The sequence below is a fragment of the Heterocephalus glaber genome, unplaced genomic scaffold, assembly GCF_053883595.1.
Source record: "Heterocephalus glaber isolate CG9 unplaced genomic scaffold, H.glaber_assembly_v1.0 deba00001553, whole genome shotgun sequence".
In the NCBI taxonomy this organism is placed as follows: Eukaryota; Metazoa; Chordata; class Mammalia; order Rodentia; family Bathyergidae; genus Heterocephalus; species Heterocephalus glaber.
The window spans coordinates 1,348,374-1,420,462 of record NW_028258344.1 but is presented as its reverse complement, the minus strand read 5'-3'; the positions used below and the strand labels follow the sequence as shown (position 1 = coordinate 1,420,462).

Below are 72,089 nucleotides of genomic sequence, written 5' to 3'. Positions count from 1 at the left end.
GAGTCACTGCACTATGGACTGAAATCTCTTCAAACTATGAGTCAAAATAAACCTCTCTGCCATTAAGCTATAGTTGGATGTTGTGTCTCAGTGATGAGGGAAGTGAATGCAAATACCTTCTTTAGACTTAGACAAATGTATAATGACAAGTATCCATCATTATAGTATAAAACAGAGTAATTTCACTGCCCTAAAAATCCTTAGTGTTCAATCTGTGTATTTCCTTCTACCCTCTAATTCCTGGCAATCGCTGAAAATACGTACTATGTTTATAGTTTTGCCTTTTATTATTTTTTTGTCATATAGTTGTAATCATATAGCTTTCTCAAATTGGCTTCTTTCACTTAGTAATATACATTTCAGGTTATTCCATATATTTTTATGGTTTGAAAGCTCCTATCTTTAAGCACTCAATAACATTTCATTGTCTGGATGCGCCACAGTTTATGTATCTATCCATATCCCTACTGAAGGGCATCTCGATAGCTTCTCAGTTCTGACAATTAAGAATAAAGCTGCCATAAACATGTGTGTGCCAGTCTTAGTAAGTTTTCAATTCCTTTGGGTAAATACTATGGCATATAATTGCTGGATTTTCTGTGAGAACATGTTTAATTCTATAAAAAGTACCAAATTGTCTCCAAAAATGCTGTATTGATTTTCCATTTCCATCTGTGAATGAGAGTTTCTGCTGCTCCACATCCTCATAAGCATCGGTATTGTCAGTGTTTTAGATTTTTTTCCATTCTAATAGACATGTAGTGGTATCTCATTGTTTTCATTCACATTTCCCTGATGACATGTGATGTGAAGACTAGGTTTATTGGCCAACTGGACATTTTCTTTGGTGAGGAGTCTATTAATGTCTTGGAATTATTTTCATGTCACGTTGTTTATTTTCTTATAGTTGTATTTCAAAATGTTTTTGTATATCTTTGGATAACAGTCCTATGTCAAATATCTCTTTTGCCAATATTTTCTTGCAGTGTGTAGTGGATTAACTAATGCTCAACTTGGAACACCCAGCTGAACTGAATCAGCCTGGTCTGGGTGTGAAAGACCCACCTGAGGACTGTTGCCAATAGCATAAAAAGACAACTGGAGGGGAAGATGAGGGCTGTTGATTTTCTAGGAGAACCCTGTTGCAGTTGGTTTTCCAGATGTGAACTTGGCTGATCTCATTAGAGGAGGAGCTCAGGGCCTGGCTGCCACAGTGAATGACTGCTCTTCTCATCAGGGGAGCTCTGATCTTTACTTTGAGCATCACTTCCTGGCTCTAGTATAGATCCTTCAGTCTGGTGGCACAAATCCTTCACCCCACCAGTGCAGGTTTTCTGGCTTCCACCACTGGCCTTTGGGCCTTCCAGATGCAGATCCTCACTAGGGACAAGTATGAAACATTGCCGTGGGCTCTAGGCCACTGGCTGGACTCATGGAGGACATTGCCTTGGACTCTAGGCCTTCAGCTGGACTTGTGTGGGACAGTGCTGTGGGATCCAGACCCTTGGCTGGATTCTTAGGGTTTCTAGTGTGCAGCTAGATCTCTTCCACTCCTCTGCATTTGACTTTTTGAGTGACTATTATAAAATAATTCCATAAATAATGTATCTGTATTAAATCTATTCCCTTGTAAACCCTGACTACAACAGAGTGAACTATCTTTTTTCCCTTTTGATGCTATCTTCTAAGGAGTAGAAATATTTAATTTTAATTACATTCAGCTTATCAATTCTTTCTTTTATGGGTTGTGCCTTTGGTGTTGTACCTAAAAAGTAATCTCCAAATCCAAGATCTCCTGTGCTGTCTTCCAGAGTTTTATAGTTTTGTATTTCACATGTAGTCTGAATTAACTTTTATAAAATCTATGTCTGGATTTGCTTTTTATTTATTTGTTTGTTTGTGGAGGTCAAGTTATTCCAGTACCACTTGTTGAAAAGACTGTCTTTGTTCCATTGTATTGCCTTTGCTCTTTCCACTGACTTTATTTCTATGAATCTATTTTTGTGCTTTCTATTCTGCTCCACTGATCTGTTTACGAATTCTTTCACCAATGCTCACTTTCATGATTACTTTAGCTTTATAGTAGGTATTGAACTCAGGCAGTGTCCATTCCTTAATTTGGTTTTTCTCCTTAATTATTGTGTTGGTTATTCTGGATCTTTTGCTTCTCCATATAAGCTTTAGTTTGTTTATCTCTAAAAAGTCACTTCCTAGAAGTCTAAAATTGTATTCAACCTATAGATAAAATTGGAAAAAACTGATAAGTTGAAAACATTGTGTCTTCCTCTCCATGAATATGGAATATTTCTCTAACATTCCTAGTTTAAAATTGAGAAATATGTTCTAAATTTATGCCTGCCAAATATCTAAGTAGTTTGTGGACAAACTACAAAATATGTCTCAAATGTAGAACTTTTCAAATTTAGTTTTATTTCTCTAATCTTCACCATTCATGCTGTTCCCACATCTAGATGCCTACAAGGGAGAAAAAGGAGGTGTGAGCGGCTCTTCATTGTCCTACCATTCTCTCAAACTAGAAGGAAAGGGAAAGGGTAGTATGCAAAAGGTTTTGTGTGCTGTTGGGCTCAGATTCTGCTCTCTTTTAGGTGGCAGAGGCCCAAATTTTCCCCTTCTCTCTTGAGGATTTTTTCTGAAGTATTCTTTTAATTTTAATTTTTATTTGTACATGTTTATAGTACATAACAATTGCACTTACTGTGGGAAGTTGGTATATGTATATATCTTGATTCTTTTTTACATTCTCTTTCCCCTCTCCACCCCTTATTCCATCTCATGGTCCTTTTTCCATTTGCAATGTGAAATGCTCCCTGCTTCCTATTACAATATCTATCTTTTGGTTTGTTTTTTGATTTATTTCTATTCTGGGTTTCTTGTGTAAGGCAAACCATGCAATATTTAAGCTTGTACATCTGACTTATTTTACTTAACATTATGGTCTCAAGGTACATCCATTTTCCTTCAAATGATGCAAATTTACCCTTCTTTATAGCAGAGCAGTACTCCACTGTGTATAAATACCACATTTTTAAATCCATTCTTCTATTTATGGACATATAGGCTACTCCAAGATTTAGCTATTATGAATTTTGTTGCTGTAAATATAGGAATGCATGTATCCCTATAAAATGATGTCTTTAACTCTTCCAGGAATATACCTAGAAGGAAAATACCTGGGTAAAATGAAATTTATTTTTTTAGTTTTTTTGAGGAATCTCAGTATTGATTCCCATACTTGTACTAGTTTACATTCCCACCAACAATGTAGAAGGAATTTTTTTCACTGCAGCCTTGACAGAATTTGCTATTATTTGATTCTTGACATTCTTTCTGGAGTAAAATGAATTCTCAGTGTTATTTTAATTTGCATTTCTCTACTGGCCAAAGATGCTGAGCATTTTTTCATAAATTTGTTGGCCATCTGTACTTCCTTTGAGAAGTGTCTATTCTGACACTTCTTCTGAGAAGTTGCCCATTTTCTGATTGGGTCTTTTATTTTGGGAAGTTCAATTTTTTTGATAGATACTAATTCTATCAGAGGTTTAGCTTGCAAAACTTTTCTCCAATACTGCACATTGTCTCTTCACTCTGTTAGTTGTTTTCTTTGCTATACAGAAGATTTTTAATTTGATATAATCCCATTTGTTGACTCTTGATGTTCTTTCTTGTGCAATTCAGGTTCTGCTCAGAAAGTCCTTGCCTGTATCCATGACTTCAAAAGTTTTATCTACCCTCTCTTCCAGCAGGTTAAATATTTCTGTTTTAATATTTAAATCTTTGATCCATTTTCATTTTAGTTTAGGTCATGGTGCGAGAAATGGCTTTAGCTTCAATCTTCTGTATGAGTATAACCAGTTTTCTCAGCACCATTTGCTAAAGAAGCTATCTTTCTGCTTGAAAATATGCTTTGGTTCATTTGTCAAAGATTAGATGGCTTAATGTGTCTGGATTTGACTCTGTATCCTCTATTCTGCTCCATCTCTTCTACTTCCCACCCTCAACCTCTTGAGCTGAGGCCACTCCATGCAGGCCTCTTTCTTGGCTTTGCTTTCTTGGATCTCATCAGCCAACTCCTCATCTTTAGACTTTCCTCTTCCCTTTGCTGTGCTCTAGGGAACACAAATTTGTTCTCAACATAGGCCTATCCATACCCATCCCATTCTGTCAGAGGTAGGAATGGGGAACATCAACACAGGTCCCAGCAACTTGCATTTAAAGACATTCAAACCTGGCCATCTCCTCTGATCATGCTCTTCATTTATACAGGTTGAAGAGAATTATCGGGCAGGTTTTCTTGAAACCCTGGAAGTAGGTCTGGAGGCATGACATAGCTATACTCTCTCTTAAGAACATGTGAGTTCTTTATAACTTCGTTCTCAGGTGGGTCTCAGCCTAAGCTCCAAGACAAAGAGAAAACATACATCTAAGATATTGTTGCATAGGTTTATACAATTAGACATCTTACAATGACTCATATATCCAGTCAGGTCTGTGCCTGACTAGATATATGAGTGTACTGAAGAAGCTATAAAAGAAGATTAGAGTACAAGTCATTGAGAACTACCAATCATAATAAATAAAAATGTTTATTTAAAACACATTAAGTCAATGGCATAGCTGTGCTGGCTTGCTAGCTTGCCTAGCCTGGTTTAGCTGGTTAGACCAGTAACAATTAAACAGGGATATTGGATCTGCTCCAAAGGCAGAGCTGTTGAAGGCAGGTGGAAGGTGGCAGTGTTACTCCTGATCATAGAATATTCTAGAATATTCCTCAACAACCCACAAGACAGTGCCCCAGACTCCAAAGGCAGGAAGGGGGAAGGGTATGAAGAAGAAAAGCAGGGGGCAGTCTTGCCCCGCCATGAAAGATAATGTGGGACTGTGCAGATACAGGAAGCCTCTGCTCCACAGCCAGTTCAGTGGCCAATGGGTCACAGCAAACTGGCCCCGTCCACACCCTCAAGAAAGGGACTTCTTCAGCCAGAAATAGCCTGAGGAAGCTGACATGTGCCCAGTATCTGAGGAAAGTGGATGGAAGAGGAAAGTGTAGCTTTCAGAGTGCTTGAAAAAGGCAAATTAGACAGAGAAGGGGGACAGCAGGGGAGGGAGGATGGGGAGAGGAGAGAATTTGAGGGAAACAATCTTTTTGGAAGCTAGAATGTGTTTCTTTGAACACAACAATTTTCATTTGTTTGTTGCAATACTGGAAATGGAGCCCAGGTCCCGGCAAATGCTAGGCAAATTTTCTACCACTGAGCTGTGTTTCTTTGATGATAGAAGACTAGACCATGTTAGTGGAGTGTTATAAATGTCAGGAGTAAATGATTAGGGAGATAATGTAGTGCTAAATGGAACAGTAAAGATTACAAGAACAATGGAAACCTGGAGAGTAGGCTGAAGTGGGAAGGAAGCCAGATTTATGGGGATTGGAGGCCAACTTAGAGCTGGCTATGCAAAAGAGGGCAGGGAGAGTGCATAGCAGAAAAGAAAATAGCTTCAGCAACTAAAAGAATATTATTGTTAAAAATCCCAGACCACTTACAGAAAAACAAAACACTTTTTTTTGGTATCTTTGTTCTTGGTTTAGTCTCAGCCTCCAGAGTCCTTTCTGGATTGACAGCTTTGTCTGAAGTTGGCCTAAAGGGCTCACTCCAATTAGGAGGCAAGAAGAGTGCCTTTCCAAATTCTCTAGCTGCATCTGTCCCTGCATATTTGTTTGTAGCCTTGCTGTAATTGGTGTAGACACGTGATTTTATTTTAAATGCTGTCCTAGCTTTTCCTATCCAGGTCAATCTTTGTAGGACTGCAGACCACAGATACAGCTAGACTGGACTTTATTCATCCTAATGATTTATGTTCATGGCCATAGGTGCCTTTGGAAGAAATATTCATTCACCCATTTCCTCCTAGTCATGGTACTCTAGCTTGAGTAGTGGAAGAGTTGTCTTCCCTCTCTGATTTACTCTGTATTTGTTTCACCATCATGAGTCAATTTGTAGAATGAGCTTGTGGATCATGCTGGACACCAATAGACAACATTCTTACCTTCTCAAAACCTTAAACCAGGACAATTTTATTGGAGTTGCACTCATAGCAGATGCTAGCCAAAAATGCAGATACCACCTCTACCCTTCCACTCCTGTTTTGTCTACAAAGAGTTATATTAACATCATATGCAAGATTTGTTTCTTGACTCAATTTCTTTTTTTCCTTCCTTCTCTCACTATTTCTACCTCTCCCTTTATTTCCCTCTTTCCCTCCTTCTCCTTCCCTCTTGTTCTATTCCTTCCTTCCTTCCTTCCTTCCTTTAAAAATCAGTTTTGGGGGATATAATTTATATACCAAAATTCACAAATTTTAAGTGCTTAATCTAATCAATGTTAGTTAATTTTTACAGTCAAGCAATCATTCAACAATCATATTATAGACACTTCTATCACTTCAAATGTCCATCCAGACCTTGAAGTATTCCCTCTGTGCCTGGCACATTTGGCTCCTTTTATAAATATGAAAAGGCATGTTAGCATCTAAACAGAGCATGGTTACACAAACATCTCCTAAAGTTTCTTGACCTTAATATACAGTTACTGAACTTTGCCAATCCTTTTCTACTTGGCTTCCGAAGAACCAGAAATCATTAAAAATCTGTCTGCCTTCTTCCTACTTATTAGAAACCAACACCTAGCCTCATCATCTTCATTGACTGCTCCTTGTATATAAAGATATCTTTACTCCATGTTCAAAAAAATATGCTAATTGGCATCCCCTAGAGACAGGAAGAAGAACATTTTGAACTTACAGAAGAAGATACACAAGTTCAATTCAATGTAGTAAACACAAATTTCTACTTCTTTTCCTATTATCCTTTGGCTAGATTTTGACAAGGTTTGGTGTCTGAGAGATGTCATCCTTATTCTATTGTCCTGGGGAAATAGGAAGAGATAAGAAATAGTGAGTGAGACTGAGCAAGAAATTAGGACGATAAACAACAGCAGCATCAATCTGACAAAATGAACAAAGTGTCCTATGAACCATTGGTTAAGCATGGGCCAAACATGGATTAGATTCTGAGATATTAAACCAGCATAAATTGTATGGGTCTGGCCCACAAGCTCACCATCTAGTAGAGGGCAGCCAGGTAATCAGGCAAAGATCAGATGTGATCTAACCAATTGCAAAGCATGCAAAGACAGCAGCAATGCTGTTTGCTAGAGGATCATACACAGAGAGAAGGAAGCTCTAGTAGTTAGGAGCTTCCTAGAGGCTGTAACGTCAAAACTAGGCTTAAGAAACATGAGAAAGATGGAGCCTGCAATTGTCAAGGTTGTTCCTGCTAATAAGTAACTCATGAAGCTCAAGTAGGAGGACACTTAAAATTAGGGTATCATTCAGAAGCACTCAAGTGGTGAGAAGGATTGAAAGTACAATGTGAATCTGATCAGATCACAAGCAAATCTAAGTGATTCAGTTGCACTGAAAAGAATGAAAAGAGGAGAGAATTAAAGAGACAGAGAGCACATTCCACCCGCACTGTGGTAGGGGCTGAGGAACCAGGCTCTGTTTGAAGGACTAATGTTCTCGTCCCATCCTAGGGAAGATGATATCATCGATATCTGAGCATTCAGTGGAAATAATGCTCAACAGGAACTGGGAGGCTAGGGTTCTTTTTTTTTTTTTTCAGTACTGAGGATTGAACCCAGGGATTTGGTATTGAACTACATTCCCAGCCCTTCTTAAAATTTATGTAAGTATGAATGTATGAATGAATGTATGTATTTAGAGAGAAGGTCTAGCTAAATTGCCAAAGCTAGGCTCCAACTTGTGAGACTTCTGCCTCAGTTTCCCAGAGGCTGGGAATACTGGTGAGGAACTCCACACTCTGTATGAGAGAGTAGGGTTTTTAATGTGGGTTAGCCTTTGTGGAACTCAGTTTATTCACCCATAAAATCAAGTGATGAAGCTAAATTCTCTCTCTAGTGTTCTCATCTTTAGAAATTTCTGATTCAGTATTGACTTGGTAGTAGTTTGGGTTTTGTCACAAAGCATAAAATGTTAAAACAGTACCTGTGGGGCTTAATTAGATGGCAGCCATTGATAGTCCTATCTGCCCAGGGCCCTCTGCAAAAAACCAAACAAACACAAAAATCAGGCAATTATTTTGCTTCATATTGTTATGGCTTTTTCCACGTTTGGATGTCAAATGAAAGTAAGCCTATGAACCTGGCTGAAATCACTTGGCCAGACCCAGAGACACTTATGGAAATGTGAGAACTATAGCATGACAAGGAATTGACATGAAACATGCCAGTATGAGTGACCCAGCCTGAGCTCTTTGTGCTGATGTTGACATGATATATGGAAGAAAAACTGGGTCCGTTGAGCTGCTTTTGTATTTTCCAGGCCTAATGAGAAATGCTTTAAGATCTGTTCAACATTACAGTTTCAGAAGTGATCACACACAGAATGACTTATAGGTGCTGAGTATGTTCTTGTGTCACTGTAAATATTCTTGTGCAAACTGCTATCACCCAGAGCAATCTGATGTATCTCATCTTTTCTAACCACAGAAACCACAGCAGCAGGCAAAAGCCGTCTCTGTTGGGATGAGGCTCCTGATGTAGACAGAGGACAGAGGAGTAAGAAACTAAATTCTCCTAAAAAGATAGAAAGTTCAGAAAGGCACCTAGGAGCGTGATGAAGTACTAGCGATTTGATGCTGCAGAACAAGTTGGTTCTCTATATCCACAAATTCTGCATCCAAGCAGTCAACAATCCTTGTATGGAAAATACATAGAAAAAATGTTTCAGAAGGCTCCAAAAAACAACACTTGAATTTGCCACTTGCCAAAGACTATGAAGAATCCAGGGAATGCTCTGATGTGCGGGCCCACTCTACTGTAGCCTCTCGCCATTTTACAGATCCTCCAGCTCTCTTCAGTACTTGTCCAAGTATTGTTCTCCTTGCATTTCATTTGCGTACTATGGAGTTCAGCTTATGATTGTATCTGTGCTGAAAATGTACAAACATGTTTCTTGTCATTCTTTAACAATATAGTCTAACAACTATGTACACTGTATTAGATATTATAATCTAGAAATTACTTAAAAATACACAAGGGTATGTTTAGCTTATATGCAAATACTGCAACATTTTACATAAGGGATTTAAGCATCCGTGGTTATGGCAACCATAGGCAGTTCTGAAACAAATCCTCAACATGAATATTGAGGGACAACTGTGTATATTTCTATTTGATTTGGACTAGAGATGAAAAAAACCAGTTGGGAAAGTTGGCCTTATGATGTAATGGACTCAAATTGTGCTTTTTTAAAAAAATTCTGATCAGAATTTTCTTCAAACTCGTAAAAGCAAAAAGACTGGGTTTTGCTACTAGAAAGACTACCTTTCTTCTTGATCCTTTCAGATCAAACCACGGGCAAACCAACACTAAGTGTAAGCAATAATATGAGGTGTAGTACATTTTTTATTCTATTTCAACTTTTTAAAAATTATTGTGATGAAATTCTAAGCCAACTTTTTAAAAGTCTGGATTTTGTTTCAAAATATAATCTCCATTCATGTTATTATCCTTTAATTTTAGTTCTTTTTCTTTTCTTTTTTTTTTTTTTTTTTTTGAGTGCAGAGTTAAATCTCAATGGGACGAGATTAAAAACCCTTGCATACAGACTATAGAAATGCCTTCCAAAATGTGGGGATTATCACTGCCAAGAGCTTTGAAGGTTCTGAGATTTTATGCTACTAGCAGTTAACAAGAGAGCCGGCCAGCTTCATGGGCACTGGCAGAAGACATGAGATCTTAGGCTCAAAGACAGGGCAACTGTGGCTTTCAGATTGTTGTTTGTGTTTATTCTTCAAGCTCCAATTTCCACTAAGAGGTCTCAACTTCTACTCATATAATGGGATGTATTCCACGACAGGACCTTTAAGCTTAAGGACACTGAATAAACTTGTCTAACTTTTGCCTCAGAAGGAGCCATTATCTATATTAAAATTTTAAAAACGTATCATTTCCTCTTGGAAGGAGACACTATCTCTGTCTTCTAAGGCTGTTTTCTGTACAAGTATCCTTGAAAAGTGTGGCGTATTGACTAATGGTCAACTTGTAATGCCCAGCTGAACTGAATCAGCATGGTCTGGGTGTGGAAGATCCACCTGAGGATTGCTACCAATAGCCTTAAAAAGAAAACTGGAAGGGAAGATTGTTGCCCTGTTGATTTTCTAGGAGAAGCTTGCTGCAGATGCTTTTCCTGATGTGAACTAGGCTGTTCTCATCAGAGAAGCTTGGGGCATCGCTGTCACTGGGAATGGCTGCTGTTTTCATCAGGGCAGCTCTGATCTTCACCTTGAGCATCGCTTCCTGGCTCCAATGTGGATCCCTCAGCTTGATGGCACAAATCCTTCATCTCACCGGCGTAGGTTTTCTGGCTTCCACCACTGGCCTTTGGCCTTCCAGGTGCAGATCCTCAATACAGACAAGCATGAGACATTGCCGTGGGCTCTAGGCCACTGGCTGGACTCGTGGAGGATATTGCCTTGGACTCTAAGCCTTTAGGTGAACTTGTGTGACAAACTGCTAGGATCCAGGCCCTCGGGTGGATTCTTTGGGCCCTAGTGTGTGGTGAATCTCTTACACTCCATTGCATTTGACTTTTTGGGTAATTATCATAAAATAATCCTATAAACTATGTGTCCTGTAGTAAATGTATTCCCTTGCCAAAACCCTGACTACAACAAAAAGATACCATCCTTAAATAGTCCCTCATTATTCTAACATACAATAACACAAGAAACTCACAGGGAACTCTCTCCCCACAGTGACCCAATGATGAATTAGATGGCTTAAAAACACATAACAATATTTCTTGTAGTACAGGTAAGTATTGACCAGTTAAGCTTTTGCTTTCTATTTTTACATGGAGAATTAATTTTTTTACCTTTTTTCATTGATGACTAAACTGAGTTCTTACATTTTGTGTAACAGGACTTATATCTAAATAGCAATATGCATTATCCTGGGGGGATCTTTTATAATATAAATCACGAGTATAAATCCATAGAGGATGTAAGTATTGAGTAATGAACACATTCAAGTAATATTTTTGAGAACAAGAAAATTTTAAATACTAATCATACTTTCTTAACCTAAATAAGGTTTTAAAATGATAATAATTTTACCTGAACTTTCAGGTAGATGATGGGCAAAATGTGTAATATAAACTTCGATGAAAGTAATGTGGAAAATTCCACTCCACATAACTGACAGAATTGTTCACTTAAGAGTACATATTTGACACCTCTCTTTTTTGAGATAAGGTCTCACTATTTAGCCTACGCTAACCTTAAACTTGTGATCTTCCTGCTTTAGCCTCCTTAGTATTGGGATTACAAGCATGTACCACCACACCGGGACATATTTGACATATTAATAGCTTGAAAGTAAATATATGTAGACTTTACACAATGGACAAAATGTCATTAAAACTAGTTTTTATGTTCTAGTTTCATAAATATTTACTGAGTTCTTAATCTAGGCAAAGGATCTGAGGTAGGTCAAAGGGTATAACGGTATGTCATGAATATGAATTAGAATGAATAGTTTCAAAGGGTTAAAATTACACCCAGTTTTTTATTGTATACACCTCTAGCACTGCCTCTATTTAATAGGAATTTAGTAAGACTTCTGCTAAGATTAGGGCCATAGTAGAAGGCTGTAATGCTAGTACAATTATTTTACATAAATGAAAATGTTATTTATAAATATTGGGGGCAAACAACGTTAATAGGTGTAGATCATGTTTTAGACACAGATTTTCTACAATCTTAATATTAGAGAGCTACTGTTCCAGAATTGTATTATCTGTCCAGGATAAGAGTTCAATCACAGAATCCAACACCATTACTGAGATGTAGTTGTTTCTATAGGATAAAATTACTTAACAGAAGAATATACAAGTATTATCATTCTTGGAATTTTTATATGAAAACTGCCATAAATTTGGTTTTTTCAGACAAAGAACCACTTTTAACAGGGGTTCAACTGGGCTTTTCTTAATTATATTGCCCTCCTGCAATGCATTGTTTAAAGGAAAAAGAAAAAGAACAAGAAAATTAACTGACACACTACTTAAAAATAATGATTTTCCATTCAGACAAACTGAAATGTGCTCATCTTTTAAGATGCTAATGTTGATTTATAAATTGATATTATTTATTTCACACATAATCAAGTGTATAGAGAAAGGTAGTATTTATAGGAATAGTAGCAATATCCAGACATTCAGGAGAGGTCCTGATGTAATAGGGTGGGTCAGTTAATTGAGAAATCTCATAGTAGAGAACAATAGAGAAAAAAGAGACACCTTAAATATTTGAACATAAGGATGTAAAAATACATTTATTTGTCTGTCTTTTCACCCAAGGCAAGATCTTCTCCTCAAGTATAGTCACTAGTTACAGCTTCAAGTTATCATGCTTGCATCAACCAGACGTATGACAATGAGCAGTTCTGGTTTCCTTAAAGTAGGTTGAAAGTTTGAACAGTCTCATGAAACAGTCCAATTTCAACATCTGCTCAAATTGTTATGAATTTTTTATTCCTCCCAATCAACCAGCTACATTTTTGCTCCAACATCGAACCAGTCATCCCAAGATTTCTGTTTTATATCTATAATCATATTTTATTGTTTTACATAATATTTTATTTAATATGTATTTATAGTCATAACCAGAATGGCAAAAAAGGGTTAGAAATAAAAAAAAAATTGACTATTAAGAGGCATATAAAGTCTAAGCAGCGGGGGTGCCCCAAGAACATTTCCATCTTACTAGGTGTGAACCCAGAAATGCTCTGGGTCAGTAAGTAGGCTGTATAAAGGTGTGGGGAGGGAAAAGGGTTTGGCAGACCAGGTACATGGGAGTTGGTTAGGTGTTAGGGTTTAGATCTAAAATATCACCCCAAAGTTTCCTGTATTCAGAGGTGAGGCCTGGTTAGGTATTATTGAGTATTTTGTCCCAGTGACAGGAAAGTGACTAAAGCAGTTAGGAAAGTTTCTGTTGAATGTCAATTCTTGCTGATACCAATACTCATATAAAAGGAATATTAGGTGATATTCACCTCCCTAAACACCTAGAGAAAAGCTTATTGTTGAAAGACCAGTTTGCCTCAAATTCACAAACCTATTATTTTAAATCTACCTTCATATACTTTTCATTAGAATGTGGACAGTTTTTGAAACTTCTGGCAATTTGTTAGTAAAAGAGTACATTTTGTTCAAATTCCTATGAAGGGTTTGAAACAGACCTGGGATTAGGGTGTAGTTCAATAGTGGAGCACTTGTCTAGACGTGTAAAGACCTGGCTTTGACCTCTAGCACTGCAAAAATGATTTTTAAAAATTCCACATGTAATTAAATGTGTCATAGATTCTCTTAGTAATTAAATGTTGTGGTGTCAATATCTATTACCTAATGTCAATTATCACTATCATCAGAGTCCTAAAACACTTCTCGGAGGTGTAATTTTTTTCTTTCGACTTGAGATTGAAGCCAGGGCCTTTGCACTAAGCACCTTTCTTAATTTTAATTTTGAGACAGAGTCTTCCTAAATCCCTAAGGCAGCCTCCCATAATGCTGGGACTACAGCATGTGGTGTGGTAACACCGGGCCGGACTATGATCTTTCAACTCACTTTCTTTTTGTATCTTGGCATTTTCTTCTTCAAGTCTTAGGCCCTTTCTCTGAAGCTGAAGTACACCAGAGCTTATCTCACTGCAGTCTCACTGATGTTCTGCATAGCACCACAGTGACTGTAGACCTATATTCTTTTCCAACATCCGTGAAAAACATTGTCCAGTTTATTTTAGCAAACCTTGGTTAGACTTTCCCAATGATGCTCTTAATGGTTCTATGACTACTACCCAACTCAAACCTTTTTGTTGATAGCACAAAACAGTTTGAAGTGGTTCTGTTGAATTCAAGCCTTTATATCTTAATTACGATCTTGCTGTTATCCCCAGGAAAAGTATCAATAATTACTTTGTGTGCTTCACTTTTAGATTACTTTTAAAAGCAGTTTCACTTAATTGTAACATTGCTCTCAGCAGAAAAGTGCCAGTTGCTTAAATTTTGCTGTCAACACTTGAGGGACTGTCCTTGCATGGATTCATATTCACAACCAATTGTCAGCGTTTAGCGTACCTGTATAACCAACCACAGGCAAATTCTAGAGATGCTATGACCTCTAAGGAAACCATAAATGTCAGGCTTAAAATTTGCTTAGCAGTAGATTCTCAAAAGTTCTACATACTTGCAATTTTTAGGTGGTTAATCTTAAAACCCACTTAAAACCAATGCATTTTAACTATGCAGTAAGTGAGCTGCATTTAAGTGGTTTTATACGAATATTCTAACATTAAAGAATGCTTCTGTACATCTTAATGTGGATTTTTATGATTGAAGATAAATTTATGAATAACACATTTAAATTTAGTAAGTACTCACTATCTTTATTGATAAGATCACTGACATTGAAGAAGGTACTTATGTTAAATATGTCTGTATAGTACATTTGGAAGGTGTTTACTGACTCAAGGATTATATATGGTACACCTACTGATCATCTCGGTGTAATCTTTAAATCGACTAGACTGTGCCAAGCAATTCCTTCCCCTTCAACTTCCGAGAGGAGGGCAGGGTTGAATAATCCTTGTGAGAGAAGTATAGTGTGTTTTCTTTTATTATAAAAGCCTAGATCAAGGTAGGTTTTTCAGCTTCATAGAGGGTGCTGCATTCCAGCAGGCAGAGCAAAGAGAAAATCTATATATAAGTGTTTCGATAGTGACAGAGGTCAGCAGAATAAAAAGCCAAGTAAAATCCCTCTGTTCTCTGCCCAACCCCTGCCTGGTCTAATAGGCAAGGAGAGGCGATTTACAGCTACAGGCTCTGTCTACGTACGTGTCGTGGTAAAGTTACAGGTCTGTTTTGAAATGGCTTAAGCTCTTTTCCTTTGTTAATCATCTCAGAGTGGGGAAGAATAGTGTCACTGTGGCTTTATTTTGGCCACACGTAGAGATACAAAGGGAGATTTCACTTAAATATTCACATGGTACTCAGTACCCTTTTCTGCGTGGAAAGCAACTCGCACCCTCCTGGAGTTTTGGGAAACCACCAAACCACCGGAGGATCGGGATACCACAGAAGGCAAGTCAGGGCCACTGCCCGCCTAGAGCGCAGAGCCGGAGGCCCCGCCCACAGGCCCGCCCTCCCCGCCCAGAGGGAGGAGCGTGCCTCGCCCCGCCCCCGGCGTAACCCGGATACACACTCACGCTCCCCTTTCACCTCGCGGCTCGTGGCTACCGTAGAAGTCGGACCTGTCGCTGGGGGAGCAGGGCGGTGACGGTGGTGGTGGAGGCCGGCTGGGCCTCTCCTGGGAGCAGGGAGGGATGGGGTGCGAGGGCGCCGGGCAGAGGGCGTCCGTGTAGCCCGCGCAGCGCCTGGCCTGGAGCGCGGCGGCGGCGGCGGTTGCGCGGAGGCCTGTGAGTCCGCCGCCCCCAGCGCCTGGCCTCCCGCGCCATGGCCCCCATGGGCATCCGCTTGTCCCCCCTGGGGGTGGCCGTGTTCTGCCTGCTGGGGCTCGGCGTGCTCTACCACCTCTACTCCGGCTTCCTGGCCGGCCGCTTCAGCCTCTTCGGCCTGGGCGGCGAGCCGGGCGGCGGCGCGGTGGGGCCCGTGGCTGCGGCGGACGGGGGCGCCGTGGACCTGCGCGAGATGCTGGCCGTGTCGGTGCTGGCGGCCATCCGCGGCGGCGGTGAGGTGAGGCGCGTCCGCGAGAGCAACGTCCTCCACGAGAAGACCAAGGGCAAGACGCGTGAGGGAGCGGACGACAAGATGACCCGCGGCGACGTGCTGTCCAACCGAAAGATGTTCTACCTGCTCAAGACGGCCTTCCCCAGCGTCCAGGTGGGTGCCGCGGCGGGAGGAGCCGGGCGCGGGGCTCCGCGCGGGCCCCCTGGAGCGCCGGGCCCTGGAACTTCTGCCCCCCTTTTGCAGAGGGTAAAATTGAGACGCCTCAGCTAAAATACGCAACGGCATGCAAACAGGCCTGGGAAGGGCCCGGTGAGGTTGCCGGTGATCTGACCGCGGGCCCTGCCCTGCTGGCCACCTGCCTGCTGTGCGTGTGTGAGATGTACCTGAGATGAGGAGACCTGTGTTCCGAATGGGCTTTGGTAACAGAAGGCTGAGAAAGTGAATTCCAGGGCTGCTTCATGTTCCCCTGGAAATGAAAAGCTTGAACTAGAGCCCCGCAGGCCTCTGTTTGTTCTTCCTCGATGTCATTACTGGAAGGTTCGTGCTTGTAGAGGACACGTTTTCTGCCAGACCAATTAAAAAGCCAAGGACTGCAGAAGTCTGTTGCAGATCTGTTAATGTGCAAGCCGTTGAGGAACGGGGCTATGCTCGTAAATCTGTTCAGCCGCCGTTAAGACCTTAGTGGCATATGGTTTGGGGCCCTTCAAGGAAGCGTTTGGAAATGCGCTTGCCCGCAGCTTCATTTTAGCGGTGGAGCCTACGTGGCACTTGATTGAAGGCCCATATTTACCCCAGAGAATAAGAATTTAGTAACCTTTACCTTTTCTTTGGGTAGATTTCTGGAGGAGTTGACATTTTCTCAAGGAAATCCAGACATTTTGGGTTGTTATTAATACTTTTGGAATTCATCCTTTCAATGGAACTGGTGTTGAATTTGAATATACTGTAAAGCTCTTTTGAATTTATTGTAGCTCCAGAGGGAGAGCTCAACGTAGTAGAGCAATATCTTACTAATTTTTCTCATCTAACAGTAGGTTTTGGCAACTAGAAAAACTTTTTCCAGTGGAATTTTGTTAATTAGATAAATAGTGACAATTAAACCCAGGTTTCTTTGTGAGATTTCTGACCTTTTACTATTGTTTTTAGAAGAGTTAGGCAAGTATTGTCATTGTAAAATTATGTAACTTACGTAACTTAGCTTCAGGTCTTCTAACCTCTCTTCCTTTCTCCTTTCCCTCAGTCCTCCTTCTCTTTCTTCTGTCCCCCTTCCCTTTCACCTTCCCTCCCTCTCTTTTTTGCTTCCTCCCTTCCACTCTTTCTGTCTTTTCCTTTACTTTTTCCCATGAAACACTGGATTTCATGGGCAGTTGGGTACTAGAATTTTTTTAAATATTTACTGAAAACATTGAATATTTTCACTTTTGATCTACCTTACTTTATCATCACACATAATACCTTTGTTTGCACCTAGATGTAAGCTATGCTTGTGAAATATCTGTCTTCTTCAAAACACATGTGCTTTCCTGAGAGCTTATAGAAGAAACAGTTTCAGAGAAGTTGATGTGTTGTAGTTATAATAGTATTTACAGTAACCACTTATTGACTGTCTTCTGGTTGCTCAAGTACTAGCCACAATAGGACTTCGTTTGATCCTCACAGCATCTTTAAGAAGTAAATTTTAATTTATGTCCACTTTACAGATGGAAATCTGAGTCTCATAATACTTCACAGCTTGTGTGAACTATCTAACTCTTCATTTTAGCTAGACCTTTAACAACCTCTTAAAATTAACTATGACTTTCTTAAGGAAAAAATATATAACTATAGAGGCTTAACAGCAAGAACAGTGAAGGAGAATTGGAAATTTTTTTAACAGGTAAAATCAGAAGTATCTTAAATATTGAAAACATACCTACATTTTTATTTACTGGCAAATAATAAAGGAATTAGCCACCAAGAGTAGTGAGGGGTGTTTTATTAAATACAAAAGCTAGGTTAGATTTGTAGATGTGACTGCCTTATTAGAAAATAACTTTTTATTTTCTTGTGGCTGAATGATTGCCTACACATCTTTAGTTTTCAGGTTCAGTGTTGATTGGTGGAATCGAACAGCTTGTTGTCATTTGTACAGTGTCATAGTAGGGGTGGTGTCAGTTTATACCTGTTTTATTAGACCAAATGCCAAATGTTCTGCCATGTAAAAAATACAGATTCAGCCCTAGATTTTTTTCTTGTCCTTTCTTGCCCCTAAATATCTAGAAGTAGTTTTAAATGTATGGTTTTTTTAAGCCTCCCTCAAAATTTTTTGGTAAGAAATCTGTTATGGTATCACCCTTTCAGTTTATTTCCCAATGGAAAATAACTATTGAGAACCCACAAATACTCTTTTTGGGGCCACAGTTCTGTAACTACTTTCCTGTCTGGGGTCTGAGGTCTTAGCTTTCCTATTTAGTGTTCTCTCATCAGTAAAAAAATATAACTGAAGTCATTCTAGACACTCACTCAACTGAAGTTAGTTTGGCCTCTAAAGGGACATTTGTGGATGTCTGGTGACATTTTTGTCTTTCACAACTAGCAATGGAGTACTACTGGCATTAAATATAAAGAGGGGAAACATCTTACAGTGTACAAGACTTACTCTAAGAAAGGATTATGTGGCCCAGTTTGTCAGTCGGTGCCTAGATTGACAAACCATACTCCAGAGAAGTGTGTGCTGCACCAGCATAATTCATGTTTGGTTTAAAATTGCTAGACCTCTTTTTGTCTTCAACTTTTTCCTCTGAAGCTTGTGGGAGAGTCATCAGTGTAGCCATATTCCCCTTCCTAAATCCTTGCGCAATGGTTGATTTCATTATGTGTTAGTAAGGGTAACTGCAGCTCTTCCTGTGACATGGTCTCTGAATTATAGTTTTTATTTAAGGTACTATACCAAGGAATCTATTTGAAGGTCTCCTACTCTCAATTTGATTTGTTTAAAATTTAGATGGTGACTTATTTGAAGATGAAGCATAGTACTCCAAGCTGGTAGCAGGAGGTTGGATATTTGCCTTTCTTGACCTAAAGCATGAAGTTACACTGGTCTCTCAATAGAAGTTCTCACTAGAAAAGTCTGAGAAACACTAATATAGCACAGAGAACATTTTGCTTTTGCCAGTGTAACTAGCCACCAGCCTAAGTGATTTTGGCCACTCATTGAACTATGGTTTCCTCTTCTTAAAATTAAGATAACTAGTATAGTTCACGAATGCTTCTGTTTGCAAACAAAAACATTCAGCAAAATTTTGCTTCTGTTCACGTTCACAAACTCCACATGGTGACAGATACACCCATAGCCATCTTCCCCCAAATTGTAAAATTAATTTCATAAACTGAGGTGCCACTGTAGTTGGAACAGACAAAAGCACAGCAGGCAGAGAAAAGTATTTCAAAGCAACAGGCCCAAGAGAGGTGATAGTTCAGCAGATTCAAGGAATCTAATGAGCCTGAATATGATACATTTGGGAGAATTACTGTGGAAGAGATTGGGCTACATCATATTCCAAGCTCAAAGGAGTGTAGTTATGACCTTTAGTCTAACACTAGAGTACTAAGAGAAGGCTTCATATTATTGAGGCCCACTGTATGCCCTACTTTAGGCTGTGGGCATTTGGAATAGATGAGAACAATGAGAAGAGTCTTTAGACCTTGTGAGAGATGAGACAGGCAGTGAGAAATTATTGGTTGACTTATTTTAGTAGTTAAAATTTATTAAGCCTTAAGCAAGTAGCAGACCCTGAATTTATCTGAGGAACCATATATGTTAAATAATATAGCCACCATTTTGCAGATAGACAAATTGTAGCTCAAATTGTACTGAATTGGTTTTACCCTATTTTATTGATTCTTCTTAAGAACCCTTCTACCAGTGAGGAAACTGCAGCAAAGAGGTTAGTTGACTAGTCTAAATTGATCACATACCTAATCAATTTAGAGGTGGGGATTAGAACTCAAGCAATCTATGATCAAACAGTTTTTTTTTTTTAATTACTCTTCTGTGTGTTGCTCATTTAACTGAGAATGACAGTCTGATTTAGGAAAATGGATTATTGCTTGGTTGAAAAAGGAAGCTGTGTAAAGGCAATGAGACTTTGTCTATTGTGTTGTTGTATTCCAGTGCCCAAAACAGTTTAGAAGAGTGATGGCGAACATGTGCTAGAGTGGACTGTTTGTGTCATTGAAAGCTCTAAAAAATTTGCCATCGCTGGTTTAGAGTATATTAGTCATTAAATTGTTGAATGAATGAATGATTATAGGATGCAATAATAAGCAAAGGCTATAATAGGATTTCAATGAAGAAAAAATTCTTGTGGCTTAATCTAGCATTTTCTTGGTACACATGGTGACATATACTTAAAATTGGGAGGTAAAATTTTGATTACTTCCTGAGCAAATGAGGAAGAGGATTAAGGAAGACTTCCAGGTTTTGACCTTAGCAACTGTTTATAAGGCTGTTTACATGGTGGATAGTGGAATTATTAAATTGGGGCTGTTTACCGTGGCAGATAGATTTATTTATTAAGTTGGTAGGCATGAAGTGGTAGTGGCAGGTTATAAAAAGGAATGATGCAAAAATGAATTGAATAATTGTGCTAAGTTCTTCTTCTCTTGGTTGGTTTTTTTCTCCCTGACTTGATTCTTAGTGAAAATATGTGAAAACTTAAAGGAGGAGAGGTATTTATTTGACTTAATAGTTTCAGAGGATCCAGTCCATGGTTGACTAGCCTCAAGTCAGGAACATCATGGTGGAAAGGCAGAGTGGAGCAAAGCCCCTAGTTCATGGCAGCAGGGGAACAGTGTCAGAGAGGAAAAGGAGGGACCAGATATAGACCCCAAGGTCACGCTTTTGTGACCTTCCCACACACAACCAGAACTATACTTTGCTAACTAACCCCCGGGCAGATCCCAAGCCAATCAAGTTGACTTATCCAGCTTAACTATTCCAAGATCTATTCAAATAAACTCTATAATGTGTTAGCTCATATTCAGTTGAGAGTATATGGAGAAGCTTACTTGAAAATAAATCTCAATATAAGGCTCAGTACTTGATTGTCAGACTTGACACTGCCTTTTCCTATACTACAGTGGTCAAGCCCCATGAACTACTTTAACTTTTTTGGAAGTTATTTATTTTAAAGTTATTTCTTTTTGCATGGTGTTATTGCTGCATTTATTGACTTAACATAGCCTAGCATTATTATTAAGTGGGTGGGCTTGGAAGACAGAATACTTCATTAATGTCACTCTGTCTTAATTATTCTAGCATTAAAATAACCCTCGATACCTCATAGGGAAAGTTACCACACCATAATATTCTTTTGCTTTTCCTTCTTTTGTAAACGTGGCTTTTCCTGGCTTTTTACTCTAGCATGTAAATTTCAGAAATGATTTGTCTAATTTCCAAGAAGAATTTTTTGAAAAAAACAAGAACAACAGACTTGTAAGGAGTTTGGAGTTGCATCAGATGTATAGTTTACTTATGGGAGAATCGATGTCTTTTAGTCTTTCCATTAAAATGAACTTTCTTTTATGTAGTTTTTGTTAATGCCTTATAAAGAAGTTTGTCTCCCTATATCTTACTTAGATTTATTTCCAGATTTTTGTTTTTTCTTTTTTAAAAACTTAAATATTTGATGCTGTTATGTAAAAATGGAGTTGATACATATTTAACCTAGTGACTTTGTTCTTAGTTCTATACTTTATCTTCCAATAGTTCTTTTGTATTTTCGCAGCACTCAGTCATCAACTATCTAGTTTGGTTTTGATTATGTCTTTGTAATTTTTGTACTCTACCCCCCACATCCCTCTCCTAACCCCTTTGACCTTATGCAGTGTTTAGGACCCTCTGCATATTGTTACTAGAGGTTATGATGGAAGGCAACTGCCAATGTGTTGTGGCCTATAGGACCTTTCACCATCTGGCTTCCATTACTCTGCCCTTAAGTCCAGTGCCTTTCTCCTTGGCTGACTGCTCCAGCCAAGATTGTCTCCTAGCTGCCTGTGAACACACCAGGCATACTCTCACAGTGGGGTCTTTGCATTTGTTACTCCATGGGTGGGAATGTGCTTTCCCTTAGATGGCTGCCAGGCTCCCTTGCAGATCATCACGTAGATGTAACCTTTTCAGTGAGGGCTTCCCCAACCATTCCAACTACTCCACTTTTAAAAACAACTTTATTGCAGCATATTTTATATATAATATAATTTGGCCATTTCATGTGAGTTCAGTAATTTTTAATAGTTTTGCAGTTTATATCATTCACTCCATTTTAGAACATTTTCCTAATAAGTATTCTGATTTACTGTTAAAATCTTTTTTCCTATCCCGCTTCTCTATGCAGCCTCCTAGATCTGCTTATTCTGGACATTTTATGTTAATGGAATCATATGGTATGTGGTCTCCTGTGCCTTTCATCTTTAACAAAGCAGAGGTCCTCATCAGTGCTTTAGAATGAATCAGTACTTCTTTCCTAGTCAACCTATTTATGGCTGAATAACTTTCTATTATGTGAATATATTATAACAAGTTTATTCATTTGTTAGTTGATGGATATTAGGTAGTTTCCAATTTTTGGCTTTGATTAAATCCAGTTACCCTGTCTTAAAGAGTAACCCTTTCTGTACTCTCCAGCAACACACTTGACATCCTTATTTGCTTCATTTTCTCATCATTCTGCAGTATATTATATGTCATACTATATAATCAAACTACAAATCTGATTATATATTTGTTTATTGTTTATTATCACTGGAATCTGAGTTTTATGGGGCAGAGTTTTTTGTCTCATTCATCACTGCTTTAAATTTAGGTTCCAAAACTGGCATATGGTCATTGAACAATAAACATTTGCTGAATTAATAAGTACATAAGTAAATGGATAAATTGGAAGTTTACTGTGATCTGTAGTAAGAAATATTTTATGATTTAAGTGGTTTGATGTTTCTGAAATATTAGTACTTTTAACTTCTGAGACAATTTAGGAGCTTTCAAAATACCATCCAGACATTGCTGATACATTTGAGGTTTTTATCCTGATGGTGGCTTTTAATCCTGTATTTTCAGTGTTGTAACCACTCCATCCCTGTAGCTTGGGGTTCAGAGAAGGCATTATATGCAGTATAAACATGATGATCTGCTCTGGAAAAGGACCTTGTCAGGAAGCACAGGATCCAAGAGGCTGTGCTGCTTAGGGTATTAGCTCTAACTAAAACCCACAGTTGGGGATCATTTTTCTTGCATGTATGTATCATGATTTGAAAGAGGAAGTCTTCTGATTGAGCCAATATTTTACTATGGTTGACATTTTTTTTTAATTTTTTTTTTTCTTTTTTGGTACCAGGGATTGAACGCAGATCCTTGGGCTTGCGCAGCAGGTGGCGAAACCACTGAGCTAAATCCCCGGCCCTTAAATTCTTAAAATGTAGTCAGTTATTATACTAGATTTGCTTCATTAGTGTATCCTAATTTCCAAAGGTCAATGCGGTTTCTTTTTTTCACTAATTTGCAAATGAGACTGTATTTTAAATATACATTAATAAGTTCATGATTTAAAGCAGTGGTTCTCTACATAGGATGGGCTGGGGACAGAGTTGGCAATATTTAGAAACATTTTTGATTGTCAAAACTGGTAGGGGTGGTGGTACTGGCGCCTCTCTAGTGGGTTCTACATTGTAAGATATTTAACAGCATCTAGCCAGGGATGCCACTGAACATCCTACAACACACAGGGTAGTCCCATAACAAAGAATAAGTCAGCCCAAATCCAAATTGCCAAGGTTTAAAAATGCCAGCTTAATACTGCACTCTTATTATTGTGTGTAGTACTACATATATGCATATATGATGGTTTATGAAAAATAATAGCTCTAAAGTGTTTATACATACATATATGTGTGTATGTATATACTCTCCTTACTTCACACTCTTAATCTATATGGTAAATCTAGTTTATATTTTAATTTTGTTCCCTAATAAATAAGAAAATAGAAAAGTTAATTTTACGTTTTTGTTCTATGACATCTCTTTGGTTTGTACTGAAAAGAAGACTGATCATTTGTTATGTACCTTTTGATTGCTTATTTCAGCATTAAGTTTCTTAATATTTGCTTCATAATTTCCAGGTTCCTTTTTTCTTGTTGGTGAAAGATATATTTTAGATGATCACTTTTCTAAGACATGTTATCTTTTAGCATTCATAATTCCCTATTTTTTATAGTTATTATTTTTTAAAGTACATTATCACTTTTCTCCTATCTTTCTAACTTGTAAGTATAGTTCCTTGTGTTCAGTATTTCACAGCATTATTTATTTTCATACTTTAAAGCTATTCTTTTTCAGATGCTATCATTAAGATTTAAGTAGCTTATTTGCTTGATTCTTTCTTTCTATGTGTTTGTCTGTATTTGAATTCTTAGAGTTGATTAACCAAAAAACTAAAATTCAGTATTAAATTTGAAAGTATTTGAAGACAGAATGTCACTAAAATTTTTATTAGAACATTTTCATTTTGCAGTGAATGCCTTGGAAATAAACAAAAATAAGGGTTTATTTACTAACAATTTATGCGATTTTGTCTGAAATGCTGTTTTGTGTGTTTTATTAAATAGTAATGTTTTACTTCTTTTTTCACTGTCATCTATTTTTGGTGTAGATAAATACTGAAGAACATGTGGATACAACTGATAAGGAGGTTATATTATGGGATCATAAGATTCCTGAGGATATCATGAAGGAAATAACTGCCCCTAAAGAGGTCCCAGCAGAGAGTGTTACTGTCTGGATTGATCCACTTGATGCTACACAGGAATATACAGGTAATTTAAAAATTTACCTCAAACTTGAGGTTGCCATTTCATATTAAAGAACTAGAACCAAAATAGGTGGTACATATATGGTAGTAGATATTTTACAAATCTGAGAACTTTTCCAATTCGATTTTAAGATAAAAGGTTAATACCACATTACCTAAAACATTTGGACTGAATCAACTGTGTTCAACTTTTTTTTTTCTTTTTTTTTGTCCAAGATCCCTTTATTTTAGCATCTTTCTCCAGGTGAAGTAGCTCATTCAGAATCAGTAACTCATTGATTCTTCAGTAAAGTAATATGCTTAACATTATCAACATAATCGTTTCTGTTGAACATCTATTATTGAGGAAATTTATTTAGTCAGAATTTAGTAGTTACTTGGGATTATTGGGAATTGATTTCTGTCTATCTAGCTAGCTATCTGTCTGACCTTGGAATTCAACATGGTAAATCCTAGGTACTCAGAAACCATGTAAGTAGTGAAACAGTTACTGCCCTTCCCACTATTTCCATTTCTTTTACTTATTCCTAGCTCAAGATTTATTTCCCTGGATCCTTTCTCAGGCGTTGTTTTTACCTGGAGATAGCCTAATTTCTGCTTTCTCTCTTGTTATAAATGTTAAATTTAGTTATTTATCTGTTTGTCCCACTAGTGGTACATTTCCTAAATGTGGGGTCCTCTACTTTATCACTTACATTCCAGTGCTTATTAACTGAACTTGAACCTAGACATTCAATAGATAACTATTTGGAGAACAGGGAGAAGACAGTAGTTGCATATATCTAATATTAACTAAATTATAAAATAGTACTTTGCATGAGTCGGTAATTGAAATATGGAAGGGTGAGGATTAAGAATATGTTTCCTAAACTGAAGTGGCCTGAAAACATCATATTGATAAGATTTAGTAAACACATCTCTTTTACAGGAACTCTTTTAACTAACTAGGTTGATTTTTAAATTTAATCCTAAAATTAAAAAATAATTTATATCTAAAGATGGATAAATACTATCTGTATTACACAGATGGAGAAACTGAATTTAAGTGATTTTTTTCTAAGACATGCTGCTAATAAAGTGGTGGGTTGGGAAAATAACCCAGGTAATTTGCTTGTAGAACCATAACTCTTAAATACCTTCTGTGGTTAGCCTTTATCCTTAGACATTTTTTTTTTTGGTACCGGGGATCATACTCAGGACCTTGTGCTTGCAAGGCAGGCGGCAGAACCACTGAGCTAAATCCCCAGTCCTAGATGTTGTTTGTTTGAAGAAATTATTGTCTTTGGAACACTTTTCTTGTACATAAAACTTTAATGTAATAAAACAGAATCTTGTCTCCAAAATTCATGCACAGTACCTTGACAATTGTGTATTTTTTTTCTCATAGAGGATCTTCGACAGTATGTTACAACTATGGTGTGTGTGGCTGTAAATGGTAAACCTGTGCTAGGAGTTATACATAAGCCATTTTCTGAATACACAGGTATGAAATTTGTGAACTTTCAAGAGTTAATATTATCGAACTGTTTGTCTGTAATATTTAACCTTTATGTTAGAATCTCACCTGTAGCTCAGTATTACTGAAGTCTGTCCTCTCCCCTGGCGGTGTAATAACCCTTGACTGGATACAGTGAGGATTTTATGTTTTGTACAGATAATATATGACAGAACATGGCTTTTTAAAGCCATCCTTAGGGGACATTGTTCAATAGAAGCAAGATTCTCAGTCTCTTGTGGACACATACTTTCTCCAACAGCTGTGGTGTTCTCTTTTTTTTTTCCCCCTCAGGCTGTTGCTACTGTGTGGGTTCTAAGGTCTAGTGTTTAGTTGCTCTAGTCAAATCTGTTGTCATTTGGAGAGCTTGATACTGTGGTGCTTAAGGGCAGAGCCACCTTAACATCAAAAACAGATGAGTAGGTGTCACTGTGAAAGTCTCAGGAGGTAGATTAATCTTTGGGTAGCCCTGGATGTCTCTCAGACCCTTGCTTAGCTACCATCATGATGCGGTCATGTGTGTCAGCTTCCTACAGAAGGCAGAGCAGATCAGTGATGTCCTCATTGGTAGTGAAAGGGTATGAAGGCCAACCAGAGAGATTCACATTAGTTTAAGAACTATATCTTTGCCAGTGCCAGTGAGTTTAGGTTGGTATATCTGTGTAACACATTACACTGCAGTTAACCAGAGAGGCCATGTTCATCTAGGTAGCAGTACTGATATAAACTATGATTACAAGTTCATCATGGCAAGGCATCATGGTGGAAAAGGAAAAGAAACAGTGTAAGCAGCATTGCCGACAGCCTGAAGGAATTATCATTTTTCATTGGTAACTCCTGTCAGTATACAGGATAGAAAGTATAACTCTTTGGCTCCATTCTTCTCTGAGACGACAAAGTTCTGGATAGTAACAGTATCCACTGTACTAGTATTGAAAACCCCTAATGACTAGGTATAGTAGATTACATAATGTCCTCCTCAAATTCACATCCACCTCTGTATTAGATTCTTTTCTATTACCAGGACAAAATACCCGACATCCACAACTTAAAGGAGAAGAGGTTGATTTTGGCTTATAGTTTTCAAGTTTTCAGTCCTTGGTAGGCTGACTCCAAGACAGAAGTGGCATGATAGGGGAAAGCTGCTGGACCATGGCTCCCAGGAAGCAGAGAGAAAAGGAGGAGCCACAACAAAAACACACCCTTTGAAGATATGACTCCAGTGACCCACCCACTCCAAACAGGCCCCACCTACTAAAGGCACATTGAATGATGAACTCATCCCTGGATTAATCCACTGATGAGTATAACTCCTCTGTGATCCAGGTACTTTCCAGAAGTCCCACCTCTGAACACATGAGGCTCTTGGGGGACTTTTTAGATCTAAACCATAACCCCTGAATTTGTTTACTAGCACTGCTATTATTAAAAATCACAAAATCTGTATCTAAAACAGTACTAAGTTAGTCTGTCTTTCAGTTCTGAGGCCTAGAGATCAAAAATCAAGGTGTTAGCAGAGCCATGCTTGCCCAGAAATCTGTAAGAGACAATTCTCTGTTTTACTCTCAGTTTATTATTTTACCAGTCCATGAAGTTCTTTGACTTGTAAACAAGACACTCCAATCTCCGCCTTCCTCTTCACATGGCATTCTCTCTGTGTGTTTATATCTCTGTATCTCTTTTCTTTTTCTTACAGGACACCAGGTTGGATTAGGGACCCACCCTGTACCAGTATGACTTTGTATTAACTAACTATATCTACAGTGACCCTATTTCTAAATATCAAATACTGAGATGCTGGGGATTAGAATTTCTTCATAGTTTGGGGGAGAGACACAATTCAGTCTGTAATAATCAGAGGACTGGGGATGTAGCTCAGTGATAGAAGGCTTGCGTAGCATATGCAAGGCTCCAGATTTGATCTCAAGAATTGTAAAAAACCAAACCAAACTTAAAACTCCAGAAAGTTAAGGCAAGTATCAAGATGAGATCATACTTGGTGGGACCTTAAAGCAATGAGAGAGTACTTGTAAGAAAGAGAAAGAACCCAGACAGGGATAGGATAAGACAATGTGGAGGTAGAGGCAGAGATTGGAGATTGCCTGTAGCCACCATAAGCGAGGAGAGAGGCATGGAATAGATTCTGCCTCCAGGAGGAAAATACTGCCAAACCTTGATTTTAGCCTTCTAGCCTTAAGAACTGAGAAGATGAATTTCTTTTGTTGTAAGCCACTGAGTTTGTGTTGGATTTGTTATGCTGGTCTTAGGGAGCTAATTTACTGGGAATTTGTACAACTGTTATTTACTTAGCCATCCCTATTACATCTCAAGAGATACAGCTCATCACACAAAAAGACTGTCTGAGCCAGGCCTGGTGTTGTAATCCCAACTCCCAGCACTTTGGGAAGCTGAGGCAAGAACATCCTAAGTTCAAGCCCAACCTGTGCAACTTTGGGAGACCCTATCTCAAAATAAATTTTAAAAAAATAAGAAAGGGGTTGGGGGCATAGCTCATTATGAAGCTAATACTGGATTCAATCCTCAGTACTACCGAAAAAAGCCCTGTTCTTTGGGGAAAAAATAGAGATAAGTCAAGTTTCTTAAAAGTTACTTATTTGCTTTTTCAAATAACTATCTCATGGATCCTGCTGCACATATTTAAATGTTGATTCTATATTTCAAAATCATACCAATTTGAATGCTGACACTTGACAGTTCGAATGCTGTGAAAGGTTTATGCCATTGTTGTGATGTTGGGCCTTAAGATTAGTTATATAATTGCTTTGTGGTTTATGGAGTACTTTTACATATTTCCTTTAATCCTTACTGAATTAGATACAAGTTAGGCTGTTAATTTAGGTTGCTGTGCAATACACCACAATATAGGAAGTTGAACAAGTATTTCTGCTCTTACAGCTGATGTGTAAGCAGACCAGGGCCACCATGGTAGCTCCTTGATACCAGACATGCAGGATTGTCCCTACTGCTTTGCTCTCATAACACTTAACTGCCCTTTTGGACATCAGTGAGCATAGCTCACTCTTCCTTCTGTATGCCACCAGTGGAGAGTAAAAATAGAAGTCATTTCCCACTAAGAGCCTGACCTGTAGGTTGCATGCATCACTTCCCACCTCCCACTCATGTTGCTTATGTCTCATTGATCAAAACATAGCTAAAACCAGTCACAAGGAAGGCTGTGAAGTGTAGTGTTTATTTTCAGGGGCCATCAAACAAAAGTTCAAAGATTCTCTCATTCAAGAAAAAGGGGAAAAGTAATACTAGAGTCCAACTTACCAGTACTCTGGACTTAGTGTAGCACAGAACAGAGAGATATCGTTACTTAAATTAGTAGTCCCACTTGGAGGTGAGAAAGTGAGAGTCGGAAGTTCAAGTCATCCAGCTAAATTAGTAGCAGATTCAACCCCAGGAATTTTATCCAAATTAATATATCGCAACACTTTTAAAATAGCAGTGCCTTTTCAAAATTCTAAACATTTGTGTAGTGTTTAACAATTTGAAATATATTTAATGTTATTTTATTTGAACCTCTTGATAAATACATGGCAAGGAAAGCCTTTGGTATATGTATTTTTTTTGTTGTATATGAAAAAATGGCCTTAGCATTTCCTGTCAGGAAAACGTTATAGCTTCTGTCAGAGCTAACCACTCCTTGCTTACTAGTACCTTGCAATTATTTAGTATTTGCAGTTTCTAAAGTGCATTGCCATTCATTCTTAGATTCTTAAAATAATTCTGGAAGGGATATAAAATAAGAATTGTGGTGACTTTATATTTAAGAAACTGGCATATAAAGGTTAAATTCAGAGCTTGACACTTTGAAACTTCCTTTTTTTTGATACTGCCCCTCATTACTTCTGTCTGTATCAGTTTAGGTTGCATTTAGCGTCACAGAAAGTAAATCTGATTACAGTGGTTCAGCAAGTAAGAGAGCTTCCTCTTTCTCACCTAACAGGATGACCAGAAAGTGGATTAGTGAATCAAGAACCTGACTCCTCTTTCCATTAGAAGTCTATTTCTGCATGCTCATAAAGATGAGTCCTCTAATTTGCCATGATTTACTTTTTTAGGCAGGAAAAAAGAGGCATAAAGGATTTATCCCAGAATTTTTTTTATTAGGAAAAAAAATAACTTGAAGTGCTAAGCCTTATTCATTGAATCTCCACATTTAATGAACATTGACTGTCACATAGCACCTTTAGTTGTAAACAGAGCCTGCTACTCAAGAAAGAATGGAATTTCAACAAAGAAAATCATAGGCAGTTGATACTAGATGGACAAATAGATGCACATCCTTTGAGTCTTGGTTTCCACATCTCTTCTTATTAGGGGGAAGGATAGGGTTAATAAAATGGCCATTTTGAAAAGCATTTACACCTTAGTAATGTGCATTGCCCTTCCCCATAGGCTTACCCTCCTTAAAGAAGCTAAATGGTTAAGAACAGTTTCCAAAGTGTCTTTTTAAATTAACGTCTTAGTTACTCTTCTCCTTGATGAGACAAAATACCGGACCCACAAATTAAATGAGTAAAGGTTTATTTTAGTTTACAATCTGTAGAGGTTTCAGTCCATAGTCACCTGGCTCCAAGACAGGGTAACATGGCAGATTGGCATTGTAGAAGAGAAACAGTCCGTTACAGGGCAGGCAGCAAGCCTCCTTTTCCCTTTTATCCCATCCAGGCTACGAGAGTTTTGGGTGGTGCCACCCACACCCAATGTGGGGCTTCCCATACTCATACCCAGAAGTTTGATAGACCAATTAGAGGACTAATCCATTACTGCATACCCTTCATCTCATCCCGGTATTACACCCTTAATCTAAATTCACACACTCTAGATCCAGCCATCTCTGAAAAGCCCCATCTGTTTCCATGAGACTTTGGGGGGACATCTAGATACAAGGCATAATAGCAATAAAATGTTTTAGTCTTCTGTGATGCAGTTTACTACTTGCTCGATGTACTGGAACATGAAATTACCTGCCAGTTAGCAAACACAGTGAAAGAATCAGAATGTCCAAAAGTGTGGTTGACCTTCCATTTCTGCATGGAAGATTTTTTTGCCTTGTACCTTCCTTTAGGTATGTTATTTTCAGACCCAGACTGTATATTGATGTTGCCAAAGTACCAGTTGTAAAGTATTGTATGTTTATCAGAATTTAGTTATATTTAACTGTAAATGGAATTAGATATTATTGTTCCCATTATAGCAGAAATTGGAGAACAGCTTGTCAAAATTATTGTCAAACTTTATAATTAATTCTTTGAATTTGATGTTCTTAAACACAAGACACAGTCGAATGTTTTTTAATGAAGTAACACATAAATGTATAAGTGTAATATATTCACTCAGTAGAAATTTGTAGCTGTTAAAAAATAAGTTATGGGCCCAGGGATTTAGCTCAGTGGCACTGCACCTGTCTCGCAGGTGCGAGGTCCTGAGTTTGATCCCCGGTACAGAAAAAAAAAAAGTTATGTTAGATTTCTGTATAGCAAAATATCAACCTGTTTTTATTTGCCACTCAGCCTTTTTAGCCTGTCTCACCACACAGTGGTGCCTGGGTTCACGAACTTAATTCTTTCCACTATTCTGTCTGCAACCAGAATTGTGGGAAGAATTAAGTTCATAAACCGAGATACTGCAGTAAATTAAACAGTCTATAGCAGGTATCTCATCACCATTACCTCCTCCTTATAGTCATTTATATTTAACCACCTACTGTACTTTTTAAAATATGTCCATATAATTGTAACAAATAATCCATATTACCATATTGAGTTATAATCCTGAATTGGTAATTCTTATTCAAAATTATTCTGGTAACTCCACAGATACACTATTTTTATTCACTTACACAATACTGACCTCTAGAGATTCAGCATTGTAAGTTCACTAAGAAGTAAACTTTTTTTTGACATTTATAAAAAAGAACATAGAGAATTTGTGGCCTTTTTACTTTTATTATGAATAATTTCAAACAAAATTATATGAATACTCATGTACTCCATCTAGATTTAACAGTTACTATATTGCTGGATTTTTTGTTTTACTTGATTACATTAAGGAAAATTTTAAGTAGCACAACATTTAAAACTATATATTTGAGTGTGCATCTTTCTGTAAGGGCATTTTTCTACAGAACAGTACTATTAAATAATAAAATCAACAGTGATTCCCTAATTGATACTCAGTGGTCAAATTTCCCCAGTTATTCCTAGATTATCAGTGGTACCAATGGCTGATTACCTCAGACCAAGATCTAGTTAATGATACATTTTTTTGGTTAAGTTGCTATGTTTAATTTTCTTGAGCTAGAACAAACCTCCGTTCCTCTTCCATGACGTTGACTTAAGACCAGTTCATTTCTTCTGTAGAATGTTCTCTCTTTGGTATTTATCTCATTGTTTCCTAGGGTGTCATTTAGCTTATTTTTATATCATTTAATATAACAGTGTCTCTTTGTCTTACTATAAAGGATGCTCAGATGGTTAAAGTGGTCATGATGAGAACTCTCAATTATAAAGTTATTTTTATTTTCCTGCTAAATCTCTTGTATTTTCTACATATGTCGAACTTGCTCCATCAGCTGGACTTATCACAAAATGTATTTTCTTTTAGAAATGCAGGACAAATTGAACAATTTTTCCCTTTATGTATCAATTTTCAGAGAAGGAATTAAAATGCAAACTACCTCCAAATAGAAGATTTAGAGGGTGGGGAGAAGAGGCTTTCTCTTTTTAAAAAAAATTTTTATCTCATGGACTTAATGTTCAGTATGGTTCAGAAAGCCACAAATACTACTTTTAAGTTAAATGTGTTATTTTTTTCTTGGTAACTTTTACTAATATAGTACCTTTTATCTTGTTTTCTGTATACAGTATTATATAGTCCTTTTCTTTTGACATTTCTGATAATTCTCTGCTAAAAACATTTCAGCTTATTTCAGTTTTGTACTTGACAACCATCCCATTTTAGTCATTCATATCTTTTTTTAATATTCACTTTTAAACTCTATAATTCAGCTTATCAGACTTATCCTTTGACTCCCAGCCATCATCAGTGCTATAATATTTACACAACCTTTATTCTTCTATGTTATTCCCATCTTTGGTGTCATTTCAGATCCGTTGTTACATGTATTCAATGTCAGCTAACAGTGCCTTTGCTAAAGGTTCCCCAGTTATCCCTTGGTTGGGTAAAACCTGTTCTCTAATAGATTATTTCTAGCTCATGGGTTTAGTATTACTTGAGTACATGTTAAAAACTTTTCTACAGCCTTTGTACTTGAAAGACTACTTGACTAGTTATAAAAACTTTTGTCTGTCCTGTAGTAGTGTCTTAGGGCTGTCATAACAAATTACCACAAGCTAGGTGGCTTAAAATAACAGACATTTACTCTGTTGCAGTTGAAGAGGCCAGAAATATGATAACAAGGAGTCAGTAGGCCCATGCTCTATTCGGGGTAGGGGGAAGAATCTTTTCTTTCTTCTTCCACCTTCTGTTGGCTCCAGAAATTCTTTGCATTCCTTGATTTTGGTTATGCATTGGTCCAGTACTCTAATCTCCGCCTGTCTTTGCACAGTAGTATCTTTTGTCTTTCCTCTTCCTATAAGAACTTCAATCATTAGATTTAAGGCCCACTGGAATCCTATATGATCTCAACTAATTAAATCTACAAATCACATTCTGTAAGTTTCAAGTGGACATGGATTTTGATAGGACACTGTTCAGTCCACTATACACCCCTTTTTCTTGATTAACCTGTGGAAACTTTTGAACTGGGCTTTGTATCTATGTGTGTTGACTGTTGTTGGCAAAAAGGCTGTTACCGTACTGATTTTCTTTTCTTTGTCAGTGACTTCTTTTTTGCTTGGAGTAAATACAAAAGAACTCTATATTTAAAATCTAATAATATAACTGTTATGTTTCAGAATTAATGTTCTGGGCAGATTTCCAGGTACTCAGAATGCCTGTTAGTATAGGGCTTTAGGTCCTTTTTTTATTTCAGTGACATTTTATGGAATCACAATTTTAAAGATTTCATTGTTATCCATGGTGGACTATATTTTATTCCATACTGAGTGAGTGCTATATTAACAATCTAATTGGTATAATTGAGTACGTATGTTATCTTGTGTGGTTTGATCAGCAGTGAAGAAAACTTGCAAACCAAGAAAAACATCTCGAGGCATCCCTGGGGTCTTCTTCCCTTTTAAAATTCTGTTCACTTTGAAATCTAAGGCTTTTTCTTTTTATTCTCCCTTTTAAAACGGACATGTAATATTAACTCATTTACCTTTTTATTTTCTGTTTATAAAGTTATGTAGGTAATTGAGCCAGTATGCAAGTAAATGAAACCATGAGTACATTAGAAGTAGAGAAGGTATAGAAGAAAAATCAGTTTTAAAATTTGAGTTACCTGTGAAAGTTAAGATTCTCTCACAGATTGGGTTCCCCAGGAGTCACACTTTGAAAAATTAGCATGCAGGATGTTTATTGGGGAGTGTGTTGGAGCAGATGTATTAAGGGAAGGAAGGAAATGCGGTAGATGCAGAGAGAAGTCAGATTGCAGAGCAGTCCCAGTGGAGTATCCGCCAGAACCTCAGGAAAACTGAAGTGTGGGAGTTCTTAAGCCAAATGCTTAATAGCTCCTCTCTGACTCCCCAACATTATGTTGCCTTTATGCCTTGCCTGTTTTACTGTTTAAAAAAATGTTACATTTGTAGGAAGAAAAAATAAAGTATTCTCCTTTGGGGAAAAAAATACAGATAATCTGTAGAGGAGTACATTTTCTTCAGTCACTTAATCTGTAGAGGAGTACATTTTCTTCAGTCACTTGGTTCTTTGAGTTCTAAAAAGTAGCTTCTTTTTCTAAAGCTTCATGGCTATTAACGTGTATTTGCTTTTCAGCTTGGGCAATGGTAGATGGTGGTTCAAATGTGAAACCCCGCTCTTCTTACAATGAGAAGACTCCAAGGATCATTGTATCTCGCTCCCATTCAGGGATGGTCAAACAGGTTGCTCTTCAGACCTTTGGAAACCAGACTACAATCATCGCTGCTGGTGGTGCTGGTATGTTCCCCTCCCTTGTAACCCCAGCGAGTGTTTCCACCATGGGCAACCTATGTCAAGAGACTGACTTGTTTGTCCCATGCTTAGCAAAAAAGTGAGAAGGAACGACGTGTTTTCAAGCCAGATTCAGTCTCCTACTTGGTAATCTCCATTCAGTAGCATTGGCTGTGCCAGAAAGAAACAATCTCACAGCAGTGATTTCTCTTTCTCAAATACTACAAAGGCAGCTTCCCATCAGTGATCTCCCATCAGTGGTTGCTTTTTATATGTTCTGACTTCAAAATAATTGTCCCTTAGTTTATGAGGGACAGGATGAAAAATCAAGCATGTAAGATGTTTCCTACAGCAGAAGGAAGCCAGGAGTCTTCCTAGGTATTACCTTGCATGTTGGGGTGAACAAGAAAGTCAGGTGCCCACCCAGCTTACTGTATTTTCATACTATTTTATCAGCTGATTGTAGATCAAAGGTTAGCCCACTTTTTCTGAAAAAGGCCAGATAGTAAATATTTCAGACCTTGGAAGCCACACACAGTCTGTTGCATACCGCTTTATGATTTTTAAACCACCTATTAAAAAGATTTTTTTTAATCCTTATTTTAAGACATTACAAAAACAGACCATGATCTGTATTTGGCTTGAGGGGCTATTTGATGACTCCTATTATGAATGCTCTTTAATATGTCAGAAGTTTTAATTTAGATAAATAACAAAGTATGATCAGAAAACCTTCATGTTGGAATATCTTTCCAATACAGTAGTGGAGGAAAAAGTAACACTTAAGCTTATAATATAAAGAAGTTACTTTTAAGCTTATAATTTTAATTTGCTCATTGCATATACCTTCCTTAATATTTACTTACAGGTTCTTTTAGGTTGGTTAGGAAAGGTAATGTCCAAAATACCCAGTAGAGATGAGTTAAAACTAGATTCTGCATCCAGTCTCCATCAGTTTTACTTATTTTTTATTCCATACATTCTTCCTTTTTACAGAAAGGATTTAAGGTGGTAGCATTAGTTTTTGTTCTTTCAAATCAGGTCTGCTCCAGTGCTCAAGTGAAACATATAGGTGTTTAGCTTCAGTATAGTATGTCATTCCATAGCAAATGGCACATACTGAATATGTCACTCCATAAAAGACAACTACCATGAGGATTTTAAAAATTGATAGGTATATGTTTGCTTATACTTGAGACTACCTTTATAAATTACTTTGCATATTTTGCTTAATGTTTGCATTGTTAACATGTAAAAATATTTTTTGAAAACAATTTTAGACTTCCTATGCACTTTACAAAGACAGTACAGTGAGCTCCTGAACACCCTGTCCTATTCTTTTCAACCATGTATTTAATAAAAAGTATACACTGCTGCTTTCTTAAAATCTTTTGAGCAATAATCTAAATTCTGTGTTTATCTTTCAGGTTATAAAGTTTTAGCACTCTTAGATGTACTTGATAAGAGCCAAGAAAAAGCCGATCTGTATATCCATGTGACATACATTAAAAAGTGGGATATATGTGCTGGAAATGCCATCCTAAAAGCCCTCGGGGGACATATGACCACCCTGAGTGGTGAAGAAATCAGTTACACCGGATCAGATGGCATTGAAGGTGGACTTCTTGCTAGCATCAGAATGAATCACCAGGCTCTGGTCAGAAAACTCCCAGATCTAGAAAAGACAGGACATAAATAAGAATAATTGATTATAGGGTGCCACTTCCAGAGCTGAAAGGGTTAGCCTGAAATGCTGGAAGCTTCAAAGGATTGGTGGAGACAATGGTCACAGCCATCTCAAACTTCTTAAAGTATTTATGAAGCATCGGAGACATTATTTTCCCTCTAATAGGATGCAAGATCAGGGAAAGTGGGTTGCTTCATGTCTCAAGTATTGTCTTTATTTTTGAGACTATTTTCATACAGTTGTCATATGCAAGGCGCATATATATATATTTGTGAATTAAAATCTATAGCTGAGTCTACATTGTTATATGAGTCACCATTTTCACACATCATGAATCTTCACTACTAATAGTTTCATATAGAACTGAGTTGAAGGAAGGATTGACTTTGTGTAAATGTTTAATTTAATTTTACAGTTATATCTCATTGAAAATAAAGTAATTGGGGGTTTTTACTCCTAATTCAGATAGAAAGCACAAGAAGCCACACATTCATTAATATGTAATAAAAGCTGTATTCATGTTACTGAATATTTCTATGGATTAAACTAGAAAAAGTTTAAGTTGATTTTTTCCCTTGAAATTTTAATAACAGGTTCACCAGCTAGTACAAAATATAGACAAATGATAGTTTCATTGTATTTGTAATGTTCCCTGTGTGTGTTTTGTTTTTATAAAGAAAAGTATTTGTACTCATAGGTTCTACATTTCTGTCATGTTGCTGTTGATTTTCATTTTACGTGTGGAAGATGCATGGTGCCATCTTTTCCCTCCTGACCAGCATTTAATCTGTAACTCGTGTGGTCTGGTTCTAGGTTTCTGGGTTAGTAGTTATGGTTTTGGTACATTTTCTCATTAGGGATATAATATGCTGTAAGGCACTGTAAGACTAGACATGACTCTAATTGAAAATTGCTTGACACAACACGGTTTGAATTTGTTTTTATTATTTTCAGGAACTTTGCTTTAGTAAGTTTTAAAAGATTTAGCAGGTTTTTATATCAAGAATCTTGATATTCTCTCAGTATCAAGAATGAGTACAGTTGCTTTTGCTATGGTTGGTTTTACTGCTAATAATTATATCTAACCTAAACAAACTCTCAAAGTAGTGATTTTAGACATATTCTTTAGTTTCCCATCAGCTTACAATACTAAAAATTAAAGGTTTTTTTTACCTTTGTGGTGCTGGGGATAGAACCCAAGGAATTGGTGGTGTTAGGCAAGTGCTCTGCAGCTGAAGTATATCCACGGTCTCAAAGTTACTTTTTTTTTTTTATATATTAAATTCTTTTATTGGTACATTGTAGGTATACAACACAACTACATTTCTCATTGGGAATTGTACCTTTATATAATGCAGCTTGGTTCTTATTTTTTCCCCATTCCTAGCCCTCCCTTCACGCCCTCCACCCTTCCCTATTTACAAAGACTTTATTTCCATTTTTTCCATTTCTCATCATTTTTCCTTTCCCTTCTTTCCTTTCCCCTGCCCCTCCCACTACCCCTACCCCTTTGGACCTTTTCTTCCTATTTTACATTTTCGATTATTCATTCTAATCATTGGTACATTTTAGGTATACAACATAATGACATTCATCATTGGAAATTTGCACCTTTACATAGTCTCTCTTGGTTCTTATTTTTCACCCTTGCCCAGCCCTCCCTTCAACCCCTCCAGTCCTCCCTATTTACAAAGATTTTGTTCCTATTTTTCCATTTTCTCATATTAATCCTATTCCCTTCTGTCCTTTCCCCTAGCCCTCCCACTTCCTTCCCCTTTGCCCCTTTTCTTCCTATTTCACATTACCTATTATACATTTAGTCCTTATTTACATCAAAGTTACTTTTATATGAATTTTTTTTCTATTTAACAGAAACTGGTTGGAAAAAAGTTGTGATGTATTCATTCTGTTGGCATAACTACAACATTTTTTTCATGGGCTTTCACTGGAACATGTGGTATTTCTCAGTGTGATATCTAGAAAGTTCATGTAAACATACAGTACCCTTATTTCATGTGGCTGCATTGGCTTTGTATTCTCTAACACTAATAGGAGTTTCTCATGGTTTCTTTTTTCTTTTTTCTTTCCTTTAAAAAAATTTAACCCTAAAACAGCTATTTCTTTCCTGTCTTCAAGGTGAAAGAGGACAAAGAATTTACAAACTAGCCTGGTAGAAGTGCATACTTTTAAGTTTGCATGTTATAGTTTCTAAGGCCCTTTAACTCCTCATTTGTGAGCTGAATCTAGTATGCCCCAAATGTTTCCATTCAGTTTCTAGCACAAATACACTGGGTAGGCTTTTGTTCAATGAAAGTTCATTTATAAAATTCTAGTAGTTGGAACACTTGATATTTAAAAGAGGACTTGGGAATTTTAAAAAGAATATGAGACCTCATCATTTTACTTCAAAATCCTTTTTCTCAGGAAAGAAGACAAAGTTACCAAAATCCTGTGGTATAAGCATTTGTTTTAATTATAGTAAAACAAAGGGAAATGGAACTGGCAAATAAATGGAATTTATTAGAGTTTAGAAATACTATGAGGAAATTTTATGATTTAGTGGAAGGAACACTCGCAAGCATGGTTGCTTTAATTTCATTTTTAAGAAAGTATTATTTTTATCTCATATCAGCTGTGACCTCTGAAGAGTTAATATCAGTTTTCATAACAGGATGTGAAGGATGTGTGTTTTATGCAAAAATCAAGATACTGGCTGAGAATTAAATACATTATTTTTATAATTTGGGGGTGTAGTCTAGTTACTAATTATTTGTAAGTACTTTTATAGAAAGTTCAGTTTTAAAATTTTATTTCTAAGACATTATACATTACAAGGAACAGTATTTATATTTATTTATATGAGACATGATTGTGCTAGAACATACCAGTAACACACTTTCACAAGTGAGGCATGTGATATCTCAGATTACATAAAATAATTTTTAAAACAGAAGAACATGTACAATGTGCTTATAGTGATTCCCACTTTTACAAATTCCTGGTCTTTCATCTTTGGCTTTATTTAGAGTATATTTTTCAGTTAAAACTGAGTTTTTATATATCATATTGGAAGCAGTGACATCAGTGACCTCAGCCCCCATTAGTCATCCTCCCCTTTCTGCCTCTTCATCTTTGCTTTGCTCCCTGTGTCTTACCCATTAATGTTCTTTTATTTTGCCTTCTCCTTCATAGCTGGTTTAACTCCCCCACACACTACCACTCACCCCTAAATTCTTCTATGTAATCATCTCAAGATTGGCTGTTGAAGTCTTATGGTGGAGCTGAAGTGATGGTCAAGTTCCCAGTGAATGAGATCAATCCTGGTGGAGCGGAATACTACATCTGAAAGACTCCCTAGAAAGTAAAGGAAAATCACATTTAAAGACACATACACACAAGTCAAATCTAATCCAATACTAAAGTCTTTACACAAAGAATTGCCTGCCCATCTCTCAAGAATGTAAACAGAATATGAAGGAATTGGATAGATAAGCCTGCTCGAGGAAACCCTTTTCTGTTGGTTTTCATCCCTTTATCTCCATGTCATTTGAGTTTATAAGATAGTCATATTTGTCTTTGAAGTGTGTTTGTCCCTGCCACCACCATTACCAGTTTAGTGTTTCTTGATTTTAAATCAGTAGTATACAGATCAGTTCATGAAATAAAAGCATTTTGATTTATCTGCTTTAAGCACCAGCTGTGTAAACTATTTCTATTTGCCGGGTGCTCCCTTTGAGTATTTTGCAAATCTGTCAGAAGAAATGGTGCAGGAGCCATGGCTGAGAATAGAGTGGGAAGGGAGTTCAAGGGAAGAGTAGCTGAAGGAGGATGCAAAGCAAGCACCTGCCCTGACCCCTAGGATCAGCAGCTGCCCTTTTTCAATCCTAGATTCAAATTTGGATTTCGCTTGGGCTGTGAAAGGTGACAGCTACCCCTAATGACCCAAGCATAAATAAAGACGGTAGCATGGCACTCCAGAAAAAATATTCAGCTTTCCTCTAGAATACCACATTGATGGTGGTCTTGACAGTTTAAAACAAATGTTTTGATTCTAGCTCCAATTACCTATTGTAGCTATGTGACAATTGGTTCTAGATAGAAAGTGATTTTGCATTTTACACTTGATCTTAGCCAAAAAGCCGAGAAGCGATGATTTTTCATTTTAGATCTTAGTGAATTTAATTATATGCCTACAAAAAGTGTCATAACTATTGTGTGAAACAGTTCCATTTTTATCTTAAAAAGTTGTGCCTTAATAATAGGGCATTATATGTTAATAAGGCAAAACAAAACCTTTTTTTAATAGGGAAAAATAGGAACTTTGGCCATTAAAGTTTAAGTTCTTTAAAGGTTTTTAATATTAAAGTTGAGTAAACATCACTAAAATTAATATGAAATTATTTTTGGATAATTAACATTTACAACAAAAGTACATTTTTGTAAGAACTGGAATCTTGATGTATATAGGTCTGAAATGATATTTCATCTTTCAATTTTTAATTTAATGTAAGACCAGGATAGGTAACTTTTTTATGAATTTTACTTTTAAATAAACCATTTCAGTGTGCTAATATATCTGTTCTTGTCCCGTAGAGTCATTTTTATTTAAAAAATAGCTCTTTATTCATGATAGCATGTCAATTGTTTATTAATGTTAAATAATACAGTATGTTATATGACATAATAGTTCCTAAGGAGGAGAGATTCTAACTCATACCAGCTGTTTCTGAGAGGGGAAAATCAAATTCTGTACTTAGAAGGATTCTTGGTTCAGGAGGGTAGTGGTTATGTAACTTGTTTATTTTCATCCCATCAAAGCCTCGCAGGTATATACATTCCAGTGTACCATTAGTAAAGGTCTTTTTTTAAAATTTTAAGTTGAGTGGTGAATTACTTTTGTGGAAAATATGATTTATCAGTTTTCCTTTGAGATAATGCAACCCAAACTTTAAGAAGGATGATGAATAATATTAAAAAATACTGTTACATACTGTGTAAGTTCCCAAAAGTATTACTATTATTACCATAATTTATGTAAGCTGCAGAAGCAGAAACTATGATATTTGATTATTAGTATGTTCTATTTCTTTGATATACACAAATTTTTATTCAGGAATGATTTACTCCTGTATTTTTTTAAATAGGAAAGGCATACTAAGTTATTGTGAGATCAGTTCACTTACAAAAAGATTTTATGTCTCCTCTGATGATCTCATCTGGCTTTTTTGATCATGTAGTGTTAAGGAGGGAATATGTATAGACTTTTAATTTTTACATTATCCTAGCAGTAGCTAATAGTGACTTTTTTAGTCTTAACAGAAGAATCCATTTTCTGCCATGATGAACAGTAATGTTGCCAGGGCTCATTTTGCCCTTTGACATTGTTAACTTGAACAACCACAGTACATATGTATACACAGGGGTTAGATTTATACTGCAATTATAAGATGTATTTTCTGTCTCTCTTTTCCAGCTTTGTGTTTTGTTGTCTTCACTTCCTGTTAATCCATTTCTTATATTGGATCAACAATAATGAAAAAAATTTAAAAGACTTTACTTTTGAGTACTCATTTCCCTTTCACACTTTTTAAAGCCATGGAGGAGCTACACTCTCTTTTTATGGAGATGGTTTGCCACCGCTTATCTTAGCATGCTATCACCTTAACCCACATTATCAAATTTAGTGGGTCACAATTCCACCCTTTACTGGGAAGTAAACTGTTCCCTTCCGTGGCTTTAGTGCCTTTATTTTTCTTTTGTATCTCACTTTTCTATCACACCATTTTTATATGTGTTAATTAGATTGTAAACTTGAGAGATTGCACCTTGGTGACTTTTATGCTTTTGCTTCAACATCTAGCCCAGTGTCTTGCACAAATTAGGTGCTTAGTGTAGAATTAAATTAACTTAAAGGTTACTACTTACGTGTTAACCAAGTTTCACACTTCATTTGTTATGCACTGGTTGTTTGTTTCTTAAGCAGATATTTATGATTATCCCCTCACACAAGTATTTTTAGTTTTGCTTTTGTTTCACTATGCTATAATCAACTAACTAGAACATGTGATTGCTTCTAAGGACATAATTATCCTAAACTCTGCCCCTGGATATACTTTGCCAAATGAAATTTGAATTCTCTGAATAAATTGGTCATGTCTGAAAGAAAAATGCGCTGCATCTGCTTTTTTGTTTTTTCAATTATGGTACAACAAAAGTTAACCGTTTTAATCATTTTTAAGTATACAATTCATTGGCACTAAATACATTCACACTGTTGTGCAATCCTAACTACTATCCACTTCCAGAACACAGAAACTATACCCATTAAAAAACTACTATCCTTCCTCCCACCAGCCCCTGGTATCCTCTATTCCAGTTTGTTTCTGTGAATATATGGTATCTGCTTTTGAACTCTTAATGTGAGATTCTCTGTCTCCTCATGTACACAGAAGTCATCTGTTTGAAAATGGGTGTATATAGTAGCAAAACTATTGATTTCTTTATCCAGCTTTTTTAAAGTAAGGAGAAGTATAAAAGAAAATGTAGAAACACTAGTTTTTTTTTCTTACTGTAAAAAACATCTGAAGCTGGATAACTTTATTTGAAAACATTTATTTAGCCTTTTGCATTTAGCTCTAATTCCAGAGATTCAAGGGCAAGCATTGTTTCTGCTGGGCTCTGGAGAAGGCTTGGTGGATGGCATGGTAGGAGTTCATGTGAGAGCAGGAGATCATACTGCAAGACAGGAAGCTAGAAAGTAATTTAGGGTCAGCCTCAAGCTTTTCAGACAACTCACTCTCCACACAACTAATACAGGGTTGCTGGAAAACAATCTTACTTTTCTGAAGTCAGCGCCCCAGTGATGTTTCACTAGTGTCTTAGTTACTTTCTTGTGGCTGAGGATACCTGACACCCACAGTTTAAAGGAGAAGAGGCTTACTTTGGTTCATGTTTTCAGTCCAATGGATCCAAGGCTGGACAGTATGGCAGAAGGGCATAGCAGAGGAAATGCTGCTCACATCATGTCTGTCAGGAAGTAGAGAAGGGAACAGGGTAGTGGGATGACAGTATCTTCCAAGTTTCCCCAGTGACTTTCTTCCAACCAGGCACTGGTCTCCTAACATCATACTTAGCTATAGCACCCCCATGATTCACTTTTCAAAAGCCCCGTTTGAGTGCATGAGGGTTTGGGGGAACACTGGGTCAAAACCAGGATTGTTAGGCTCCACCTCTTACAGGTCCCACCACCCCCATACTGAAGACCAAGCCTCTGAGACACATGAACCCTTGGGGGATGAACCACAGCCAAACCATAGCAGGTAGCGTTGTAAAATGTATAATGAAAACAATACCCAAACCTTTTGTGGTCAAGTCTTGTAGGTAATAAACAGACATTATCTAGCCTAGGTATTTTTAGTTTGTGGTTTCATTTTTCCTGAGGTCAAAACAAGCTTCAGAATGGCAAGACCTTTCATTCTGTCACTGGCAAGCTACTTCTCTGCTTATTACTGTTGAGAGCTGCTTTTTGGTTGCATTTGCTTAATTTCTTCAGGGACTTGTCCTAAATATAAATTGACATTGCTTCAAAGGCACAACTTTTCTGAAAATTTGCGTGTTTCCTAAGGATTTCTTGAAGAAGTTCTAGTCAACTTTGCAAATTAGCATTTCCTCCCTTAACAAACCCTAGTGTAATAATGGCAGAGAGGGAGAGGGTGGGCTTGCTCTTAAAGCTGGTAACCCCATCCCAGCTGGAAATGTCGTTATTGGTAGGCATTCTGGAGTTCACTACCACTCCTTCCGTAACCAGTCACTCAAGGCCATAATTATAAGAATATGACTGCTTGATGCTTGTTAAAACTCTGAGATGTGATCTTTATATTGTCTGAGTCCTGTGAAGTATTTATCATTCTCAGTGTACAGCTCAGGAAAGGAGAGTGGATAGGGGATGTCCTTTATTTATCTAGTTTCCCTTTGCTTTTTCTCTCCTTTTTTCTTTTTTAAAACCACTGCTGGGCTAAGGCAATGTAAGCCCCTGACATTCCCTTGGTGTTCCACTGGTTGCTGGTGAGCCTTCTGAGCAGTACATTTTAATTTGATAGACTTACAGGGCACCTCTGTGGCTCTCATTTGGTCAGTCCGTTGCTGTATTTGTCATATATCCTGGCATGATGACTTACTTCCCATTCCTTGAAAGCTCACAAGTTAGCATCACGTGTCTCTCCATCCTACCAAAATATGTAAGTCTAGCCTCTTGTATTAGAACAGCATTTTTTACAGATTGTTGTAGTCACTTTCTGGTCTCTGAGGCACAATACCAGACACAACTTAAAGACAGAAAGATTTATCTTGGATCCTGTTTGTAGTCCACAATTGGCTGGCTCCAAGGGAGGAAGGCATGGTGGAAGGGCCTGAGCAGAGAACTGCTTACCTCCTGACATCCAGAAAGAAGGAGAAGGGGAAGGGAGGAGCTGGGGAGGGAGATTTGCTCTGCCAGGTCACACTCCCAGTTACCTGTCTCTTCCAACCAGACCCTGCCTCCTAACAGCAAGTCAGCTATTATGAGTGCCTCATAATCAAAGCACCTTTCCAAAGACCTGCCCAAGAGTGCATGGGAGTTTGAGTGGACACCTAGATATAAATCATGGCACAGATTATATAAATCAGCTCATGCCTGGAAGAGTCAAGATCAAAACAGGTAAGGTGGTAAGGTAAGAGGCCCAAAAGAATGCAGTAGAAATTCAGTACTGACCGAATTAGATAAGTGTAAAATGTGCACATAGGTGTGGAGTCAAATCAGGTGCATCTCAGGATGCACAATTTGATAAATGTTACACATGTCTTAATTCAATCTCACCTAAAGCCTAAGAAGAAAAAGAGAAAAGCGATCTCCATTTTAGAGATAGCCTTTCATAAATGGCCTCCTGTGACTTCCCAGATTGCAGAGTACAGATGCTTACCTGGGTGGAGTTTTGCTGTCATTGTTAAATCCTTCCCAAAAGCTGTCTTTCCCTTTTTATTTCATTGACCTCATTTTCTTCTGGTTTTCCCCCTAGCTCTTTGAGTACTACTTTTCAGGTGTTTTGCTAGGAGCATTGTATTATTATCAATCCCTTCAAACTTTGTAATTCCAGAGATTCTATTCTCAGGCCTCTATTTATAATATTCAGCATATTCTCCCAGGGCACTTTTCAGCTGTCACCTGTGTACAAGTGACCCCAAATTTCCCCTGTAACTCAGCCACTAGTAATATTAGATCATAGATTTGGTTTTGAAAATTTAGTTCTATAGTCACAGAAAAAATAATTGTGTGTGTTTGTGCGTGTGTGTGTGTATGTGTGTGTGTGTGTGTGTGTGTGTGTGTGAGTGTAAGTTAAGGCAATCATAGGAGCTTTTCCTGTTTCTTAATAGACCTTATCCTGGGAATTTAAAGCTCTGACTTTACTACTTTTCTTCTCCCAACTCTTGCAACACACTTATAAACAACCAACCTACCTTGTTTTACGCTTTTTATTAACATGTTCTAGAGAATAAGTGCTGGGAGCAATGTGCTTTAGATCACTATGGCCAGGCCTAACTCACCTCCTCCCATGGAGGAGGCAGGGTTCCACAGGAGGAGAACAGATGGCAAGAGGGCATGGTGGAGCAAGGCCTAGCCAAGAAGAGGACTACCTTCCTTCCATTCACCAGAGAAACATCAAATGTGATGTCTTGCAGATCTTAGCTCTGGTTACAGACCAGCCCCTTTACCTCCCCCTGCACTTCCTTTACCTATTCCACTATAAATAAATGTGCAGCCTTTCGCTTGGTGGTCTTTTCCACCCATCAGGAGTTAAGAGCCCCACCTGACCCCCACTTATATCTTATTATATCTCTTTGTCTGTCTTTCTTAACCCCTCACCATCGTTTTTTACTTCATGAACCCTTCAGCCATGTGGCCGTGCCAAATAAGTACTTTATTGCTGAAACTTCCCTCCTATAAGTATGTGCAGGTGATAATTTATGTAACTTGTATAGCTATTCCATGTTCCACCAAGTGGTTCCTTTACCACTAGAAATAGAGTCATTAATGTCTTTAAATCCAATCAAATTGAAAACTTCTTCCATACAATACAGAATCAATTTAATGGAGTCATCCTTAAAATGCTATTCCCCTGGAACCATTCTTACTACCCAATTCTCTATCAATTCAAGTTCAGTCAGAAAAACAGAACCATTATGAATGTAAATGTATGTAAATGTATGTTAAGTATATATAAAATAAAGATCTTTTTAAAGGAATTGGACTTATGTCATCGTGAGTGTTACTTAAGCAGTCTTTCTAAAGTAGTTGTCTCTGTGTTGATGTTGGGTAGCAGGATCCATCCCCATCCTAGTGATACAGAACTAAAAACTATGAGAATCAATAACATCATTAGCATATGATATTAATCAAAATCCAGGGAGTAAAAGGATCTTAGGGAACAGCTAACTTGGGGAAGAAGGTAAATGTTTTAGAGGACTAGGGTAGGAGGGGCCCAGTGAAGTTTAATTGGTTTTAAAAATGGGTAAAGATGTCTCTCTAGTTTTATGAGGTATGAATACATAAAGAAAACAGGGTGTACATACACAATGAAGTGCTTCTCAGCTGTAAATAAAGATGCATTTGAGTCATTTGTAGGAAAATGGATGGATCTTGATACCATAATACTAAGTGAAATAAATCAGACCCAGGAGATTCAATATCACAGTTTCTCTAATAGAAGAGATTCAAAATATAAATAAAGAGCAAAATAAAAAGAGAAATGATATAAAACAAAGTGGTAGGCTGAAAGAAGATAGGAAGAGGACCTGAGGAAGGAGAGAGAGAGGGGGCAGAGGGGAAGAGGGAAGTAAAAATTATCAACAAATGAATATATATATGTATATATATATAGATCGGTTCTCCAAGATGAATGCAATTATTAGGTATCACAATCAAAAACTAATTTTTTTAAAAAGATGATTGTCTAAGGAGATATTGTTTTTGTGAATGTGCAACTGTTGCTTGGGCAAATTTGAAATATATTTCCACAAGTTTTCTGCAGGAAATCATGCTGTTTTGTTTGGGAAAACCATTCTACAAGACTTCTTCTCTATGCAGACTCCATCTTGCAAAGAGCTTCTCTAGCCTGGAGGAGACCAATTATGATTTTTCTTTCATACTATATGGTCACTCTTCACCCAGACGAAAGAATATCAAGAATATAAACAAGTAGGCTTTGAATCTCTCACTATAAATCTGTTATGCAATTATGTAAATTTATTTATATCAGCTCAACTTAGTACATCTTCTGGTTCACAGAGTAAAAGTCAAACTTGTGAGAGACTGAAAATACAGACAATATACAAAAACAGAACTTTGACCCTGAAATCTGCAGTAACTTGCCTAGGACATCAATCTGTATCTGTAGTAAACAAACCAAGAAGCCACCCTGCTGTAAATCAAGCTCACAGGAAGTTAGATCGCTATCTCCACTGACAATCTAGAAAGCTAAACAGCTTTGTAACAGCTCAAAATAGCTTTAATTAATTTTTGTTTCCTTCTTTGATTTTATTTCCTCTTTCAACTTAGGACCCACCAAAGAGAGCCAAATACTGTATGTACCTCTAACCTATCACATAGAATATTCCACTTCCAGTCAGCTACTTCCAACTTCCCCAGGCCAGCAGCATCCACTATGGCTCGCCTAGAGCCTTCTGCTTTCTCCCCTACAAAGTTTTCTCCTTTTTACGTCTGCCTTTGAATCTCTGCTAAAACACAAGGGATGGTGGCTGACTCTCTGGCTATATAGCAAGCTCAGAATTAAATAGATTGGTGTTTCCTATTTCTTTATTTTTTATTTCCACACTTCCTGACTCCAGGTAATACTGATACTGTGACTTATGGTACAGAACTAGGGCTTGTTGAGGTCTATATGCCATCATCCTCAGAGCCCATGCCTTCTCCTTCTGATTTCTTCCTTCCCCTAGGGTGGTCCGAGTTCCCATAAGCTTTCATTACCACCTTGCCATTGAAGAAGGGCATCTAGTCTGAAAGCCATTCTCTGCCCCAATGTGACCTCTGCTGGGGAGACTTGATTGTTCCTTTTTTTTTTTTTTTTTTTGGTACCGGATATTGAACTCGGGCCCTTGTGCTTGCGAGGCAGGAGGCGGAACCACTGAGCGAAATCCCCAGCCCTGGCCATCGTTCTTGTTGTGTCTATTCCTGAAGTGTCCTCATAGCCCACTGCAGACTCTGGCTCTCAGAGTTTGTGCTTCACCTTGTCTTTGTTCTGACGAGTTTCTTTCGATGCACCAGCTTTCTATGTGTGCCTGTGGCTGCAGGGAGGCTCAGGACTCCCTGTGTCTTTCTACTCACCTTACTGGTATGCAAGGGACTCTGGAAGTCTGTTTTAGTCAGCTTTGTGTCACTATGACAAAATACCCAAGAAAAATTACTTAAATGAGGAAAGATTTATTTTGACTCATATTTTAAGAAAATTTAGGTGATGGTCAGTTCAGTTATTTGCAGCTAAAAACCCTGTAAAACACTTTCTTGATCATTGTTCATCTGTCATTCAGGGAGTCCATGGCTCCATTATAGAGACCAGGTCAGCTACTGATTACTCAGGAGTGTCCTGTCCTCTGGCTCACATCTGGAGAAGGAAGACACAGCAGTGAAGTGCAAAGACAATCAGCCACAAGACACCACCAGGTGGCCAGACACAGTGAGGGGTGACAAGTTACAATCAGGACTGATTTGAGAACCTATGCTTTCCTCTGATACTCAGAAATACTGTAGGTGCATTTTTTTACAGGCACACAGCATGGGAATGGGAGTAGGAGTGTCGACTGTGATAATAAAGAACAAGATGACAATCCCCTAATCTGGATACTTGAAGCAATTTGGGTTCCAGGAGACACTAAACTGAGGACATTCTCTCATTTAATCTTTTCAACAGCTCTCAGAAGTATTATCATACTATCATTGTAGGCATAAGAAAATTGAGATTTAAAGATATGAAGGCCCAGGTCATGCAGCTGGTAAGTTGTGGAACTATGACACAGAAAGGGGGGAAAATTGGGGAAAGAGAGAAGGAAGAGAGGGAGGGAGGAAGGAAGGAAGGGAGGGTGAGAAAGATCCAAAGTGCCTGCCATTCTTTTAAATTCATAGTGGATTTTTGCAGCTAAGAATATTTCTTTTCAGTAAAAATAAAAAGTATGTTAATAAAATAAAGACTCTAATGGGGTTGCAAGGTAGATATGTCCTAATACTTACCTGAAAGAAAAATGATAAATGAGAGGAACAGGACCTTCATCAGTTAGTGAGCTGCCACAGGAAAACACAGTGTTATCCCCAAAGCTTAGTTAATTCTTCCGTTCCTAGGAGCTAGGGTTTGCACTTTGTGTCCATAGTTGTTCATAACCAGCTCTCAAAGCACAACCTCCTCCCTGGTACTGTGATAATTCTTCAGCTTCGAGGCTGGACAGGATTTGTTTCCACCTGCAGGATGGCTTGACCTGGCTGACTCTTGCTGCTTTTCAATTTCCTTTGTCTTCTCAGATACCAATCTTCATCACATTCAGACCCTGTGGAAGTGATGAGTAGAGGTTTGTAGCGAGCAAGTATTTGTCTTACTTTAAAAGTTTGTTATTTTACAGTAGTTTTCAAAGTGTGGTCCCCAGACCAGCAGCATCAGGATCTCCTGGAACTAGCACAGATGCAAATTCTCAGCCCTGTCCCAGAACTACTGACTCAGAAATAGGAGGGTGAGGTCTAGCAATCTGCTGAATATTTCCAGGTTATGCTGTGGCTTGTTCACATTTGAAGACCACCAATTTAGAGTCCAGTATAAATCTTTGCCTTCCCTTTTCATTCTCCCTCCTTCCCTTCCCTTCTCTTCCCTTCCTTTCTTGCTTCCTTCCTTTCCTCTCTCTCCTTCCCTCCCTCCCCCTCTCATCCACATTTTATTAGTACAGATGAATGAGTTTCATTTTCACAGATTTGTACATACACAGAACATACATCCCCATCACACATTTGCCCTCCCCTCTAACTTCACAGGTTTGTTTTTGTTTCAATGTGTACATTTTGATCATATTTATGCCCTGTATTACTCACTTTTACACCCCTTTGCCTAACGATTGTCTCTTTTCTACTTTCTAGTCATCTTTTTTAGAGTCCATGAATTAGGGAGAACGTGTGATATTTGTCTTTCTGAGCATGGCTTATTTTGTTAAACATGATAATCTCAGCTATAATTCACATACCAGAGAAATCAGACCATTAAAGTGTACAATTCTGTTGGTTTTGGCATATCCACAAAGCTGTCCAACTATTTCCTCAACCACCTTTATATTTTTTATTACTTAAATTCTTTTATTGGTACTTGTAGGTATACAACACAATTATATTTCTCATTGGGAATTGTGCCTTTACATAATGCATCTTGGTTCTTATTTTTTCCCCATTCCTAGCCCTCCCTTCACCCGCTCCTCCCTTCCCTATTTACAAAGACCTTGTTTCCATTTTTTCCATTTCTCATCATTTTTCCTTTCCCTTCTTTCCTTTCCCCTGCCCCTCCCTCTACCCCTACCCCTTTGGACCTTTTTTCCTATTTTGCATTATCGATTATTCATTCTAATCATTGGTACATTTTAGGTATACAATATAATGACATTCATCATCGGAAATTTGCACCTTTACATAGTCTCTCTTGGTTCTTATTTTTCAACCTTGCCAAGCCCTCCCTTCAACCCCTCCATTCCTCCCTATTTACAAAGACTTTGTTTTTATTTTTCCACTTTCTCATATTAATTCCATTCCCTTCTTTCCTTTCTCCTACCCCTGCCACTTCCCTTTGCCCTTTGCTGCTTTTCTTCCTATTTCACATTATCTATTTTACCTTTTAGCACTTATTTACACTTTCAGTTTCTCACACTAGAGATACTATTCGGTATTTATACATGTGTGTCCTATTTATTTCACTTAAGAGTATTGCTTCAATGTGCATCCATTTGGCTATAAATGTCTCTAATTTCCCATTTCTTATGGCTGAGTAGTACTCCATTTTATAGAAAAAAACCACATTTTCTTTATACAGTCTCCAGTTGATGGGCTTTTGGGCTGTTTCCAAGTTTTAGTTATTGCAAATTGTGCTCCTGTGAACATGGGTGCACATATATCACAGTGGTATGATTCTTTTAATTCTCTGTGGAAGATACTCAGCAGGGGAATAGCTGGATCAAATAGGACTGACTTCCAGTCCTAGTTCTTTGACGTATCTCCATACTGATTGCCACAGTCAACCACCTTTAAAACATCACCATTATTTCAAATATGTAATGCAAGTGCCTTTCTCCTTTGTGTAAAATACCTATGTGTTACAATTCTATTTTTACCCATTCCTATTCTGAACTATTTTTCAGTAAAAAGCATATTGGAGGATTATGAAGCTTCTAATTGGGTAGTCTTTGTTTTCTGAAATATGTATGGTTTGTAAGCTATTTTTAGAGATTCCTGTTCATCAGACATCTGTTTCTGAGAGATTGTGACATCAAATGACATTTGGTTCAAATAATGCGATGAGTTTGCCCTAGCACCTTCCTTCTCTAACATGTCAACAAGGAGATTTGAGGCTTACAGGATGGAGACATATATATGCCCTACAGGTTGTCAGAGAATTCTAAACTAAAGCACATACATTTGAGGGGGATGGAAAGTGTTAGGGAAAGAATGTTGTGAAGACTTTCACCTCAATACTGGATGGCTGTACTGGAACCCCAATAATGCCAGGTGAGTAGTCTGCCTCCACACGTTGAGATTGTCCAACACAGAAATGCCAAAACCATGTCTTTTTCCAAGTGGACATTTATTTCTGAGCAACAGTGGATAAGAAACATATTGGTTAACTACATGGAACTCAACCCCATGTGATTTTGCAGTTTGGAAATTTATGATCTTAAAAACTACTGATGAAAAATTCAAGTACATTACATAAATTCATACTTGGATTTTTAAAGTGCTTTTAGGACCAGCCAGTGGATGGTGAGGACCTCAGCCACTTGGAGCCCTGTTCCGTCTCCTCACCCCACCCCCTGGTGACCAGCTTAGCCACATGGGCACCCACAAGCCCCCCACCCTGAACCCCACCCCAGCCCCTTGCCTCCTGACTGTGCCTCTTCCTGATTCCACACTATAGAAGCACAGGGGGTCATAAAGACCATTGTCCTGAGCTCCAGAAGATACAGCAGAAGTGAACAACAGAAAGAGGGCCTCTCTCAGGCTCCTTGATGAAAACTGAAGCCCACTGGAAAAGTGAAGAGAATCTCTGCAATAAAGGCACTCCAGACCACCATACTTGGTAAGTTGGAGGGATCATCACCTTCCATCGGAACCTTTACTATTTTAAGGGGAAGGGCAGCTGGAACCTGCAGTAGAACCTTGCAGAGTTCAACCCTGCAGAAGGACAGGGAGCTCAACCTGAGACTTGCAGCCAGAAATCTGCCTGAATCTCACGGGTCTGCTACTGGCTTGCTGAAACTCATTGACTAATATCTGCATACTGCTGCCCATATTGTCTGTTGTGACGGAAGAGACATACCCTGAAGGAGGCCCTTCATTTTTATTTTTGATTTGTTATTTTCAAAATATTTTTTGCTCTTATTTTTAAGTTTTATTTTTTTCTACTCTTTTCAAATTTTTTTGCTTCTTTTTTTTTCTTTTCTCTTTTCTTTCTCTCACTCATTCTCTCACTGTCCCACATTGTTCTTCATCTCCCTTTTTGTTCCTGTTCTGGCCCTAATTTGGATTTCTTCTTTCTTTTTCTTTTCTTCTCTATTTCCTTCTCTCGATTGTCATTAGCTTTAAAGGAAAGTAACTACAGTTTCTAGCCTCCCTACTATTGCTCTTAAGTTGTTCTGTTCTCATCTTTGTTCATTCATTCTGTCTTTTCCTCTTGTCTTCAACAGTTTCTTAGAGTTTGTGTGATCCTCCTGCGTCAAAACAGGATTGCAGTTACTGACCATGAAAACAGAGATTTCTTAAAAATGGTAAAGGATCACAAGAAATCAATCCAGCAGCTGCTAGAAGATGCAAAAAGGAATAACATAAGACTGATAGGGGTCCATGAAAAAGCAGGAGAAAGTGTAATTTACATAAAAAAAACCGTTCACAGAAGTAATAGTCGAAAACTTCCCAGACAGAGGTGGAGAATTGGACATACAGGTAAGTGAGGCATATAGAACTCCAACTAGCCATGATCAAAACATATCTACACATAGACATTTAATAGTCAAGATCCCAGAAACCCAACAGAAGAACAAAATCCTACAGGCAGTTAGAGAAAAGAAACAAATCACCTACAAAGGAAAGCCCATCAGAATCACAGCAGACTTCTCAACACAAACCCTCAAGTGAAGGAGATCCTGGAGTGAAATATTTCAAGCCCTAAAAGAAAATAATTTCCAACCTAGACTGTTGTATCCTGCAAAATTATCTTTCAAAATCAGTGGGAAAATTAGATGCTCCCACAACAAAGAACATCTGAGAAATTTCATGAACACCAAACCAGCACTCCAAACAATTCTAAACAATATCCAAGAAAAAGACAATGAAGGTCACAACTCCATGAGGCCCAATGGAGGGAAGCCACCAGGCAAGGCAAAAAGCTAAAGGGAAAGGGGGAAAAATAAAAAATAAAAGAGCCAGCAACAGCAAAACATCATGACAAGGATGAGTCAATATCTATCAAATATAATCAATGTTAATGACCACAATTCAAATGGCAGAAAGGATTAAGAAGCAAAATCCAACAATATGCTGTATACAAGAAACACACCTAACTCAAAAAGAAAATCATAGACTGAAAGTTAAAGGATAGAAAACAGCTCTCCATGGAACAAGAATCCCCCCCAAAATAGGGGCAGCAATCTTATTTGCAGACAAGGTCAAATTCAAACCAAAACTAATTAAAAGAGACAAAAATTGTCACTATATCCCTGTGAAGGGAACAATCCAAGAGGAAGAGATGACAAACATAAATATATATGCACCAAATACAAATGCCCCCAACTGTACAAAACAAATATTAATGGACATGAAAAACCAAATAAGCACTAATGCAATTTTAGTGGGGGACCTCAATACTACAATATCACAGATAGACAGATCATCTAGAAAAAAAAATCAACAATGAAATTCTAGAACTGAACCAAGCTATTGAACAAATGGATTTAATAGATGTTTGCAGAGTGTTTCACCCCACAAAATCAGAATACACATTCTTTTCGGCTGCACACAGGTCATTTCAAAATAGACCACATGCTAGCTCATAGGACATGTTTGAGTGAATGTAAAAGAACTGAAGTTACCCCCTGTATATTATCAGACCATAGTACAATAAAATTGGAGATCAATAGTATAAGAAACCACAAAAGCCCCATAAACACATGGAAATTGAATAACACTCTCCTGAACAACCAATGGATCACAGAGGAAATTAAAGAAGAAATCTGACCAGTTCATACAAGTAAATGATAATGCCAGTACAACACAGAGAAATCTATGGGACACAATGAAAGCAGTTCTATGACAGAAATTCATAGCAGTAAATGCCCATATAAGGAAAACAGAGAGAGCTCAAATAAACAAACTAATGCTGAACCTCAAGCTCCTAGAAAAAGAAGAGCATGACGAACACAAAGCTCATACAAGAGAGGAAATTATAAAGATCAAACCAGAAATCAGTGCAATGGAGACTAAGAGAACAATACAAAAAAATCAATGAATAAAAGAGTTGGTTTTTCAAAAGAATAAAAAAAATAGATAAACCTTTAGCCAACCTTATCAAAAAAAGGAAAGAAAAGGCTCAAATCCATGCAATTAAGAATGAAAAAGGTGATGTGACAATAGATCCAGAAGAAATCCAGAGGATCATCAATACCTATTTTGAGAAGCTTCATTCTAATAAAATGGAAAACACAGAAGAAATGGACAGATTCCTAGATACATATGAATTTTCTAAGTTAAATGAAGAAGATCTAGAAATTCTAAACACCTCAATTACAATGAGTGAAATTGAAAAGATAATTAAAATTTTACCACCAAAGAAAAGCCCAGGTCCTGATGGCTTCACTGCTGAATTCTACAAGATATCTAAAGAAGAACTATCACCATTAGTCTTTAAACTCATCAATGAAATTGAAAGGGAAGCAATACTTACAAATTCATTTCTGGAAGCAAGTTTTACTTTGATTCCAAAACCAGGGAGAGACCCAACCAAAAAAGAGAACTACAAGCCAATCTCCCTAATGAACATACATGTAAAAATCCACAACAAGATGCTGGCAAACAGAATACAGAGAGTCATCAAGAAGATCATACACCCTGACCAAGCCAGATTTATCCCAGGAATGCAAGGATTGTTCAACATGCATAAATCAATAAATGTAATACACTATACTAACAAAGTCAAGGACAAAAACCATGTGATCATCTCAATAGATGCTGAAAAGCATTCAACAAAATCCAACACCCATTTATGATAAAAACCCTACAGAAATTTGGAGTAGAAGGTCTTTATCTCAACCTGATTAAGGCTATCTATGAAAAACCAACAGCCAACATCATACTAAATGGTCAAAAACTGAAAACCTTCACACTAAAATCAGGAACAAGACAAGGATGCCCACTATCACCACTCCTCTTCAATATAGTTCTGGAAACATTAGCCACAGCAATTGGAAAAGAGAAAGAAATAAAAGGAATAAAGATGGGAAAGTAAGAAGTTAAACTGTCATTATTTGCTGATGATATGATACTTTACATAGAAGACCCAAAAAACCTCAGTCAAAAGTTTTCTAGACCTAATTGACAGATTCAGTGAAGTAGCTGGATACAAGGTCAACACTCAAAAAAACAATAGCCTTCTTGTACACAAATAACAGACTCACTGAGAGAGAAATTAGGGAAACAATTCCTTTTACAATAGCAACCAAAAAATGAAATATCTAGGAATCAGTCTAACAAAGGAAGCAAAAGACCTCTACACAGAAAACTATAGCACTCTGAAAAAAGAGATCAAAGAGGATATAAGAAAATGGAAAGATATCCCTTGTTCCTGGGTAGGAAGAACCAATATAGTGAAAATGGCCGTACTTCAAAAATTGCTATATAGATTTAATGCAATGCCATTTGAAATTCCAACAATATACTTCACAGAGCTAGAGAAAACAATCTGAAAATTCATTTGGAACAAGAAGAGAGCTAGAATAGCAAAAGCAATTCTAAGCAACAGAGACATGGCTGGGGGTATCACAATCCCCAACTTGAAACTATACTACAAAGCTACTGTGATAAAAAACAGCATGGTATTGGCAAAGAAACTGACCTGAGGATCAGTGGAATAGATTACAAGATGCAGAAGCAACTCCAGACGTACTCAGCCACCTCATCTTTGACAAAGAAGCCAACCACCCTCACTGGAGGAAAGATAGTCTATTTAATAAATGGTGTTGGAAAAACTGGATTTCAACTTGCCAAAGATTAAAACTAGGCCCATATCTCTCACCATGCACTAAACTAAGATCGAAGTGGATTAAAGATCTAAATATTAAGACAGAAACACTAAACTTGCTGGAAGATAAGTTAGGTAGAACTCTTGAAGACATTGGCATAGGAAAAGACTTTATGAACAAACCTCAGTAGCACGGGAACGAGCACAAAGAATCAACAACTGGGATCTCATCTTATTAAACAGCTTCTGCACTGGCAAGAGAAACCACCAACAGAACTAAGAGATAACTTACAATCTGGGAAAACATTTTTAGCAGCTGTACTTCAGACAAATGTCTACTATCTAGAATATGCAAAGAACTGAAAAAAATCAGATCCTCCAAAGTTAAAGACCCAGTTCAAAAATGGCCATCTGAAACGAACAGATGTTTCTCAGACAAAGAAGTAAAAGCAGCAAATAAACATATGAAAAAATGTTCAACATCACTGGTCATTCAAGAGATGCAGATGAAAACAACACTGAGATTGCACCTCACCCCCAAAAGAATGGCTGCTATCAAGAATTCAACCAATAACAAATGCTGGCAGTGGTATGGGGAGAAAGGAACCCTTCTCCATTGCTGGTGGGAGTGCAGACTGGTGCAACCACTGTGGAAATCAGTATGGAGATACCGCAAAGAAGTAGGACTAGAGGTCCCATTTGACCCAGCTATTACCCTGCTGATTATCTTCCCCAAAGAATTAAACTAATCATGCCACAGCAATATATGTGCACCCATGTTTATAGTATCACAATTTGTAACAGCAAAAGCTTGGAAACAACCCAAGTGTCCATCAACTGGAAACTGGATAAAGAAGATGCGTTTTTTTTTTTTTTAATACAATGGAGTACTACTCAGCCATAAAGAACAAGAAACTAAAACATTTAGAGATCATTTATCCACAAAATGGATGCATATTGAGGCCATACTCATAAGTGAAATAAATAGGACACACGTGTAAATACCAAATAGTTTCTCTGTAGTGAGAAACTGAAAGTGTAAATAAGAATTAAAATTATTAAAACAAATAATTGATAATGGGAAATAGGAAGAAAAGACCTAAAGGGGTAGGGAAATTGGGAGGGGATGGGGAAAGAAAAGAAGGGTAAGGAAAAATTATGAGAAAAGTGAAAAATGGAATCAAAGTCTTTGAAAATAGGGAAGGGTGGAGGGGGTGAAGGGAGAACAGGTAATGGGGAAAAAATAAGAACTAGGATACATCATGTGCAGGTACAAGCCCCCAATGATAAATGTAAACATATTGTATACCTAAAATGTGCCAATAAAAGAACTTAAGCAAAAAAAATCTTTTTTTTCATTTAAATAAATGATAGCAAATTCTATTTATATCCTAATAAGGAACTAGGATGAAGACCATTATCTATTAAATTACTTATAAAATTTTACTATCTTGAAAGTATAGTATACTAGCCAGGGTTCCTATTGCTAGCACATAATAATACCCAGAAGTTAAAGGAGAAGTTTAATTAGCTTCATAGTTTCAGGGGATTTAGTCCATGATTGGCTGCCTCAATGTCAGGAATATCATGATGGAAAGGCTTGGCAGAGAAAGCTGCTCAGTTCATGATGTCAAAAAACCATAACAGGAAGAACCAGATACAGTTCCCAAGGTCATGCTTTCCTTGTCGACCCAAGCAGACATATTTAGCAGTATGTTTAATAATCCTCTGAGTGGGTCCCAGGCCAATCAAGTCGACAATCTACTTAACTGCCATATGTAAAAACATTTCCACATAGCTTGGCTCGTTCACACTTTCAAATATTATTTTCTTCCTCTTTCTGACTCTGTTGCATAGCTTTTTTTTTTTTTTTTGTACCGGGGATCAAACTCGGGTCCTTGTTTCATAGCTTTTTATCAGGAATATCATTTTAAAGCTTTCAAAGATCTTTACCATGCATTCAAATTTTACTAAAAGACTGCCAAGTATCACCCACCTGGTATTTCAGAGATCATACCTGATTTTTTAATTTTTGTGATTCTGCGCATTTTAATCTGTCCTACTCAAGCAGTTTGGAGTTTGGAACAAATGGAGAAAAAAATGACTCACGGTGAATTCGCTGATGGAGGCCAGCACCTCACATGGTCTCTCTTTCCTCCCCAGAACTTTCATCCCTTGTTCCCAGACAGTGTAGTTTGCCAGCCAAGCATGCTTTGGGTATTAACATGAGAACATCAGGAAATGAAGGATTCCGTCTTGTCAGACAGAAAGGCAGAGTAGTTTCTTTCTCACACCAGATTTCCTATAGGAAACAAGATTTCCCCTGCTCTCCTGTGAGCTCTTTCCAGATCTACACTGGGTCAGCTCTTATTTCACAGTAGGAATGCAAATAGCATACTTGTCCCAGTTTCTCTTTCTGTTTGCAGTGAATTTAGCTCTCCAGCTGGATTAAGATCTTTTTTTTTTTTTTTTGCTTAATTCCTTTATTGGTACATTTTAGGTATAAATACATTTACATTTATCATGGGGTGCTTGTACCTGTACAGGATGCATCTTGGTTCTTATTTTTTCCCCATTCCCTGTGCTCCCTTCACCCCCTCCACCCTTTCCTATTTACAAAGACTTTGTTTCCATTTTTTCCTTTTCTCCTAATTTTTCCTTTCCCTTCTTTCCTTTCCCCTTCCCCTCCCACTTCTCCTCCCCCTTTGGACCTTTTCTTTCTATTTTAAATTATCAATTATTTGTTTTAATCATTTTGAATTAAGACCTTTTGTTACATCAAATCTTCAGTTGGCAGAGGACCAGATGTGATTTTTCAAAGAGAATATTGTCATGGAAAATATTTTTTTTTAGAGTGGGCATAAATTTGCCTAAAGCAACTGTTGTGAGGTGGCATGGAGCAGGAGGGAAGTGATCTTTATTGAATGTACTTTTTATTCTCTGGAGAAGTGATAGAACATTCTTCAGTTTGTCAGTTCTTCAGTGTGCCAAACAGTTGTTTTGGACCTCAAGCCAAATACACCCTGGAAACCTCAGAAGAGTACGTATTTCAAAGAAACTTTTAAAATTGTAAATTCTGTCAGACAACAAAATGATCCTACCACCCACAAGAAGGACTAGGTTTCCAGCAGGGCTGAAGCACTCTCAGCCCTGGATCCCGGTGAGGGATGTGGTGGCTGTGCAGACACAGTGGGCTGGGTTTAACCCTGCCACCCAAGGAGAGGGTGATTATTGAGCTAGGTTGGAGGCAGAAGTTAGAGAAATTGAGAGCATGGCATTCACAATAAAAGTAAAATGCCGAACTCCAAGAAGGGGTGCACCTCTCTGTCCTTTACCAGCTGTATGGTGTTGCGAAGCTACTCAGCTCTAAACAGGCTGAAAACAGCATCAGTTATTATTGGATTGTGGTGAGGGTAAAATGAATGAAAAGGCAGAGCAATCTTGAACAGTCACACCAGCCTGAAGGATGTGTACTCTCTCCCCTTTGAGCCTTTGTTTACGCTGGTCTGGCCCAAAGGCCTTGTTCCTTGCAATACCCTTAGGCAAGACTCCCGTGCTTTCTGGATACAGAAGTTGACTTGAATTCTAAGCAGAGCACGAGTCACTGAAGTGTGGAAAAGGAGAGGAAGAATGAAATGATGAACAGTTACAACGTCATCTTCGCTCTCTCCCACTTTTGATTCTTTCTATGTTCCTTGATGTGTTGTTTTCATTCTCTTCTTCCATAGATTTTCTTTCTCCACTAAATGGGGAACCTAACTCTCTGGGAGTCCAGATCCGCAATCTTCCAGCAGACTGAACGTTCTTTCAGAGTAATTTTACAGAAAACTCCTAGAAAAATTTGCAGTTAGCCTGCTTGGGACATTTGTTCATGCTTGTCTGAGGGGGCAGGCAGCATCGGTTAGGGAAAGCAGGAAGAAGATGGGTGAAGAAAACAACAGCTATTAATGACCAATGAACAAGGGTTTTGGATCTTGAATATCCCCCAAAGGCCCCTATATTAAATACTTGGTTTCTTGCTTTGGGCGCTATTGGGAGGTAGTGAAATCTTTCAGAGGTGGGGCCTAGTGTAGGATATTAAGTTATTGGAGGTATACCCACAAAAGGTATTATGGGATGTCAGTCTCTTTCACTTCCTCTCTCTTCACTTCCTGGCTACAATAAGGTGAGCATCTTGCTTTAGTGTGTGTCCTCAACATGATGTTTTGCTTTGCCACAGGCCCAGAAATAATGTGGCCAACTGATGAGGGACTGAAATCTCTGAAAGTTTTAGCCAAAAAAAACCCCTTCCTCTTTTCAGGTTGTTTTATCTCAGGTAGTCACAGAAAGCTAACTAACACAGGGCCAATTGTGAGGATGAGGTGAGGAACCCTTACTCACTACCAATTAGGGCCAATCTGTGAGGAACTTCTCACAGAATTTTTCTGCCTGGAGGACCAGGTCCTAACCACATTCCTGTTCTTAGTCACAGATCACCTCCTTCATTGCCTTGACCACACTGACCCCTTACTTTTACCTTGTCCTTCTGTGGCTAGTTGGGATGAGATGGGGAAGAATATCATCTTTCCAAGACTGGACTTTACTTTGTTTTCAGGATCAAAACTTGTCTTCCTACCATGTTCCCTGGTCTTTCTTCTTCTGTGGACTTGCATAAGTCAAGGCAAAACCATTGCTCCTGTTAGTCCTGCAGGAGCCCATGGTCCTCTTCCTGGTATGTAGGGCCTGGATGGCAGTAATTTTATAGTCATAATTTAGCAAGAAACAGTGAACACCATAGGTTTGCTTGTAATGAACACTGGCCTCAGAGGCCCAGGTCCAAGGCTTTTGTTACTTATCCCCGTTGTTATCATTTGTTGGTCCCATCCTAGAAAGAGTATAAATGTGAAGCCCTGAGCCCTCTAGCTGGCTGTGCACATGGTGGCAATGGTAGCAGATAATAAGAGACAGGGACATTTCAATAAATCAAGAACTCAGAGCTTTAGATTGAGCTGAACCTGATATGGCCTCTAAGAATTAGTCAATTCCATATTTGACTATCTTAGGAAGCAAGATAATCAGAATAACTATAAGTTTCATAAGAAGACTGGGTTTGTAAGAAAAGAAAGTTTACCAATTTGTCAGATATGATAATTTAAGTAACTTTTAATTGAAAGAGAAATTATAACTCCCAATGACCCTGTGAGAATGAATGGGAGATCTGCATCAAAAATTCCTAGGAGGCTGCCCTGTCTCCTTCAAGGGAACTATGATCCAGGGTGTGGTACTTGAGAGCTACAGAATAGTACTACTTATTAAGAGCCCTCCAGGAGTTAAAAGAGTAGAAGAAAACAGCCCTTCAAAGCTATGAAGTAGTTAGACATTTAAAATGCTTTTTGGTGCTTTTAAAATACTAAAACATTAGAAGTGATATTTTTTAAAAAAATAACGTCAACATGCTATGAATTATCTATTACATTGAACAAATAGAAAAGGCATTTAGATAAATCCAGTTATGAAGTTGCTTCCTATCTTTGAATTCTTCATCAGTGGTTTCTAAGATAACAAGTCTCCAAAATACAGAATCATATTAAGGTGAGTTTCACAACTATGTCCAAGAATTCCAGGCAGGCACCCCTTGTAAATTCTATTGCTTACAAGGAAATATTTTGTTCAAAGTGGGGGGGTGGTAGGGGAAAGGAAAGAAGGGAAAGGAAAAAATATGAGAAAAGGAGAAAACGGAAACAAAGTCTTTGTAAATAGGGAGGGGTGGAGGGGTTGAAGGGAGGGCAGGGGAATGGGGAAAAAATAGGAATCAAGATATATCATGTAAAGGTACAAATTCCCAATGATGAATGTTATCATATTGTATACCTAAAATATAACAATAAACTTAATGAGTAAAAAAATATTTTGTTCAATTCCATGGATCCAATCATCAATTTTCAACTAGTATTGAATGCCCTGGGTTTGTGTCCAGACTCTCTGCATAAAGCTTTACTTGTATTAATTTTCTAGGGCTGCTGTAACTGAGTACCATGATCTAGGTAACTTAAACAAAAAGAAGGTATTGTCTTAGAGTTATGGAGACCAGAAGTCCATAGTGAAGGTATCCACAGAGTTTGTTCTGAGGGCTGAAAAGGAGAGTCACGCTTCCTAGTTTCTGCCCACTGCTATCGGCAGTTTCTTTGAGACACCTATACATACTTTGTTTCAGAATTCCCTGGTTATAATTGTTCAAGACAGAATCATGGACCTACATTAGACCCCCTGATACCAATATTTAGCACTGAGGCCCAGGATGCTACATTTTAACAACTTCTCAAATATTTCATATATATCCTAAAGTTTGAGAATTGCTTTGTTAGTTTAATATATGTCAAAAAGTCATGTAAAATTTCACTTAGCTCGTGTTAGAATTCTGGATTCAAATTTAGGTTCTACTCCTGGCAGCTCCTAGTTTTGAGGCACAGTATTCACCTCACTGTACCCTACTCAGTGTTATTGTTAGAGGTCAGTTAAAAATGCACATAAAACCATGGGCTTAGGGCTCAGCAATAAGTGTTCAGTAAATGTTTGTGAATATTAATATTTGCAGTGCTGGTAATACCACTATTCTTACAATGACTTCTACCAGGTTAACTTATCTAGGATTGATAAAGACAATTAATACACATCACTAAATAAATAATAAATAAATAATACCTAGTTATAGTGCTCTTGGAAGCCACCAGGTTGTCCCTGGGGAGTTGATTTCACACCACCACCTACAATCTGGGCGCCTTTGTCTCTTTTGGTCTGGGACGCACATTTTAACCACGGTAGTTCTCTTTGACCACAACATCTGTGTCCCAGGGGTGATCTTAGTCATTCAGTTGTCCTGTTCAGTGCGTCTCCAACTCAGAAGGGCATGAGTCTGGATTTGTAGTTCTGGGGTGGGGCCCCAATCTGAATTGCCAATCTCCCAGGGGACACTCGTGCTGCTGGTCCAGGAACCCAAGTTTGAGACAAACTTGTGCCTCTGTGGTTCTCCCTGGATGCCCCACAATAGGTGTTGCCTCTGCTTCCTGGCCTGTATCATAGGTTAGGTTACCCAAGAGACCAAGGTTAGATTACCCAGCCTGCCCTCAGTTTCAGAGACTCTGAAGAAAGATGTCCTAACTGGGTGACGCTCTCTTCACTCCCAGGAGTGCTCAGCTTCAGCTTTTTGTGTATCATATACAGACAGTCCCCAAGATGGGATGGTTCTACTTAGATTGTTCAGCTTTATGATAGTGCAAAAGCAATATACATTTACTAGAAATTATATTTCAAATTTTGAGTCTAGATCTTTTCCCATGCTAGCAGCCCATTTCTCTCTAGCAGTTCTGGGGAAGGGCGGCCAACCACATCTCCCAGTCATCCAGGTAATCGCGAGGGGAAGCAACCAGCATTCTAAAGTGTGCTGCGTGCCTAAACTAGGATGTTCAGTGGATCAGGTGAATTAAATGCAATTTCAACCTGGGCTATTTCAATCTACTATGAAGTTGTTGGAACACAACCCCTTGTAAGTTGAGGAACATCTATCTGTAAACCATTTTCTGACAAATGAGAACTTCTCTTTATTTATAAAGATATTATTTTTAATTATTGTTGTTTTTATATCATAAAATAAATCTGAAGAGATATATACCTTATTGCTGCTTTCCTCTTCTTCTTCAGTATTATAAAAATAGCACGTTCTCTATTTTTATAGTTAGAGAAAACTACTCACCAACTTTTGAAGTTTAGAAGGGTTGCAACAGAAAATTTCTCTAAGGTTAAATAAATTAGTTATTGTCATTTTTGTTCTACTTTTTCCATCCTGGAAAGTAAAATACAATCAGTGTCATTTAGGTTAAAATATAAGATGTTTAAGATAAAAATACAAATCTCTCAGCCGTGCTTGCCTTTGAAACCCTTTTGTTGTGGCTATGAATCTGGTTGCTACAGAGTGAAATATCAAACTTCACCACACAGGGGAAGCATTGCTCTTTCTAGATTTAACAAGAAAAACCATGTTTTGAGTTGTTAGTTGAATTTCAAAACCTTGAAGTTAGCAATGAGAACAACAGAAGATATCTCACTAGTAAAAACCTCTTCTCCTGTTGAGATTCTACAGGTATGACCTTCCACCTTAACGGGGTCGGACTCAGAAATGGCGGTGCTGGTGTTCTATAACCGGTTGTTGGCCGCAGCCACCCTTAGGAGCCACCAGCCGTGGACGGCGCTGTGGGCCACCGCCCAGGTTCTGGGAAATTCTGGATTGTTTAATAATCATGGACCCCAAGTACAGCAACAACAGCAAAGAAATCTCTCACTACATGAATACATGAGTATGGAATTGTTGCAAGAAGCTGGTGTCTCCATTCCCAAAGGATACGTGGCGAAGTCAGCAGATGAAGCTTATGCAATTGCCAAAAAATTAGGTTCAAAAGATGTTGTGATAAAGGCACAGATGTTAGCTGGTGGTAGAGGAAAAGGAACATTTGAAAGTGGCCTCAAAGGAGGAGTGAAGATAGTTTTCTCACCAGAAGATGTAAAAGCTGTTTCTTCACAGATGATTGGGAAAAAGTTGTTTACCAAACAAACTGGAGAAAAGGGCAGAATATGCAATCAAGTTTTAATTTGTGAATGAAAATACCCCAGGAGAGAGTACTACTTTGCAATAACAATGGAAAGGTCATTTCAAGGTCCTGTATTAATAGGAAGTTCGCAAGGTGGTGTTAACATTGAAGATGTTGCTGCTGAGACTCCTGATGCTATAGTTAAAGAACCTGTTGATATTGTAGAAGGCATCAAAAAGGAACAAGCTGTCCACCTTGGACAGAAGATGGGATTTCCACCTAATATTGTGGATTCTGCAGCAGAAAACCTGGTCAAGCTTTATAACCTTTTTATGAAATATGATGCGACCATGGTAGAAATAAATCCAATGGTAGAAGATTCAGATGGAGCCGTGCTGTGTATGGATGCAAAGATCAATTTTGATTCAAATTCAGCCTATCGTTAAACGAAAATCTTTGATCTTCAGGACTGGACCCAGGAAGATGAAAGGGATAGAGATGCAGCTAAGGCAAATCTCAACTACATTGGCCTTGATGGAAATAAAGGCTGTCTAGTAAATGGTGCTGTTTTGGCTATGGGCACAGTGGATATAATAAAACTTCACGGAGCGACTCCAGCCAACTCCCTGGATGTTGGCGGAGGTTGCCATGGCTCATCAAGTGACAGAAGCATTTAAGCTTATCGCTTGGGATAAAAAGGCACTGGCTATTCTGCTCAACGTTTTTGGCGGGATCACGCAATGTGATGCTAGTGCACAGGGTAGAGTCTTGGCAGTAAAAGACTTGGGAATCGAAGTACCTGTTGTGGTCTGCTTACAAGGTACACGAGCTGATGATGCCAAGGCACTGGTAAAGGACAGTGGGCTTAAAATTCTAGCTTGTGATGACTTGGATGAAGCGGCCAAAATGGCTGTGAAGCTCTCTGAAATAGTCACCTTAGCAAGCAAGCCCATGTAGATGTGAAGTTTCAATTGCCAATCTGATCTGAGAACCCAGTGGATGGCTGAAGGTGCTAAATGTGCTATAATGTTTGAAAATACTATGTTCTATATTGTTGATTTTCCTTTCAGTGTATGGAGATTTTAATTGTCATACAGGTACACAGACCTTTAAAAGCATTTCGTCTGCGTTTAATTCTGTTGTTCAGAGCTGTCTAGGTAAAGAATGTATGCTGCAGGTATCTAGTTTCTTTTTTGCATCCATCTTTTTTGCTTCTGCAGAATGTCACTTGCAGTATACCTGTTTATTATTGGATACAAAGTTCTTCATTGATAAGATTCCTATAAATAAAATAAATATGAAGATAGAGCTTTATTCTTTAGTATCAAAATATATTATATTTAATAACTAGCCTCATTAGTAGAGGAGTGTATTAAAACAATGTTTTATGTAAGAAGTGTTTATCTTCAGTACCAAATACCTAATAAATGTATCAATCATTATTTATAAACCGAGCTTTTCAAACACTCCTCAGAATATTCTTTTAAGTATTTCAGTGAGGTAACTTATTAATTGTTTGAATGAATGTTGGTTTAATCATTACACAACCTTGCTAACTGCAAGTCTTCATGATTCTGTGGTATCAAGAAACACCGATAGGCTTATATTAAGTTAATAAGGACTTGGCAGACAAAAAACATCAATGTATGTTAATAAAAATTTCCCAGTGTGATTTTGATTAATGTTTCTTTGTTTTGTTTGGGGTTTTAGTTTGGGTCCCCACACACATACTAGAAGATGTGTTCATCATTTTAGAATATGGGTCTAAGGAACCAATTTGTACATTATATGCCTGGGTATAACAGTACATATAATGCTACTATAGAGAATTCACTAGAATCTTGCAGTTTTTGTGTGCCATCTGGTCCATCCTTGTGTGTGTGTGTGTGTGTGTGTGTGTATGAAAACACACTTTTTGTTCACTACATAAAACAGTGATGATATTTAACTAAAATTGTATCAGCCAAGCAATGGACCATTTAACCAGGTGAATTTGTGAATTTTAACAGGTGAATTTGAGAACGTCTTCCTACTTTGATATTCTTAAAGATATGTATGCTATAAGGGACAGTATAGCGTAGTGACTTGAAATGATATGGTTTGAGTCTTGGCTCTACTACTTACTAGCTGTATGAGTTTGGTCAAGTGACAGTGTACCTCAGTTTCCTTACTCCTGGAATTATTTAGCTGGGGAAGAAAGAGATAGTGAAAGTGAATGAGAGAGCAGGAACACATGAAATAATTTATATATAGAAAACATAAAATATTTAAGCCAAATACCTACTTGGTAGTTGAAATATACTGTGGAGAATGAAAAGTTGAACGGTATGTGCCATAAACCATTTTAAATTGTAATAAAGTTATAATTAAAACTCTGATCTTTTAGCATTACTTTTTTTAAATTGAGGGAAGGGAAGGGGAAGCAAAAAGAATTAAGATGTGTTATGTACATGTACCATGCCCTATGATGAATGTCATTATTATGTACCATAAACATGTACTAATAAACATTTTTAAAAAAATGTTTAAAAAAGCTCATCTGGATAATCATGTCTTAAGCAAATTTTCTCAGAGAAAGTAGCTCATCTTTGTCTATAATTGGGTCCAGACCTACAAGCTTTGCAGGGGAAGTAAGAGGATGGACATGGCAAAATAAGAGAGGTTAATTGGTTGATCAATTATAATCCAGGATACTATGAAGACCCAGGTTTGCAGCAAAATAGTAGAAGGAAGGAGAAGAAAAAAAATCTGAAGATGACTTAAGGAAAGAAAACTGACTTGGATGAATCAGTTTCATCTAGAACTAGAAAGCAATCTTAGAGAATAACTAAAAGAACCACCTTTACTGAAAGGTATTTTAGGTAATGTGAAATAGGAAGAAATGGGCCAAAGGGAAAGGGGAAATGGGAGGGTAGGAGAAAGGAAAGAAGGGAATGGAATTAATATGAGAAAATGAAAAAATGGAAACAAAGTCTTTATAAATAGGGAGAGATGGAGGGTTGAAGGGAGGGCAGGGGAAGGGGGAAAAATAAGAACCAAGAGAGCTTATGTAAAGGCGCAAATTTCCAATGATGTATGTCATTATATTGTATACCTAAAATGTACCAATAAAATAATATTTTTTAGAAGAACCATCTTAAAGAATCATTTTGGGAGATATTTAGGCATTATTTGAGCTGATATCTAGAACACCAACCATTCTAGAATTTGGTAGGATTTATTTTTTATTCCATGCTGTGAGGTTAGCCTGGGAAGGTTTAGACATGTCTCTGTGCATTTTGTCTCTATATAGCCTAAAAAAAAATCTTATCTGTTTACTTTGGCTAAAAAAATAAGCAAAATAATGATGATTTGGAATTCTATAAAATGCATATCCCATGCGGTTTCAGTATTTCATCTTCTGTGTGTGGCTTCATGTCACACAGACATGGCCAAATTTTGAAGGAGGAAATGAGTTCTAGTGCATCCCGCCCTTCTCCTGTAAGACCATAATATTCAACATGAGAGAGTATAGCAGAACAGAACCCAGTTTCTGAGTCTCTCCTATGTTATCCTCCCTTGTTGAGCCTAAATATCAATTCAGGCAAGACTCAGCATACTGAGTCAGCCTGGCATCAGGACATGGGGCTGGAAAGGACCTTCTTTTATCTCAACCCTGAAATGATGTGAAAAGGGATGCAGTTCCCAAGCAAACACATAGAAAGACAAAGTTCTGAGGTGACATGCAGCAAAGGGTGCTGAGGAAAAATCCCAGTGGTGACCAGAGGTTTAATCCAGTGAATTCCTCAATTCTATTACGTTGTTATTCATCTATTACATTGTTATTCATCTAGTCCAGTGGTGACAAGCCCATAGCACATGTGTCACAGCTTGTAACATTCAAAGCTCTAGGCCCTGATCTAGTCCAACTTCACTTCTGTTAACATCGTGACTTCCTGAGTGTTACCACCCAATGAGAGACAGCGTCAAAACCATCCAGAATTTAGTCACTGACCATTATCTTTTTCTTTCTTCTTTCAAGAAGTACCTTGAACCTGCTTCCCTTTCTCTACCTCTGTTGTCATCTCCTGTGTCCAAACAACCATCATTTTCACTCACAAGACAAAATTACCCTCTTATGAATGTCCTCTCTAGCTCTTCCACTTAGTCTCCATGCAGAAATATGAGCAATCTTGGGGAATCTAAATCATGTCACACTTTGGGCTTACTTAAAACCCTTTAAGCCCATTGCATCCTTCTTTCAAATGCTTTATCATAGCTAAGGGTGACTAACTTGCCTCAGTGTCTCATACTTGGTTGTTTTTAGGACTGAAAGTCTCATGTACTAGGAAATCTTTCATCCCTGCACACCACTTAAAGAAGCTTATACCTACTTCTCCAACCTCACTTCATTTCTCTTTACTCTTTGTTCACTACGACCAGCCACATTAACGTTTTCTCCAACCCATAGGTGCAATGAGCTATACTTGCCCTGAGTTCTTTCCCTTCACTTTTCCTTTGTGTGACTCCTGGCCCTCAGAAATCCATATGCTGGGGATCTTTGTTACATGTGACCTTTGTAATGGTACTTCTTCACAGAACCCCTGCTCTTATTATCAAACAAACTAACCTTGTTATCTATGTTATTCTTGTTTTATATTTTTATTCATTGAAAAGTATACTTCATGAGATAGATCTCTTTCTTTTTGTTCATAATTGTGCCTAGAATAGAGCCCAGGATATCGTAGTTGTTGAGTCAATTATTTTTAGAATTATTTTGACAAACACTGGCAGCTTAGGTATGTTTTATTAGTTGTTATTAAACTTTCTTCTCACTGTGCTCTACATTCTCAACCTTAGTACAGTGTCTATAAAGTTGTAGAATCCAGTTGTAGAACTCCCTACATGAGCCTTACCTGCAGAGATTCTGATCATTATGTGAGGCACAGAGGCCAAGATACTGTACCTTAGCTCCCTCTGATCCTACCCCCTATATAATGTGAAGATGGGCTGTAGATCACATTTTGAGAAATACTGAGTCTTATCTTTGAAAAACCAGCACCCTTCTGTACGTGCTACTACATTTCAGGCTTATTTTCCACTTAAAAGTCCCCCCTGAATGCCACCCAATTTGCCACTTGTCATTCAACCTTCTATTTAATAAACTCTTTTAAGTAGAGGGTGAAGGGCATGTCCTTTCACCTCAATTATGTCTGGCATTTATTTTCTAGGAACCAGATTAATCATTACAACTTTATGAAGTAGTACTTAAATGCCTTCCCAGAATGATTTTGTTTGTTCAGTGCTGCCGATTATATATTGTTCTTTTTTCCATGGTTATGTTTTATTAATTACATTGAGGTTTTATAGGATAGGAACACTTAGATTGCTTTCTCTTTGTAATATTGTATTCTCACATTTTAATTCAGGATCTATGAATGCCTTATGTTACTTTCTTGTTGCTAGGACAAAATACCCAACCACCACTAGTTAAAGGAGGAAAAGTTTATTTTGGCTCACAGTTTGTAGAGGTTTCAATAAATAGTCAGCTGGCTCCAAGACAGGGTAACACGGCAGAGGAGAAACAGTTCAGGACATGGCAGGCAGGAAGCAGCAGCCTTCCATTTCCCTTTTTTATTCCATCCAGGTTACAAATCTATTGGTTGGTTCCACTCACCTCCATAGTGGGTCTTCCCTCTTCAGTAAAACTATCATCTATACCCAGAACTTTGCTGAATCAATCAGTGGACTAGTCTAGTATCACATGCCCATGATTCAGCGTTATACACCCATGATCCAGTCACTCCCCAGAGCCCAACCTATGAGTGCGTGAGGCTTGGGGGGGGGCACCTAGACATAAGGCATAACATTTTATTATAGATCTATCTCCAAGAAACTGTTCTTGAAAGCAAAGACCCCCATCTCATTCATTTTTATTTTTACTAATTATGGTAAAATTTTATGTGTGCAACATACATATAGAAAGGGTACATGAATGGTTGAATCAATGAGCAATGTACTCACCATCAAGCTTACAGAGAAAAATAAATAATCAAATAACAACAATATGGTGGAATAAGT

At 37.7% G+C, this 72,089-nt stretch overlaps 1 protein-coding gene, 1 long non-coding RNA gene and 1 pseudogene across 2 annotated transcripts; 2 read left to right on the top strand and 1 right to left on the bottom strand.

Moving 5' to 3' along the window:
- Positions 1 to 15,360: 15,360 nt before the first annotated feature.
- On the top strand, positions 15,361 to 43,123 carry Bpnt2 (3'(2'), 5'-bisphosphate nucleotidase 2). The gene is made up of 5 exons (XM_004871510.4): positions 15,361 to 15,996; positions 24,531 to 24,693; positions 26,077 to 26,172; positions 35,113 to 35,274; positions 36,696 to 43,123. Exons 1-5 carry the CDS (start codon positions 15,610 to 15,612, stop codon positions 36,965 to 36,967), a joined length of 1,080 nt encoding a protein of 359 aa, XP_004871567.1. The 5' UTR covers positions 15,361 to 15,609; the 3' UTR covers positions 36,968 to 43,123.
- Positions 43,124 to 43,828: 705 nt separating this feature from the next.
- LOC110347038 (uncharacterized) lies at positions 43,829 to 60,152 on the bottom strand. The gene is made up of 3 exons (XR_002391392.2): positions 59,578 to 60,152; positions 50,232 to 50,542; positions 43,829 to 43,981 (listed from the first exon to the last, which is right to left on the bottom strand). It is a non-coding gene; the product is annotated as an uncharacterized LOC110347038 (long non-coding RNA).
- A 5,453-nt stretch (positions 60,153 to 65,605) lies between these two features.
- LOC101702238 (succinate--CoA ligase [ADP-forming] subunit beta, mitochondrial pseudogene) lies at positions 65,606 to 67,045 on the top strand (annotated as a pseudogene).
- The last annotated feature ends 5,044 nt before the right edge of the window (positions 67,046 to 72,089 follow it).

Coding starts and splice junctions, on each gene's coding strand:
- Bpnt2 (XM_004871510.4), top strand. CDS start 15,610: ATGGCCCCCATGGGCATCCGCTTGTCCCCCCTGGGGGTGGCCGTGTTC. Junction 26,173..35,112: donor GCCATTTTCTGAATACACAG/GTATGAAATTTG, acceptor TTTGCTTTTCAG/CTTGGGCAATGGTAGATGGT. Junction 35,275..36,695: donor CATCGCTGCTGGTGGTGCTG/GTATGTTCCCCT, acceptor TTTATCTTTCAG/GTTATAAAGTTTTAGCACTC.